General features: G+C 51.4%; 5 protein-coding genes across 5 annotated transcripts; 1 reads left to right on the top strand and 4 right to left on the bottom strand.

Moving 5' to 3' along the window:
• Positions 1 to 12,077: 12,077 nt before the first annotated feature.
• Positions 12,078 to 14,085, bottom strand: LOC100908439 (phospholipid scramblase 4). Its single transcript, XM_003739259.2, has 6 exons — positions 13,784 to 14,085; positions 13,272 to 13,355; positions 13,004 to 13,132; positions 12,588 to 12,838; positions 12,308 to 12,466; positions 12,078 to 12,200 (listed from the first exon to the last, which is right to left on the bottom strand). Exons 1-6 carry the CDS (start codon positions 13,836 to 13,838, stop codon positions 12,138 to 12,140), a joined length of 741 nt encoding a protein of 246 aa, XP_003739307.1. The 5' UTR covers positions 13,839 to 14,085; the 3' UTR covers positions 12,078 to 12,137.
• A 10,420-nt stretch (positions 14,086 to 24,505) lies between these two features.
• LOC100909147 (E3 ubiquitin-protein ligase Topors) lies at positions 24,506 to 27,967 on the top strand. Its single transcript, XM_003739264.2, has 11 exons — positions 24,506 to 24,672; positions 25,277 to 25,430; positions 25,550 to 25,591; positions 25,710 to 25,854; positions 25,998 to 26,108; positions 26,221 to 26,481; positions 26,645 to 26,739; positions 26,824 to 27,013; positions 27,117 to 27,284; positions 27,404 to 27,566; positions 27,735 to 27,967. Exons 2-11 carry the CDS (start codon positions 25,297 to 25,299, stop codon positions 27,887 to 27,889), a joined length of 1,464 nt encoding a protein of 487 aa, XP_003739312.2. The 5' UTR covers positions 24,506 to 24,672; positions 25,277 to 25,296; the 3' UTR covers positions 27,890 to 27,967.
• A 1,511-nt stretch (positions 27,968 to 29,478) lies between these two features.
• Arp2 (Actin-related protein 2) lies at positions 29,479 to 32,615 on the bottom strand. The gene is made up of 7 exons (XM_003739254.2): positions 32,307 to 32,615; positions 31,515 to 31,595; positions 31,135 to 31,360; positions 30,847 to 30,987; positions 30,578 to 30,718; positions 30,244 to 30,495; positions 29,479 to 30,132 (listed from the first exon to the last, which is right to left on the bottom strand). Exons 1-7 carry the CDS (start codon positions 32,457 to 32,459, stop codon positions 29,942 to 29,944), a joined length of 1,185 nt encoding a protein of 394 aa, XP_003739302.1. The 5' UTR covers positions 32,460 to 32,615; the 3' UTR covers positions 29,479 to 29,941.
• A 655-nt stretch (positions 32,616 to 33,270) lies between these two features.
• Positions 33,271 to 35,020, bottom strand: LOC108865214 (uncharacterized). Its single transcript, XM_018642022.1, has 2 exons — positions 34,953 to 35,020; positions 33,271 to 34,697 (listed from the first exon to the last, which is right to left on the bottom strand). The coding sequence occupies exons 1-2, from the start codon at positions 34,968 to 34,970 to the stop codon at positions 33,495 to 33,497; spliced, it is 1,221 nt and encodes a 406-aa protein (XP_018497538.1). The 5' UTR covers positions 34,971 to 35,020; the 3' UTR covers positions 33,271 to 33,494.
• Positions 35,021 to 35,565: 545 nt separating this feature from the next.
• LOC100907593 (uncharacterized) lies at positions 35,566 to 37,279 on the bottom strand. Its single transcript, XM_003739252.2, has 2 exons — positions 36,895 to 37,279; positions 35,566 to 36,747 (listed from the first exon to the last, which is right to left on the bottom strand). Exon 2 carries the CDS (start codon positions 36,745 to 36,747, stop codon positions 35,605 to 35,607), a length of 1,143 nt encoding a protein of 380 aa, XP_003739300.2. The 5' UTR covers positions 36,895 to 37,279; the 3' UTR covers positions 35,566 to 35,604.
• Between the last annotated feature and the right edge of the window lie 22,443 nt (positions 37,280 to 59,722).

Here is a 59,722-nt window from a genome sequence, read left to right as displayed (position 1 = left end):
CCGAGTCAGAATTTCTTCATTTCGCGTCGGCATCCGACCCACCATCCAGAGGACCCAAGCCGAGTGGACTCTTGCGGATAATATGCGTTGCATGATCCAGAGCACAGCCTTGTCCTACGTCGCAGGAGCCGCTACAAGGAGGAGACCGAGCTGAGACGACTTTTCCCTGTCTCAATCGGGCCCAGTAGTTCATTTCGTGGGAGTTCCGGCAGAGTCCTGAATGATCGGACGACTACTGCACAAATCTGCGGCTCCGGTCCTTCCGGAGACAGTGGCGCAGGATTCGCAATGCGAGCTCCTTGGGAATATTTCCGTCGTCGTCGCTCCTATCCCGAGGATGATTTTAAGAGTGTGCGGAAAGGAGCGAGAAAACTTTCTAGATCGGCGGATAGATTCGAGACATCGCCGAACGGGACCAATAGCTCACCGTGAAAATGTTCCCAGAAACAGACGGATAGACCGTCAGTGCTATCGCCCCTTTCCCAGGACATCCTATAGTAAAGCAGAGGAGTGAGTCGCCATTTTGGATCCCTAGTCCCATACAAATCGGATCCTACCCCACCCTCTTCCCCACGAAAAAATTCTGGGTACGCTCCTGCTTCCCAACGCCGGAGTTTTCGCTTCCGGCCGATATTTCGTCCCCCATCATCGGGGGATGGATACCCTCCGAGCCACCCGAGAGCCCTCCTACTGAGTTTACTGCCATCCGATTTTTGTCCAAACATGAATATTTTCCTTGCGGCTCACGTCGCGTCGCCGTCGGCTTTGTGGTTTTCCCTTGTGCCATCTCCCTCGTGAATGCTGACTGCATCTGGATGCGTCGCATCTGAAGGCAGAACCAGTGTGACATGGAAAGTCCCGCTGTGAGCTTTATTGAAGTCAAGTCTACAAATCGCTCTACTTGATGTCTGTTCACCGCCGCTGCTGACTGCGCGCAAGACTGACTGAGTGTGCAGCTTCCTCCCCCCCTTCCACCCGTCTCTTCCCTATATATAGGACTAGGAGATGGCCAACAAGGTGCTGCGCCGCGAAACCCAGCCAGCTCGACTATAGGCTTGCTCAACTACGTCGACTACTTGACAGCGAGGTTCACACAGATTTTCATCTGGGAACGGGCTGACTCCGTGAGTTCGTGATGTTTTCGAATCGTGGTATTGTTCGAGACTCGCAGCGAGATAGTCTTCATTCAATTGCGTTTTGATGGGAAACAATCTCGTTGTGGACCCTACAGCTCTTGCTGTGCCCTAATTGGGTCTGTGAGGCTCTTCAGCTGGGATTCAATTCCGGTTGCGGACTCGAACCGCGTCTAGCTGTGCTCGCGCTCAGCGTTGCCTACGAAATCCTTGTCGGACAAGAGAGCAGCGTCGAAAGGCAGGGATCGCGACTCTAGCATAAGGCACATTCGTTGTCTTTCGGAAGCTTCTGCTCATAAACCGAAACTCACCCTGACGTCGGAATGGGGAAGCTAAGAAAGGTGGCAGGGGATTCAAGCATCGCCTGACACTCATTCTCCCTCAGCGTCATGTATCGATATAAAAAAGTCGAAATCAACGCATCCCCCACACTATTCGAGGTAAATGTACAAATTTCAATACATGGCCGTGTACAACTCGCTCCCTGACTCTCTGAAGACCTGGTCAGAGCGCCGGATCTCAGAGAGGAAAAGAAATATCAAATCATTCTTGAATACCCTAAATAATATCGATGTAGATCTGCTGCTCCCTTAGCTTCATCTCTCTCCAAGGTGTTGGTCACTCTCCCTCTCGGCCTCTGGCAAACTTTTATGTCTCCACCCGAACCACGGACAGGGCTCTGCCCTCGTGGAAACTACAATTTTTTGTTCTTGTTTTGTACAGTTTGAATAAACTAGGGTTGTATTGAAAAAAAAAAAAAATAGTTCTCTAGCCCCCCATCGTCGATTGTCCGGAGGACCGGTTACGGAATGTTTCTGTTCCGATCGCCCTTCGGAGCCTGAGGCCTCCGAAGTCGTGCCTCTCGTCGAGATCTGGGAGCGCGCCGGGGAGGGGCTCCAGACTGGAGAAAAATCAACACTTCACCTGGATATGGAGTATTCCAATTATTCTCAATATACTTCCACTCTCCACGAAAGCTTCTGTTTCGAGCTGAGATTACTAAGATCGCCAAGTTTCCTCTCGATTAAAGGCAATATGATTATCGCGCCGAGGAAGAGAAAATTTCCGGTAGAATCCGAGCTCTCTCCCGCGTTTTGTGCCGCAACCTCAACCCCGAGTCTGCGACGGAGTTCGGCTTCGTTGCGTCCACCGATTCTTTGAATCAACTCCCGCCTGCTGTCGAAACTTCGAGTATCATTCCATGGAGTCTTCGATCGGCACGACCACCGTCGGCTTCAACAATAATTTCGCGAACGAGTGTCATGCATTCCCTCGCTCCGGCAGTTTAGGTAAACCAAGATTTCGTTTTTGGATTAGGTCATCGAACGAGACGGACCGGCTACAGTCGAACTTCCACTCTAAGATGACCTTGCCGGGCTTACCGGTACAATACCCAAAAAAATCATCTATCCTCGACTCTCTCTCGAACCAATTGCGGGATTCTTTCTTCCATAGCTCAACCATGTCTTTGAAGCTCCTAGCAAACATTGGTGTATGGATCCGTCATTCGAACCTCGCCGAATGGGAAGCTTCGCCACTTTGAATACTCCCTTCTTTTTAGCGCGCCGATGTTTGATCGCGATCCGTATCGCATCTGCGCCCATGGATCATCAGAAGAAGTGCACGAAGGGCTCCATCTGGACTGCACTAAGTTGATTTGATAATGCCGGTGGTAGATAAACTAGATAATTAGTTTAGAAGCGGCTCCCGGGAGCTGATTGCCTGCTCAGCTACGGCGCAGAGGTGTCCCATACATTGAGCGATACATACTCTCAAATGCACCGCGATCCAGACTCGTTCACCGAGCTGGATGAATTTCCTTTCAACTGCATGCGGTCCTCTTTCGCTAGTCTCTTGATTCGGTAGGCGAGCAAAGGAACGAGCAAGTGTTATCGTTCATACAATCCTCCGCGAATGTGTGTTTAAGCATATGCGAGAAGCCGAGGAATCCGATACTTGGTCAGATGGGACGGCTGGCGCCGAGCGGGCCGCTCCCCTGAATTGGATCGAAGTGGTGAGCGGAGCGCCGAAAGTGCGAGCTGTTCATTTGTAGTTCAAAATCATCGTCCCCCTTCCCCAATTTCTTTGCGAAGCTGCTGCCGACAGACCCAAGTGAGCGGAGCGAAGAGAGAAAGACGCAGCAAGCCGGCCAAGGCGACCGAGCAGAGAGAAACCCGGCGATGCTAATTGTGGGCTGTTACTCATGGCCAGTAGTGCGCAAGGAGGACAAGGGGATTAAATAAAAGATCAGCTGCTTTTTCCACAAGGGAAATCTCCGCCGTCTGAGGTGTTTGCATACGATTGCGAGCGAGCACCGAAGGAGCCGGCAAGGCTACCCATTTCTTCCGCAGTGCTGTACTCCAATCATTCCACCTGGAGCGTTCCCCATCTTAGCATTCTCTCTTGTTCGCCGGTCTCGCAGGAAAACCCATCTGATGCAAGTGCGTTCTGCGTATTCAAATTGCGCATTGTTTGTCCCTCGAGTGGGGAACCGCTGCTTGTGTTGCTCACTGTTCCAACCATGCACACTCGTTCTCAGCAGGGACAACAGGTCACCGTTCGCAGTTGGAACACCTTCTCCCGGACACAACTGATCTGTTCACAGCTTCGCAAGAGCCGGAACGTTGCGTTTCCTTCCGATTCCTGACATCCTCCGCCTCTGAGTGCGCTCCCCATTCGATTGCTCTCCACAAATCATCGCGGAACCGTCAGATTCTGATTTTCGCGGGAGTTAGCTTGCACGAGCATGCGTGGTAAGCAGCAGAAAATAATGCTCATCGCTACAGCTTTCAATGGAAAGGACGAGATCATCTTCGAGTCGATCGACAATACCGCGGAAGATCCTGCTCACACTCGCTAGCTCGAGCGATAAATATTGCAGCGAGTGTGGTCTCGGGAGACTGAATCTCTCGAATTGTGCACCGAAAGCATAAGATGCATCTGTCGAGAGCAACCATGAATTGATGCTCAGGATCGCGGATGCGCGATAGCAGGGCGTAACATCTTCGAACGAAAAACTCTGCGGACAGGTACCGTAGATGACATGTTCCGTCGTTTCCCTTAAAGATAGAGCGGTCCGATGTATCCGAAACTCGGTATCCCTACGTGTGAGATCTGAGAGAGGCATTTATACGATGACACTTGCTGGGAGCAGAGGTCGCGAGTCCTCAGACGCATATTCTCCCTCCGGAGATGCCCATGCTCGCCGCAGCATGCGGCGCACTGACGCGCGGGGAGTGCCCGTCAAGGTTCCTCACTTAATTTGGGTTTGATGCACATCCGTTAGAAAAGTGGCTGCGTTCCCCCACACGACCCTCTGAAGCAGCTCCTTCTTGATCATAACCATTCGCCATATACCGCAGTTGCGTATAATTTATGCAAACCGGCTGCATACGCAGGCCAGCGCCAAATAAGAGGACCCTTGTGATAATCTTGCAATTCGCGCCAACGGACGGCCGACTTCATTGCGTATGTATAAATATTTTCAAGCGGGATTTCCGCACCTAGTTCACCCGCTTGAATTCTTTTCTAGTGGGCTGTTCCTGAGCGTGACGTGGAACTTCGAGACTAGAGGTTGGTCGAGGCTTCCAAAAGACGGGAGCTAGAAAGAGCAGAGATCGCAGAAATCCTCGACGCTCCGGCTCAAGTCGTGGAGCCAGACTGCTCGCTGGATTCCGCGGTCTATGAGTCGTGTTCGGGATATGAGTTATCATAGGCCAGGGGTCAACGAATTCCCAGCTTCGATCCCCGATTTCCGACCGAGATTCCGCTCGCTCCAGTAGTGGGTCTGAGGATGGGAATCAAGCCTAGGAGCACTCGTCGCGAAGCGCAAACTTTTTCGCTTCAAACAAGGGAGCGCGTGCCGAGACAACTTCAGGAACATTATGCACTCGATGACGATACGATCTTCGATTCCAATCGAAGATATTCCTGAGCCTTTCCCAGAGAAAGAGCGGAAAATTGTAGGCGGCATCACCAGGGAAAGTTTTCTCCGGGGAGCGTTCCCGACCTATCCTATCCCCTGATCGAGAAATTCCACAAGATTGGGCCTGAATCTCCATCGATGTCTGAGGTTACTGAACTCGATGATATCAGCCATCTGATCGGCCCGCAATCGCATTCATGCGCCGACGAGTCTACGAACGTCCAGAGAAATAACGGACCGTCCATCTGAAGAGACAGAGACCGGAGTTCTTCTGCCGGCGAGGGAGCCTTATCTTTGTTACCGAGCCGTAGGCAGGAGCCCGGTCCGATGATTGACATCGGCATTTGCACCTAGTCCCAGCAAAAACGGAGCATTCTCATACCTGGTTCTATCTATCCTGGCGAGCCATGCAGTATCTCATCGTTCGGTGTCTTTTCCTTCTCGCATGATGCTGCTTTTCCTTCTCCGTCTCTCTCTCCACCGACTGAAGCCTAATTCTGTTATGAAGACATCTCGCAGGCACACCGGGTGGATTGTCCAGTGATAACAGTGAACAGGTATAGAGTCCCGGCGCCTAGTGGACCCTCCGCTTGTTGGCCGCGCTGTCAGTCGTCTTTTCGCAATTGGCGAGATCGGCGAGCCCAGCTGAGTGCGTCTTCCATCTGTAGGTGTCTTGTTCGCCCGGCCAGCCAGACGAGCGGTCAACGAGTAGATTCGATTCACCGGTTTGTCGGTCACAACTCAACGAGTGTCTGGCGAAGATAACTGTTGTCGCCATTCGTGAAATCTATGCTATCTGCTGCCAAAGCTGTTGCTGCCTTTGCCCGGGACTCGGCTCTGGATTAGTTGTCCTCTTTCAAAGAGTCTATCGGTAGATGATCTGTCCTCCTTCTTTCGTCCCTCTTCCTCAGCCGCTCCATAACTCCCCGAATCAGATCTCCCCGAACAAAAGCTTTCCAAATAAATAGAATCGGGTCCCGATCAGATAGCCGATGGAAGTATGCTAATAGTACGCGAATTGAATGGTAGAATTAGTGAGAATAGGTACGAGTATCATTGGTCTTGACGCCCGAACATCCCGGGAAGTTTTATTCTCCGAGCGCTCTCAGACGGCTCTGGGAGGAGGGAGAGGCTTCGGAGTTTCCCGTACTCTGGGAGCGCGCGCCTCACCGCTGTTCCGTCAGCATCGGGGCCGCGGCTCGCTAATGATCTGGTTCAATCGACGATCACGTCAGCTCGCATCCAGAACCGAAAATCAAGTTTACGGACTTGACAAGAATGCTCCCCGACGAATTTGCACTAGGCTTGACATTGGACCCCAATTCGATAGAGCAGTGATGAAGGGGCGTGAAATCAGGGAATAGGATAGCGAATAGCAATACGGCGAGCTCACTCAGTTCCTGACACTGAGCAGGTAACTGCTGCCTTCTTCGCCGTAGATTCGGCCAAAATAGGGAAGAAACGAGGAATTCGGAAACGAGAGGGAAGAAAAACGCGCGAGCTTGATTTCGCGGCTCGTGCGAGGCTTCCTTCCCGAGACCGAAACCACTTCGTTTCCTCCCCGAGCTCCCCTACTTCATATTCTTGGTCGTGCGGGGGAATAATAAAGTCTGACGGCTCCTTCTTTGTTTCCTTCCGCTAGTTTTCCTCCGTTGGAAAACCGCCACAAGGCGGAACACAATCCTCAGCCGAACCATTAGGCGTTCCACTGCCGAGCGGATCTAAAGAACTCCTGAATCACGCAATTCCGGCGACCTTCTACAAATGCACTCCCAAGATTGGGGCAAGGGTAAAAGGGAATCCAACTTCCTAATGAGCTTTTCCACGAGCTTCCAAGAGCCTCAATTTTCAGATGAGCCCACATCGGAAGCTCCCCGGAAATCATCCGAGTTTTCGGCTCTCTAGTTAGAGAGGGTTATGATTTTGATCTGACATTGATCCATTCACTCTTCGAGTCAGCCGATCGGTCCCGCGATGGGCAGCGACGCACATTAGTCTCGTTATCACAGAGACCTCGTCCTAAGGTCTTGTATCCGCGGGACAAACACGGATTCTCCGCCGCTGCGTCGGTATCCACCACCCGACACTGGAGCAGAAAATTCGGTAGAAGGACCGAAGCAGTTTCTCCGGAAAGAGCCGTATTCGACGCTTCTCGAAAGCCCTCGCGGAGGATGGCTACCGCATCCGCGACCAACTGACGGCAGCCTTTACGTCGCTTAATCTTATTACCCTAACAATATTACCGAGCGGGCCGTGGAAAGTCCCGTCTCTGCGAACGCAACCCGGCGATCGGAGACTTCTCAGTCTTTGTTCGGCTCCCAAACCTTTTTCCCATGTACCCATAGGTATGTTTGATCCGCAAACCTCAGCTATCTTTGCTTGAAGCGCTTTCCCAAGCGGGAGTTCCGCTCACTCACTTATTCGTATATCTCTTTTATGATGATCGTTCTTCTCATGTTCACTCTTCCTTTTCTCTCGCTCAGGCTTGTATTAACTCAGCTATGGCCCTCGCCCACCAAACCCCCTGGTTTTCCAGCCTCCCCGCCGCGAGGAAATTCGCTCTCCCTCGGCCGAACCAAGCAAGGCGACTGCGGTGGGAGGGCTCCTTACCCTGCCGAAAAGAATGGAGGCATCCGGAAATTTCCCGAAAATCCCCCTCTCGCTTTTGCGCCGTGAGGAGGTGGAATCTCCCCCGAAGATCGAATTCAGGGAGCAGGCGGAGCCATGTTATCTGCTGACTTATCAAGGTCGCAGGATACAGGCGAGCTCTGGACTGTATTCGCTCCCATCTACTGCGGAGAAAAAATGAGATCAGGAGCACTGGACTCTTTTCAACACTGTCGTGGCCGCATTCGGATGACATATGGCGGTGAGCAAATCTATTTTGACAGATAAAGTGCCGCGACTCGCTCGAACCGAGTCCCTCTTGATGCAGCCGTAACCTCGGGCTGATTCGTTCCTCATTCCGCTCCCCCCGCGCCGTTGCTCAACCCCTATGCTTTGTTCCATCTTTCTTTTCGTTTTAATTGGATGGGCGGTGAGAGTTAAGGGACGGGCGACTAAAGTGGGGCTCGTCCGGCCGAGTGTCGGCAGCCCCTCGAGTCCGCGCTCGTCGAGAGCGCCCTGGATTTTCCTAATTCAGATTTCTCTTCCCTCCGAATCCCTCCTCTGGTGATAACATGGTGCGATCGGGTTCCTCTATCGGACTTCGGTTGCTCATCGAGTCTCTCAGAACTCCCCAGAGTATCCGATTCTCCTCATGGCTCCCCGATACCCCGTTCCCCGCGCACTGCCTAAAAACACCGCGATTTCCCTAAGCGCGCAACACATCGAAATCCAATTCGAAACCGAGTGAAACGCGTCTGCCGCCACGTCCCTTCGGGGATCGCCTCTATGACCCTCATGAACGTGAATTGGTACCATGCGGCACTGGGGCGAGCTCCGAGAGGGTCGAATTCGCAACCAGAGATCTGCAAAGTATCATAGTTCTGGCAGGATTTAGATTAAGAAAAAAGGCTGCTACGGGTGCCTCCCTAATGTGATTAGTGAATATTTACTCCTCATGACGAGTCCATCTGTGTCAATGGGGGACGAATGGAGCGATGGAATTTTCTTGTCTCCCCCTAGGTCCGGGAAACACACTCCCGGCTCGCACTGCAAGCCCTCTGGCGCTCGGACTACTTCGGACCAATCAATCTGGGAAGAGATTTGCGGAAGGTCATTGCGCCAGCGACCGTCGATGACAAGCCAGTCGAGAGATAGGAGAGAACACCATGAGTGAACTGACGGTCCAAACCGTTCGGGCTGGGTCGATCGTCAGAAACATGAACGTTCAAGGGGATTGACGACGGAGTCCCGGAAAGCTAGGGATTGGTTCGGTAGATTCCTCCGGTCCCATCCTTGTTCGCAAGGCGAGATCGTGGTCAGACTGGACGAAAACCCTCTGTAAGTTATTCCCGAATTTCGATCAGAATTCGACTCTTCTCGGCTCTACTGAAGCCTGAGGATGAACGAACAAAAACAATTGGGGCGAACTTCGTCTAAATCGAAATCAGTCGGTGGTAGAGAGGAACAGCCGAACAGAAAATTCGGTGGAAAGGAAAAAATGGTGTACGTTCCCTGACCGACGCACGCTTATCTTATCGTAAACGTTTGGAGACTGAGATTCAATTAGATCGAAATTTCTTCATTCTCCTGTTCATCGTTCATCTCATATCCGTTCCCTGCGGGGTTCTTCACCCTGCCGATGCTGTCGGCTGAGCTGGTTCGCTAGCGGTTCAATCGCTCCTCTCCTCTCTCGGCGTCTCCGTACTTCCTCTGCGCACTGGTCCGTTCGCTTGCCCTCTTCCCCCCGCCGATTTCCCTCTTTTTGCTCCGGCTTCCCCCAGCCACCACAAAAGGAAAGACTTACAAGAACGATAGATTGAGAGAGAGAGAAAAAGAAATGAGGAAGACAATTCGCCCCCGGTTAGTCGAGCACAGACTAGAGTTCGCGTTGCCCTAATCTGTTTGAGTCTGCTCTCGCTCTGCGGCCCCAAAAAACTCTCGCGGACTCTTCCTGTTTGCAGTGTTTGGCAATTTCCCAGTTCCTCTGCTGTACCTTTATTGCAACGTGTTCCCCCGGCTTTCCAGTTTCCCCGTCGTCGTCGCTGCCCGCAGTCTCTGTACTTGTTCTTTTCTCGTATTGTTTGCTCTATTGCCCCTCTCGCCGGTGCTCGTTCCTTTGTCGTTCGTCGTATGTGAGCGAACTGCTCGAGCATTTCCAAGCCCCGCGCGGAACCCCGAGCTTTGACTATGACGCCTCGAACTCCACGATCTCCCATTTTTAGCTGCCCTCACTCGCTCCGGAAGAGCTTGTGATTTCCCCATCCACTCCATAAATGGGGAGCATGACCCGTCGGGATGATTATCCTGTAGGTTCGATCGGGACACCATCTCAAGCAATCGTCGGTAGGGAAGGGCAAATTATCCGGAAGAGCTTCTGCAGGGACGTTGCGTTCCTCGTCCTGCGTGATACAGCCCCCACCCCCCCCCCCACAACGCTTGAAATCCTGAATGTATCATCCGAAAGTTTGCCATACATTCAGAGGACATGGAGGAGCACGTTGAGGCTCTGCTTCACTCTTCTAGACCTCGGTTAGCCGAATCTGCGCCACACTTATGCCCTGAAGTGACCGTCTCTGCGTGTCCGCCTTCACACGTGTATATGTTCATACATGGCAAGCGAGCTCTTCTACCATTTTCCGCATCGTGAACACAAGAAAGCAGACAAAGCTGGCAAGAAAACGGGCGAGCCCAGGGTAAGGGTCCAAGGTCGGAGCGTGCCGCCCTTCCCCCGCTCCGTGATGTGCGGACCAGTGAACAACACCGGAGACTCAGGAGGAAGCTCTTCCCAACAGAGGTTGATATAACGTGATGCTTGCCCGACTCAAAATTGACAACTTTCAGAGACATTTCCCTGCGCGCACGACACTGCACGGCTCACTGATTTTGGACCACCGACGCGACGGCCAACGGACGAGCTGCGGGGGCAGCGAGCAATAGGGGAATAGAATGTCGCGTGCCTCAGCAAGAAGTCCCTCAGCGTACCGATTGCCATGGGGAGAGTCAACAGAGCCGCGAGATAAAGGAGACTGTAGCCGAAATTCCTAATGCTCCCGGTGGAACGAGTACCCCGATTTCGCATCGACGTCGCGTTCTTCGTATAATGTTTGGAAATGTCACAGATAGTGCGTACTATGATCTGTTTTTTTTTTCTATCCCCCCTATCTTCTCCATGAAACATCCTAGACTCGAGGAGCAGACGTGAAATGGCGCCCTTAATCGGAACCGGCTCCCGCCCTGCCCCTGGAGATGGAAGAGATGTCTTCCGGATCTTCGACGAGGAATTCCTAGAATGCGGCACTCTGGTTCCGCGTCGGAATCCCCAGGTCGAGGCAACCCCCGAAGCTCACGAATTACCCTATATAGAGGCGAGAAGAATTCGATTTCGGGATGGGCACAACGCCGCTCTGATATCGTCTGCTTTTCGGGAAAAGATTTCTCTACCTAGTTATTTCAATGGGCTTATTGATCGTTCGTGGCAGTCGCGAGACTCTCTGTCTCTCGCCGTAAAGCGGAAAATTCCGTTCCGTCCCTAACCAAACACTGGTTGAGACGGTGGCTTATCATGGAGTGTCAAATTCAGCTTGCTGCAGCTATCACGCAGCTATTACGTCTGGCCTAGTGCTACCGATGCTTCTGATGGCGGCAGTGAGCTCTCTCTCGGCCTCATTAAATGGCTTGTGCATTCAACGACTCCAGGAAAGCAGGCGCGGGGCGCTCCCGAGCGTATGCAGTGAGCGTCCGAGGAAGAAACTCTCGGGGAGAAACTTGGCGATTGCTGGAGAGAGCACGAAAAACGTCAACTGAGAGTCGTCTCGTTCAACTCAACGACCGACCTACCAGCCAACGGAGCGAACGATGGAACGGAGCCAATCCGGGACAGCTGCGGCGAGCGTCGCTTACCTCCGAGGTAAGTGAGTAGTGAACGGGACATGGAGTTCGAGGATCCAAACTCCTGCAAGAAATCGCTGGCTGCGGCAGAAGGGCTTCCTCTTCGGGACGAGGAGAATTTCGCGTGGCACAGGCCAATACACACGGAGCAAGGGGTCGAAGGCATTCCCTCGAAAAACCGTAGTTGCTCCTTGCTCCCGTCTGAAGCTGCCGAGCGATCGGCGGACGACCGCCCGCTTGCTTGCTTGCCACCACCGCGGGTGAAACTCCAAGACAGTTGGGAAAAATAGCCAACCCCTTCTCGTTTCCACAAGCTACACGTTCATGCGGAGCCTTCGTGAACGCAGCCGACCCTCGCAGGTGTTCCCGGGTTTTCCCGTCTCAGATCAAGCATTTTTGAATGAAGGACAGCCGACTCCTCTGTTTCTCGGTCATGAAGCTTCGCTCCTAATGAGACTGACGATCAGTTGCCTATTTCGGAAAATTTCCCGAGACGGCCTCGATAGTGAGGAGACTCAATCCACTTCTCTTCGGGTGTTTTTCTTTTATTTCGCGTCGGGGCATGGAGTATCTGTGGCGTCTCATCAACCTTGCTGCTCTCCGGCCACTTGACGAGGCTGTCGGGGATTCTTGAAATATCGAAAATTCTGGAAGGAATTCAGCCGTCGAAGTTTGCAATCGGAGTAGGGAAGATGAGAAGGGATACTCGGGTGCTAGGGTCCGGGAGATGGACACCACATCTTCATATACTCACGAGCAGGATCGCCGACCCGATCATCAGAGCTTTCCAGTGAACGGGCAGCGCACGGCTGAAGCTCACGCAATAGTTATTCACGATGCGTCTTTCATGAGAATGGGAATCGAGATTGTGGACCACTTCACCGATTTCCGATGTGGTTCTGAGGTCATGAATCTGGAGAATGAATAAAAATCATCTCAACATATCAGTCCTGAGCCAAGCGGAGTGTACCGATGATCGGGGCTGGAGATCCTCCGCGATTCTTCAGCGGGAAAAGCGGACCGGAGTCGAATACCTTGAATTTAACGTCGTTCTCCAAGTTCTTGCTGGCGGAAATTGCACAACAATCGCTCGTGAGCTTCATGATCGGTTCTCCTCTGGGTTCCAGGATATCGAACGATACGCCGCCGAGAGACCAATTCTCTCTAACCGTCCCCACGTGGTTACCTGGCGGACTCTCGACGATCAATTCATCCGAGCAGCAGCAGGGAAGGAAGATTCCGCAGCAACGACATGCTGGTCGCTTCATCGTGAGCACGGCCTGGTCTTGAGTTCAAAGAAAAAGATCAGGAGGAGCAGACTGATTTTTCCCTAAATCCCTCTGACCAGAGCTCCTTATCCCCTCCTACCGCGTGGGTTCCCGCATATTCGGAAGGATCAGTTCAAGGTAGAATATGTATGAGCCCCTCGCAGATAGGGGGAGGATATTACCGCTCCGGTTTTTGAAGGAGATGTTGAAACCTTTGACGAAAAAGCAGAAACTAGACATGATATGGTTTTCCTCGATACCGGTGAGAATCGGCCGTCTATCATGTTTGTATACTTCGAAGGTCGTCTCCGCTATGGAAGAAATTCGTCCTGATTTGTTGTCGCCGAGGGATTATTCGGTAGAACGATTCCGGAATTATTTTGGGAATCAATCATCAAGGCACTATCGAAAGAAAGAAATACGAATGCGGGGAGAATAGATCCGACTCACCGTCCGGACGCCGGGGACTTTCGTGAATGTGTACTTCATCGAGATCAATCAATGCGATGAGATAACGCCCGTAGTAGTCGACGCCTTCAATATGATCGCTAATTCGTGAGAGAAATGTCTATAATGAAACGGAATCCTACAGGGGTACCCGATTGCTATTTCTATCAATGCTAGGCAGTCTTAGCAGCAATGGAGAAATGAGACTTCTCAGTGTGCTGAGGAGGACAGGGGGGGGGCTTCGAGAACGCGTTGCCGGATAGATTCCTTCAAGCTCAGAGCATTCTTCCAACCACATTCTGGCCCGAATCTATGCGAAATCGTCATAGGGTAGCGGTACTGAGGAATCACTTCTTGCTTGCGGATTCTCGAATGCTCTGGTGCTCTACGACCTCCATTCACTACTGAATTCCTTTGAATGAATTACCAGCTGACGGAAGAAACGAAGAAAGCACCTTTGGTGGAATCGAGCTCCGAAAGACCGCACAAACTCTTATGCAACTCCTCGACCTCACCTGCCGCGTGATGGAGCTCTGATGATTGATACTCCGGAAGGGTCGGCTGCGCCATCTCTCCGACGCTCCTCGTTGACGCGTCGGTTCGGAGAACGCAAATTTGGAGCTAACCTCGTGAGGATGCCGAAATTTCCGATGCGCTACCTGCGGCGCTGAAGTACCATGGTGGGACACTTCCGGACAGCTCTCCCACGAGTGAGCTGATTCCACAAGTGGGTCGAGATCGAGGTCAACTTTCCCACAGCCTAAATCTCGGTTGATGTTCTTGTCAGCGAGCAATTGAGTCCGCGAGGCAGCCTGTTTGATGTTGGATTTCCATTGAATTCACTTGCCCAAAAACCAGGCGGAGGGCGTCAGGCACAAATCTCTCACAAAGCCGCGTCACGACGACACGTCCGGTTAAGCCTGTCGATTCCAGAGAGACAAACTCCAACAAAGTGAGTTTTGGGAGATATCCATCAAAGCAAAGTTTTCGCGTTAAGCCTTAAGTCTGATCGGGGCAATCGCGCTCGACACCACTCTCGGAATCGAAGCTCCCGCGCAACACAGGCAATGTACGCAGCAACTTGAAAGAAAAACTTCTGAACTGCAGCGTCAAGATACCACAGCTAGTAAGTTCCTTCTCGGGAAGAGTCGGGGAAATATCCTATTCCACGATCTGCCCTCTCTTTAAAAGAGTCCAGAAGATACGACAAATCGACCCGACTGGTTGTGGGCTTCGAGACCTCTGGTGTAAATAATGCTGGCTGAGCAGGAGGCCTCAGAGGTGACAGTTTCCCGCCCGAGCTTAGGTCCGCCTGAGGAATAGGGAGAGCGGGAGGACATAAAGGGACGACGGAACAGCTAGAGGAGCGAGGGCGATACAGAGATCTCCATGAGCCGAGAAGCGCAATGGCTGTTTTTATGATCTTGTTCATCTATTCATAACGGGCTTAATATTCTGCGAGACGTAGTAACAGCTCGAGCTTCTCGAAGACAGGCTAAGTTCCGACGTCCGTGAGGCACTCTTGCGGAGATGAGGGTTGTTTCCCTGCGATTCAGGCGCGCGGTCCCGTAGGATCTCGACGGCTATTGCAGTCCTCACGGCTAAATGAAGGGAGAGAACACCGGTCTCTGACTGTGTACCGGAAGAAAAAAACGTTCGATTGTCTCGCTAAAAATATGACAATGCTTTCCGCGCCGTGATTTTATCACATGTGAATTCTAGCGCGGTCCGTCTGGCACTTCGAAAAGGCACGTGTGATAGCGATACATTCCAGCGCACTGATCTCGCTGCTGCGTGACGGCCGCACATCGATTGCTGTCGAAGCTCTCGCATCGGAGGCGAGCTCCTTACAATTTAGAGCGATAGTGACCGTTGAACGGAATTCTTTCGAAGTTCGGCGATGTTGGAATTTTAGGTCTTCCTCAGAGACTTGAGCCCAGGGAGATTCTTCTAGAGATTTCAGGTAGCCATGAATGCGGCTTCAGATCCACTCATGTTCTCCTCTCACTCTCGGTTCGGCGAGCTTGATCGATGGCCGCGTGGTGTGGCACTACTGGTGCCTCGAAGTTCTCGGGGGATATCTCAGATCCGCAGCGGCCATTTGCGTTTGTACGGTGAACGTAGTCGAATAGGTCCAATCGTCGAAGACCAGGGGAGGCGGGAGGGTTAAGTGTCTGAATCCGAAGGACATCATGAGAAGCGCAATTCACCCTTCACTAAGCTCCCCCTTTAGCACATGTTCGCTATATGAGAATCTCCCTATTCCAGAAGTCGGCCCTGTATGTCCTTGCTTCCCGCGCGGCTTCGACGGAACCGAAACGCAGTCGCTCACATGCATCAATTGCGCACAGTCATACCGCATTCGAAGCCCTGCGTACTAAATGGTATCGCAACAAAATCGAGCTGAGCTACTGCTTCTCGAAAGCACGCGAATCATGCGGTCTAGTTTCCTCGTGAAGGATCGCGACTATATTCTGTGTGCCTCTTGTTGAGCGGCTAAAAACCTTCGACGATCATACCCTTGTAGCGTGATGAAGCGAGCAAGCCATTCCAGTCTCTAGGCTCTAGGTTCTAGGCCTAGGCGCCTCAGCATGGGAGCGTTCCTCGAAAGGAATGATCGAGACCGACCCAGGTGGACCCAGAATCTAGCGGAGCGTTCTGTCAAGCTTCAATTCTTCTCCCTCCCAGGGCCACACTTCCCTATGCGCCGAAAATTCTCCGGAGTAAAGTCCCGTTGGAATCGAGACGGAGACAAGGGTCCGGCCTTGTTTTCTCGGCCATGTTTCCATGCAATGCCTCGCAGGAATGCTGAGACACGGCAGTCGTTGCGCATGGGGATTCCTGAGTGTCAAGCAAAGGCTGACAATGAAGCACCGATCGGTCTCGCCGGACGGACAATTGATACCCGCCCCTAGGTAGGCCCTGATTTTGATGAGTATGGACCTAGCCATGAAAGGAATAATGTTTTTGGCACAGGCGACGCAATCTCGTCTGAAAGGATTCATATCGTCATGTGACATGATCCTCGTCCGACTGGAACATGAACTGATTCTTCTTTCTGCTTCCCGGACCGAATTACCGAAATTGAGTTAAAAATAAAAAAAAATTAAAATCCCACTCATAAGGAACGCTTCGTGTAAGGAACTCGACGTATGAATAACTTCCGGTATAGCGAACTTCTCGTACAGCGAACTTGACGTATGAATAACTTCCTGTATAGCGAACTTTACGAAAAACGAACCTTCCGTATAGCGAACTTCTCACATAGCGACTTTTCTCCATAAAAAAATTTCCCGATAGCGAACCTCTCGTATAACGAACGTTCCGTATACCGAACCTCTCGTATAACGAACTTTGCGGATAAGGAACCTCTTGTATAACGAACTTTGCGGATGAGGAATCTCGCGTATAGCGAACCTCCCGCATGACGGACCTCGCGTATAGCGAACTTCTCGCATAACGGACCTCGCGTATAGCGAACTTCTCGCATAACGGAGCTCGCGCCTAGCCAACTTCCCGGACAGCGAACTTTCAGGATAACGGACTTTCCGTGGACGAAGCTCCGCGAATAACGAACTTCTCGAACAAATAGCCCAGCGGATCCCGAACCCCGCGTATAATGAACGGTTCGCGAGAAAGCGAGGATGGTGATCGCGAAGATTCAAGCATTCCACATTGTAAATGCGGAGAGGATCGTGAGATCGACGTCTGGGGAGGGTGTATTCACTAACAGGAGATATCCATTCGAATTCATTCTCCGATTCCATATCTCGCTAATTATTTCTTGATTCTGTGGCGTTCCCGAGTAATGTGACTGAGGATGAATACATTAATTCTGATGTGAGTATTCCTAGTGACAGCTCTGGAATCCAATTCTATTCGTGCTCAGTGGTCAGGTGTATCCCCGGGTGATGATGTTTCTCACATGGTTTAGGACCATTCCAGAGCATGATGTCAATTCCTGCGTTCGAGTCGAATTCCGGATCTGTAGCGTAGTCATCGTCTGATTCGATAGGATGACTGGGAACGAGAACGTGGTGCTCGAACGGAGAGAGCAGTCACGCTTCTAAGCGGTATTCATCCGATTCTACATACGGAGCTCGGAAACTCCGTAGGATCAGGTTTCTTCATCGGCGGGGGGGGGGGGTCCAGTTCAGCTTCGATATCCACAACTCGCATTGGCTCCAATCCAGGGCTTGTTTTCCAGCTTCCATTCGGTTTCCAGGTTACCTCGTTCCATTTCATGAGAGTACGTGTACTTAGTCCGATCAGAAGCTTCCGAGCCAAGAATATCGAAATGACCCGAAAGCCTCATTTCAGAAAGAAGAGGATCTCCCACACAGCACACAAGAAACTAGAAGCCATCGCCTACGATCGGTCGCAGGGTCTGACGGCGACTACGATAGAATTCGGAATCTCGAAGAGCATGCCTCACGACAGAAGGAGAAGGAGAAAGAGCTCGAGCAGTCCCGGAAGTCTCGACGAGCATTTCGGAGAGGAGCAGTGTTGCTCAAGGGCATCGAGTGAGAGCTGAAGGGATGGGTTCTCGAAAGGAGAAGTCGTATCAGAGCTGTGCGAGTCGTAGACTTACAGAGCAAAGCATCGGAGATCACCGGCAGTCGTGGTGAGGCGACTATTTCGAATTTCAGAGCTTCTTGTAGATAGGTACACAAGTTCATGAGCAGAAATGGGCTCAGTCTGCGCAGGACGAGCAGCACCAGTCGACCCTTGCCCTCAGATTTCGATGCAAAGATCAAAAACTTCAGACTTTTTGTGAAGGAGTCCCCCACCGGCTTATGCCCGGGCTTCATCGGGAACGTTGTCGAAATGCCAGTCCTCTTCGACGTCATCCTCCATCGGTCTGTTGCTCCGAGGGTTTGCGACCACGTACGGATCGACACCACTAGTCATAAGAAGACCAAGTTCACTGTGGTTCTCGGGGTGCTAGCGTCCGGCGAGAAATCGCAACCAGGGATAATTTTTAAAAAGGATTTCATGCCAAGAGTAGTGTCCCGGGAGGAATTGACGTGAAGGTCAACCAGAAAGGTTGGATGAATGAAACGATCATGATAAGAGTTCCTAAACTTCGGACATTTCCGCAAGAGCGGGGACCGACGACCACATCGACGAGGGAATCGTCTCTGATGAGTTATCCCTGTCGCCGGACGATGTGGGAAACGCTAGAATGAAAATGCCGCAATCGGATCTATCCTCTATCGAGAGTCGGAATCTGAAAATGTCCGAAGAGGAACTCTAATCATGATTGGGTGGTTGAAGGAAATCTGGAGCATCGGTTGGCCAACCATGATGATGAAGAGAATTCGCTCCTCATCATGGATTCTGCCAGGTGTCATCTGGCGCTGTTTACTTCCGGAATGTCTTTGACTCCTCGGCGGTTCCACCAATCGCGCAGTATCAACGACAACGACCGATCATCCACGGGATTTGCGACGAGGATACCTCCTGTTGTGAGAGCGACGCTAATCGCTCCTTGGAACTCGCGTGAACGATACGACGGTGCTTTCGGTGCCAGGAAACATATTGAACCTTTCTTCCCAAATCGTCGATTCAAGCGGCTTCTCTCCTTCATCCATGAGGAAAATATCTTTTTTGGTCAGGGCTTTCCCATCGCTTCTTCTGGTCAGATTTCGGATGTCGCTTTGGGCGAGTCACTACAGCGCACACATTCACGATCTGATTAGCAGCCGGTATTTTGATATCATCAATTTTCGCGTAGAGCTTCGTTACGATAGAAAGTGGTCCTGTAGATCCACTGGGCTCTATCATGGACGGGATACAGTGTTTATTAACAACATACGCGCTTCGTCAGAATCCGAACACCGATCAGACGAGAAAAGTTTCGAAGGGCCAGAACCGAGAACTAAAGGTATGGCGACGTTAGGGTTTGATTATGCTCACTCTCCGAAGTTTCCACAAGTCTGTGTGAGAACGGTGAGTGCGAGCTCGAAAGGCCAGGTTCTGAAAAGGCTCAACATGGCGCTGACGGCGACAGCGAGCCCGAAAGGCGAGAACACGAATTCAGGAATAGCTATATTATTTAGAACTCCTTTCCAAATAAACAGGATAATTCGACAATCAGTTAAGTCATTCATCAGGAGGATTTTTTACTTCATTTTTCTTCCTTTTTTTGGTGTTCTGAGGGCAGGAAGATGCCTTATGCACATCCAGGAATCGATCCGGGTAGTGTGAGACTCGCACTCACTAAGAACCTACTCTTCTTTTTCCGACCCTCTTCTCATTCATCGTTTGACCGGTCCTGTTTCACGTCGATTATATTCATCTCGCGAACGGGTGGTTCCCTTCAAGAATATGTATGAGAGAATCATTCTTATTCTAAAATTTGACGTACGGACAAGGACTACCATCGCTCAGAACTCCTCCAATTCTTTTTGCGACGCATCCGCCGAGACAATTATCGGTAGACTCGGGTTGAAGTGCATTAAGGAGAGCTCTGATGTCAGGATGCTTTTGGCTCTCAGGAATGTTTTCTCACACTCAGGCGTCCAGGTGAATTTCACATCCTTCTTCAGAAGATCGACTGAAGGGAACTTCAATTCTTTCATCTCCGGTATGAAAGCTGCGTAGAAAGTCAGCATTCCAAGGAATGACCGAAGCTCCGCCAAATCTTTCGGTGCTGGCATTTCTACGATGGGGCGGATTCAAGCTGGGTCCGGTCTCCTCCCACGCTCGCTGATAATGACACCCAGATATTTGACCTGTGTTTGGAGAAAGCTACATTTTTCGAGGCGGACCCGGAAACCGAATTGCTGAAGTCTCCCCATCACTGTCATCACTCTCCGATGGTGTTGCTCCTTGGGTCCTTGGAGTCTCCCGAAACGACGATGTCGTCAAGATAAGCCATGACTCCATCAAGGCCAGCGATGAGTTCGTCCATGATCCTGATGATGATGATTGAGTGCGCTGAAGATATCCTCAGCCGTCGGCAGAGGATAGCGGTCGTCCTCAATGGCGTTGTTCCGACCGGTGGAGTAATCACCGCATAACCGAATCGTGCCGTTCGGGTTCGTCACGACCACGATTGGGGCGGCGAAATTGGAATGATGTGAGTGCTCAATGACACCCGCTTTTTCAAGGCGCTCCAGTTCTATAAAGACTGCCGGAAGAGCTGCGTAGGCGACCGGCCTAGCCTTTCTGAAGACGGGTTCGAATTCGGTTTGAGTTGGACCGAGGCTTGGAACTTGGTGCATTTTCCAGGCCCTTCAGCGAATACGTCGGGAAACTTCCGTTCGAGTTCCGAGGCAAAGTATTCCTACTCCTGAGTATTTTTCCTAGCTTGAGCAATCTTCTGCGAGATCCTCGGCGAGTCTTCCAGCAAGCTCTTGTAAAAGCTTTGATCATGCCTGATCCAGTCGAGTCCTAAGAAACTGCATGTTTTAGAAACACAGCACCTCCCACAGAAACGGGGGCCGTTCAGCTCAACGTCACAGTCGAAGCTGCCTAAGACACGCAGAGGTGGCCCGTCGGCCTGTGTGAGTTCTACGTCTTTTTCTCGTACTTTCGGCGCCCCGAGAAATTTCCAAGTTTTTTCGGATATCAACGTCACATCCGCGCCGTTGTCGAGAACCAGCGAGATCCGAGAGCCATTGATCTTCACGGACCTAGTGATTCTGTTGCTCTCGAGCGTTGAGATTCGCAGGTGATGCACATCTGCCTTCGCTTTAGCATTCTGGCACATGGATGCTTTATGACCGATTTTAGAGCAGATATTACATTTAATTTTCGCGAAAGGACAGTCACGTCTCCAATGTTTTCCACCACATCGAGAACAGGGAGTTTTCGGAAGCGCTCCCCGTTGCTGTTGAGGTTGAGGCAACTTCTTCCGAAACAAGTGGCTGACTGTCGGTCGGACGTCTGAACTGCTGGTGGCGTCGCGTTTGAGATGTGTGTAAGTCAGTAGCTCTTTGGCGAGGGATTTTAATGTAGTGGATTCCTCGTCCAATTTTCGCAGAGCTCGCGTCCGAAGGTCCAAGTCCTCCGGCGCACTCCAAGTGTTGACCAGCACTAGGCATTTCAGATTTTCGGGAGTGAGCTTCTCGAGTTCCGCAGCTTCTCCTCAGTATTGATAATGCCGACAAGATCTGTGATCTCCTTCCCGTCCCTTTTCGTCAGAAGGAACTTGAAGCGCCATCTGAACAGCGACGCCGGTTGGCCGAAGAGATTTTGAGTGTCTCGACGATACCGTCGAGAGATTCATCTTCTGGCTTACTCGGGGGTATGTAAGCCTTGGAGATGATGAAATTTTTTTCATCACCTCCGTTAGGGGAACCCCGTCTGTGACCAGGACAGGTTTGTAACTATTGATCCATTTCTCGAAGATTGGATCAGCTTCTGGATCATAGTTGAAATCCGGAATGCGACTGTTCAGAGAGTCAGTTACTTTCTGAGTCGCTCCAGCTGTCGAACTCATCAAGTCCGTGATAATAACCTTTTACGAGCTCGACTTCTGGAGAAGCGCAGCCTTCACGGCTTCCTGGACGATCAGGCTCAAGTCTCCAACCTCAAGAGGCATTTTGAAGTTTTGCCGTGGGTTTCTGCACTTTCTGGTGATTGTAGGCACTCACAGTTAGTGTTCCACCAAAAAAAAACTTATCCTCGTCACCACTGTAGTAACTCACGATTCCCCTGGGAGTGGAGGAGACTGAAAACACCTTTATGCATCTCCATGGCCAAGTAGCCACTGACTCTCTTTATTGACGGACTCAACATCGTCGCTTTCGGCGACGGGTAAAAGGCGTTAGCGGCGGTGTCGCGCGCTTCCCGATCACCCTAACAATTTTTTTGAGGTAGAAGGACTATTCGCATCGGAGAACTGACCCCCCTATAACCACGGCTGGATCCCCCTGAACAGGCTCCTTTCACGACGATCGGTTCAGCCGTTTTCGAGTCTATAGGGTACCTGGGACGTACAAACAGACAGACAGAAAAACAGACATACATTTTTATATAGATAGATAGATAGATAGATAGATCACGGCTAGAAGTTAACATCGAGCCAAATCGAGAAGCATAGAAAGGATTTCCAACTACGCGAAATGTTTATAATCGGCGGTAATCAAGACTAGTAAAACGATAAAAAGAAAAGAAGTCGAAGAAGAGTAGGTTTAGGTTTAAAGAGTGCGAGTCTCACACTACCCGGATTGATTACTGAGTGTGCATAAGGCATCTTTCTGCTCTATGAAAACCAAAAAATAAAAAATAAACCATGATTATAGATACTGACTTTAAACCATAATAAAATGCCTACCTAGTCGTTGAAATTGTTCGAGAATCTATTTTTTTCAAGCGTTTCCCTACGTCATACTCTCAAAAGAGTCTTGACTCATTTGGACTCCGTGCTTTTTTCATTGATCGGTCATTTCTACGTAGAACTTTTAACTTAGAATATTCACAAGTGTCACCTGTGAACATTCTAAGTTAAAAGTTGATTACGGTCACTTTTAAGTTGTAATGTTCATGTTCTGTTGATGAATACGAAGATAATCAGAGAATCTAACTTTTTCAGGCTGACCCACACAGCCAAGGTTTAACGTCCCGGGTTCTGCTATTTACATTGCTTCCGAGGACGGATCCATAGAGCAAATGTACCCAGGAGGATCAAGGCCGAGTACCTGCATATTTTTCCGGCAGCAGGGATCGAACCCACACCGCCTCCCGCGCGAGCGGCGTCGTTGCGGCTATGCACGTTTGCACGAGTAGTGACAAACGCGCTAACCACTCGACCACCCGTCGGTATAATCAGAGAATCTATTTTGTTCTAGCGAAATCCTACGCCATTCTCTCAAATGAGTCTCGATTCATTCGGACTCCCTGCTTTTTTCACTGGTCGGTCATTTTTACTTAGAACTAAGTAAAAAGTTTCCTGAGTAGAAAGTCGACTACGGTCACTCTTTTAACTTATAATATTCACAAGGTGAGTTCGATGAATACGAGTATCCACAGAGCGCCTTATATGACACCACGAAACCGGAAGGATTGAGGAGCCCGCTAGATGATTCGCTCATGGTCGACTCCCCATGGACTGCTGTTGCTCTTGTTTATGGTGGAGCTGTTTTCGGTGCTGCTGCTGTTGTCGCTGTTGCCGCGATCTGCGACTCCGTAGGGAGGGTACCTGGTGGTAGAGGCTCTCGAGGATAACTATCTAGAGGACGAGCTCGGCCGATGGCCGATGCGTGGCCCTAACTTCGTAATTCCTCGCTCCAACCCGTGTGAGAAAGATGCTCGACTCGGGCTGGTCAATGAGTCAGCGCTCCGAGACCGTAATTGCAAAGCGCAATGATCTTCGGAAATCGAGTCGTCGACCGAGAGCAGCAGAGATCCTTCTGAACATCACGGGCAGGAGCCCGCTCCTGCCAGAGATCACGCTTCGATTGTCTAACGGTTCTGCTGAAATTGATCGAGGATCTGCCGAGAGTGATAGAAGCTCTGGAGTGAGGGGACTGTCTCATCGGAGGGGACTTCATTCGCACCGGAGGATGCATCGGTTGCTCAGGGCCCGTCGTTATGGTCTTGGTTCAATTGCAGGGTCGGGGAACAGCATCCTGCGGGGCGCTTCTCCCGACGCTGTACATATTTTTATGCCTGAGGAGCCATGACCGGTGATTGCGAGATGAAGCGACGAATTTTCTCGCTTTAAAACTCTTCAGCCGAGAGAGAGCACGAAATTTCACCAGTACTCTGAACTCCATACCCATGACGGGCTCGGGAGCGGGCTTCGCGACTTGCGGTTTTTCTTCAACATGGCAGTCTATGGGAAAGAGCAAATAACCGCGGTTTTTCATGGCACTTGCGGTGTTTCGCGAAGCCTACTCGGGAGTTGACCCGATCGCGCGGGAATCCCCGGATCGCCTGTAACAGCTGCTGAAACTCATCCTCTCTATCCCTCTCACTCTCTCTCCGGAATCGCATGACTCCGGATTTCAGCTGCCACGGGGAGGCCTTTACGCTGCATTCGGAACTCACTCGCCCATTTCGTAACCAACATCAACAACAAAACAAAGAAGATCCTTGGGCGAGCTTTCCCTCGAGTCGCTCCGAAAACCGTACGAGTTCATCGAAGAGCATCCGTGACGCTCAGAGCAAGCCCCTGGGTCGGCGGCAGCTAACAATAAAGATATCTGTGCTCCTCTTCTTGCGCCCTCTGCGCAAAATCCGCCATTGAAGTTGTTTACATCTGTCCGTGGTTCAGTGTCTGTGATGGTGAGATGACACAAGAGACTGATGGAATCATATGTTTCGGCATCTCCAAGCGAGTATCACCCTGTCTAGGTTGACGGAGATGGAGAGGCAAATAGTTTGGCTTCGAAAGTTGGGAGCCTGACTCCCCGAACGGCTCAAAATCGCTTCAGTTCTTCTACAATAGAATGTGAGTGCGAAAGTATTTAGGAAAGTACCGGAAATTGAGCTGACGCTCTGATGGGAGGCGATCTCATAGAGAGCCTACTAACGAGGAGAAGTTTTCCAACCATTCTTGTCGGGTCGGCCGTGGCAAGCAGCCTCGATCGATGCGAATCGAGCAATCCATGAAGCCAGTCGGAGAGGGAGAATCTCGAGTTCTCTTCCTTGTCGTGAAGCTTCTCATATGCGGCTCTGAGACGAAATCGCGCAAGACTCCTGTGGAGGTATCGAGACGCAATTGGCTCAAGTGTCAAAGGATCACTCCCCCAACCCAGTGCTCGTAAAGTCTCTGTCTCGGTTCGAGAACATGAGACGAAGAGGCCATATTGGAGAGGTGTTTCGGGATCCTTTAGTGTTTAGTTCTCTGCCTCCGTAGCATCTTTCTTCCTCTCGACAGTCTCGGGAGGCTATCTTCTTGAGAAAGGTCGAGACTACGCGAACTCCAACTCAGCGGGCGACAGGGAAGTTGAAAGCTCCAAGGAAGCTCGATCGTCGACGGCAATCGGAGTCTACGACGAGAGTGGAATTTCCCCGCGCAGCCCCTAGTCAAAATCGAATCTCTCCATTGACAGGAAGCAAATGAACAAGGGGGATGGCTACTAACTCGAACACGGGACGACAGTGGTCGCCCGGGCCGTCATCCAGCACGGCGAGACCGTCGACGTCTTCGACGCCCCGTCGAAGGCGAGGCACTCCTCCGCTCGCAAGGTCGCCAGTGAATAACAGGTGAGCGTCATTGCCGAAAAGATCGAGTCCTGCTTGATCAGAGCCGAGAAACGAGTTCGGCGCATCGAGATATAGCGCTCTTATGTGCTGTTTACTTCCATGTACCGTCGCGACTCCAGAGGGACAAACTCATCACCGAAAGGGCCACCACCGGCGGAGAGGTATGTTCTTCGAGCTCTAGGTTCGCCAGGCTCAGAGCAGAGTTGAGCAGTTCTATGGGATCCATCGACGAGTCCTTCCTAGATGATTGCTCTTCACTGACGGCGAGACTGATTCCAGGTCCAGACCCAGTTCGACTTCGTCGAGTTGCTCCGAAGACCAAGATAATACCTGTGCAATATGCCTCAGCAAACCGTCAAACAAATGTTTCACCGACGCCTGCTATCACCGCTTCTGCTTCTCATGCCTTGTGGAATGGAGCAAGGTACGTCGGAGACCCGCCAATCCAAGGCAAATACTGCTTGCCTTGGGTCGTTCCGGTCCACTCCGGGTTCCGCCACGGGTCGTCCGTCGGTTGAGCGTCTTGCACGCTCCTCGAAATGAAAGAAGACTTCTGGAAAATTTTAGGTGAAACCGACATGTCCGCTGTGCCAAAAACCTTTCCGGACAATAGTGCACAACATCAGGGAAAACTACGAGTTCGAGCAGTACCACATTTTCCAGCCGCATGCTCGTCTGGTGAGTCGAAATCACATCACTGAGAACGGGAACGAAATGTCGGAAGTAGAAGTGATTGATTCCGACGAGTGATTCGGATGTTATTCGTCGATGACGTGATCTCTCCAAACAGGTCCCGGCTTCGCAATCTTCGACCGATCGGATACGGATATACGAGTCCTATTACTATGCGAGGGTGAACGGAATGACCCGATACCGTGATATTAGTCCAGAGTTTTTCATGGATAATCCAGCGCAGACACACCGATTGATTCCCTGGCTGAACAGAGAACTCTTGGCGCTTCTGCCGTCCACTCACAATCTTCAGTTGGTGATGGAACTCATTCTTATGATGATCTGTCGAGTCGACATCCGAGGTGCAGAAATGCGTCAGGTAAATTTTCGGAGCCCGAATTCTCTTCTAATCCTCCTCATTGATCCAACAGAATAGTCATGTAGCCTCATAGACCTGTTTGCCAGCGTCTTTCAACGAAAAATAAAATGAGCGAGCGTCTTCACTGACGAAGGAGAAACTAATGGAAGCCCTCCGTTTCCAGTTCTTGGATCTCTACCTGAGGCCTTATACAGCACATTTCCAGCACGAATTCTTCTGTTTCGCGTCGTCACCGCATGATATGCCGGTTTTCGACAGGTTGGCTTAACGTGCACATTTTTTCCGTAATTAATAGTGGCCGTTGATCATGAACAGTCTTCAGGAAGATCTTATACTTCGCAGATCGGTGCAATACGAGTACAGACCTCCTATGTCATACCAAGAAGCGGTCGAGAGATTGAGAAGAGCTTTCGAACGGGAGACCATGAGGACCGTCGAGGTGATAAGTGCTCCGTTGAGGTCGCAGGGTCCCGAATTCTCTGCATTCAGACCCTGGTCCCATGAGCCCGGACCAAGTGGACAGCAAAACACCGTGAGGATCCTCCACCGTCTAGAATCCTGGGGCAACTGATTTATACGATTCATGATTTGATCGCTTCGCTAGGCTGGATGGAAACTTCTCTTTCTCATTACAGAACTCTCCTCAGCCGTCAACCTCCGGTGCTCAGTTTTCTGCCTCCCAAATGCCGGGACCCTCGAATCCCGGTCCGTCCAATCCAAGCACTTCGAACCCAATATCCTCAAGCAGGACAACTTTCATTATTGACTCCTCGTCCGACGAGGACGACTGCCAAATTGTTAAGGTTCGCAAACAATGATTATGGGAACCAGAGCTGAGAGTCGATAGAAGAGTCTTGGTCAGCGTTCTTGGTAGACCGAACGCTCGAATGACCAACTATTCATGAAGAATCGTACGATGCAGGTTATCCGGCCGACTCGAGAACGAACGCCCGTCCTCATCGACCTCTGTGATTCAGCTTCCGAGCAGGACACCATCCCGGCGCAGACCCCGCCGCATGTTCGAGAGGGCGACGTGCAGGATGATCCGCCGCACACTTCATCAAATCGGCCCAGAAGCTTGATAGGTGAGATACATTTTTGGACTACCTGAGACTGACTACCGGAGACTGATCACTGATCAGTTTCGGGAGATGCAGAAATTATCAGTGATCCGGGTGATCCAATCTCATCAATTTGTGGCCTATCTGTGAGGTGACCGGGATGTTTCGTAAACGCGCTTGTCAACTTTCCAGGGGCATATTATCCCGGCCCATCTCAACAGACATCTTTCGAGACGGACGAATCCACAGAGGAAGAAGCTCAAAATGAAACGACCAAGCGACCCAGACGGAAGAACAGGTTGACGAAAAAAGAAAGGGACAAGCACGCGAAACGATCCAGGAAGTAACTCAACGCTCAAACTCAACTTATGCATGGCAGTCCTCTGCCGCTACGGCTCGGAAAAAAGTCGTGCGACGAGCTGGCTCCAAGGAGTGGGGGAATTCACCATCCGACACTAGGTTGTTCGTCTGCGATAGCGTCGAACCATGTGTCCGTCTTATAACGTGGTTTCTGATGAAAAGCGCGTCGTAGCTCGTGGAAGGAAGGTAGAAGCATGGTTCAGCGGAGAATAACTCGATGCGTCCTTAAGACAAGTTCAAGTTTCTACAAACCAATGGTGCTTAAGTTCAGGTCACGGGAACTCACGGTCGGTCGCAATTAGAGTTCCTCAGAGGATCGAATGTTCCCCTGGCTCGTTGTTGTCCCGGGGTACGTCTTTTCTTCTCAATACTTCTAGAGAATCGTTACGTTGAAGCAGATATCGTATCCGGACTGAAAAATCGATCCGAACCTCGGAGTTTGAACGATTTCCGAGTCCCTTCGAATGTATTTCAATTCATTCATTATTGTTTTTCAAAATATGGGAGCTCCTGATCCACTGGAGCTAATAGGCGTGATACGCCGACTTTCGGCTGCCGAAGCATTAGTACGTAGTTTTCTGTTCGTATTCCCGACGCTCTGATTGATGATCGATCGCCGTAAGGGAATTCCGGGCTGCACTTTCTGGTCTTGCTCATGTAGGTAATTTCGTTCGAATGTGACGCATGATGCATAGTTGATCCGAGTTCTTCCTATTCTCGTTGAAAAATAGGATAATAATGTTTTTTCCGATAGATCTGAGGGAGAAGCACCTGTCTAAGGTAAAATCCTATACCCTGGTTCCCCGAGAAAAGGCTCCGGGATCTTTTTCTCGCTAATGAAAGGGGAAAGTTCATTTATCAATCCATCTCTCTCGACTTATCCAAATTCGGGAGTCTCGGTCGTCACCGAACTGAATGGTACTCGAATGACGGCTCCTAGATGAGTGCAGAGAGGCCGATCGGCCTGTCCTCAATCCGTCCCCTTCACCGCCATCTTATCGAGTCGCCTGTTCCCATGATTAGCGGCGGATGTCCGAAGTCCTGCTTTGATGTCGCTTCCGCCCCGCACCGACTGCATTCCTCAGTTTTTGGCGAGAACTCTCATGTTCTCGATATTGATCTTGGAAGGAATTCGGAGGTCTCCGAGGGACCCTATCGGTATGGGCATTAGCTCGGTGCTCGTGCGGTTCGACCAAGCAATGATCGCAATGATCCTACATTGACTTTTTCTGTTATCTCTGGCAAAGTGCGGTTGCCATTTGTAAATACATGATCGTACGGTGTATCTGAGACCCTGTATCTTGTGTACGTTTATTTAGAGGCGATAGTTTTCCGATAATTTAAGTGCAGCAATCACGTGGTCGACCCGTCGATTGATCGACCGAGGAGTTGACTGGCGGAGCCACTCAGCCGACCAGTTGGTTTTTTGAAACTTTTAATAAAGTCCCAATTCTTTTCATCGTCGTATGCGTTCTTCAGGATACGGGATCGATCCCGGAAGATTTTTGGATACCCCCAAACCATTTCAGAAGGACTTTGCAGCAATGCGGGGAAGATCGAAAGATCATATCATTGGTTCGGTCGAGCGCCTTTGAGCTCAGTTTATTCATCATTCATTGTTTTTTAATCCATTCTTGGCGACGTCGTGTGCTTTAAATTACTCTCAACAATCAGAAACTTTATCCTCCTCTCGCGTCCGCATGTATCCGTCTTGATCTATCTAGAGGGCGATTCAGTCGAATAACCCGTTGGTTTTCGGAATGGAACCAGAACGGAGAGCTCTAAATCTTCGACATGGAATATTTCTACATGATGACGCAGCGCTCGAAGGGAATCTATTAAGAAGAAGATTTCATGATCTGAAGCCTTCTTACTCGAAACGTCGGTTCAGCGACGCTGTACAAGATTCGCAAGGAACGAAAATGTAGCGTTTGGCAGGGACCAGAACTCGGTTTTCGTCTCGTGATCAGTGTTTCGTCCATTTTCTTCCACTTTCCGAGGATCGTTCGATCTTCTCTGGCGACGGAATGACCTTTCACTCAGTTTGCCGCAGGCGCCAATTTATCCAGGACTTTAACGCCATGTTCCAAATACTCCTCGCGCGATATCCACCAGTCGGCTTTGTCCTTTGCGACGTTCGCAAGCACCGACCCGCCGAGGAAAACCATGTCCTTCCGACCCGGTGGGTCTTCGACGCGGATCTTGAACTTCTTCAATTTCTCTGCATCACCTAGAAGCCGGGAAGGAGGCGAAATCAAGGAATGATCCGACCGCCTCCGATTCGTGACTGTTTGTTATCTTCTCAGCTTGATCGAGATCTCTTTGCACGACGAGTCCTCACCTTTCAAGACCCTCTCGAGATAAAGTTGCTTGATTTCTCTCACAAGTCTCGATGGTAATCCTGGGTACATGGTGGATCCACCAGAGAGTACGATATGCTTGTACAATTCAGACCGCAGATCTATTTCTGCGCTTTGAATTGTGTTGAATACAAGCTCGGCCATGCCATGGCCCTCTACGTTGATCAAATGTGGTTGGAATAATGCTTCTGGCGCTTCGAAACGTTCGTTTCCCATTTTTATAATGCGACCATCTGCGAAGGGATGAAGAGCTCCTATCATTATTTGCCCGAGCGAGCATCATTCATATTGATGATTCGAAAACCGTTAACTCACCGGGAAGAGTGTAAGGCTCTACCAAGAAGGTCGTTTCTAGACCGAGTTTCTGCTCTTGTTCGACATTGTAAGCGACGTAGCAAAGCTTCTCTTTCATCATTCGGACCGTCTCAAAATCCGCTGACTGATTGAACACGTACCCTGAAATCAGCCGTTTGAAGAGTGACTCGGTCGATTCCCCACAGATTTGGACGACATATAGATTTCGTGGTTTTCTCGTCTCTTCCTCATCCTGCACGAAAGCTCAAAGGCTGGGAATCAACACTCACCACGCAATAGGAGAAGTTTGATCAAATAACGAGTGATGTCTCGCCCAGCGATATCCAAGCGACGAGCCAAATGAGGCAGTGCGAACCCATGGTAGACTGGGCAGACGTGTGTGACGCCGTCACCGGAGTCGACCACAACCCCTAGAAAATGCAGCGCGTCTCTGAGCCAAGCGAAATCGCCCGAAAAATGTGTATGATTGAGAGAAGTACTTTAGGTTGAGGAGGTATGCTCAATCGAAATGACTCAGTATGGTTCTCGAAAAAAATCCCAAACTTAGACAATCGCACCTGTGTACAGTCCTTGAGCATATAAGGTGAGCACGGCTTGGATAGCGATATAGGCTCCATCAAATTCGTATCGTTCGAACATGACTTCGAGCATCTTCTCGCGATTTCTCAAAGGGTTCATCGGTGGTTCGGTCAGAAGAATTTTGCAGCCTTTCGTTTCTAGATTCATCTTCTGCGGCCCGAATGTGTAGTCCCATACGTGCAGCATGTCATCCCAATTGCGGACCTGAAAATCATGAATACTCGATGATTTCACGGGTTCATACGCGAGACGAGGCCAATCATAGCCCCATCAGAATATACGGCATCAATGATTCTCTTTTATTTCCAGCTTGTTTTCCGGTGATGAGAATTAAATGCAAACCGTGCCTGGTACTCACCATCCCGTTCTCCATAGGGTAATTCACTTCCAGCATGGAGCGAAGCTTTGAAGCCTCGTCTCCAACCATGAGATCTTTGACCTGAAATAGAATTCAGCCATCAGGTCAGCATGTATGATCTGACTCAGCTCCCGGCAATGCTTGGATAGCTCGGCACAATTGAGAAAACTTCATCTCGACAAGCGATGCATGTCTCAAGTCTCAAGCCGCGACGAGTGGTCGAACAGAGATTCGCGTTGCTGCTGAAAATCGAGAGCTACCATTGATTCGGAAACGGGATGAATCATCCGGGCTCCTCCGAACCGACGAATAATGCCCCATGCTACTCCGCCGAGAGCTCGAGGCCCACGTGAATGTGACACCTCGATCCCAGCTGGCAGAGCCGCCTCTTCCGATGAGCATCTGGTTCCGAGGATCGTTCGATAGAGGGCACTATTATTGTACGGGCACTTAGCTCGGAGTGATTTTTGAATTGTTAACTTATGACTCAATGCCCTTTTTTGGGAATGACGGTGTTGCTCATGAGGATGTCCAGAGTGCCGAATCCACCTCGTATGCCTCAGAACGACTATGCTCCGCTTGTCAGGAAATTCTCTGATCATTGGTGGAGATCACCGTAGTCTGTGGGAACGAGCTCGGCTCTCAAGTTGAGGGGACGATCGCTCGTCTCAAAGCTCAAGTGGTTCTTCTCTGCATCTGACTGCGGAGCACATTTATAGTGGCTGGCGGGACAGGACGCCTCATTTTCCTTCCCCACGGAAAGTCAACGGATCTCGCTATTCCTGGGCTTACCTCCATTTCTCCGACTCTGCTCGAAGCTCTGAGGATCGGTCTCCCAACGAGACTAGGAAAGGTAAACGCTGGGAAATTCGAGCCGGCATATCCACACTTGACGAAACCAGTTCCATTGTCACAAACTATAACTTTTCTGCCTTGTGAGTCCATTTCGAATGGGAGGAACACCGCTCGCTAGTTGGCCTGCCACCGAACGCGCCGTCACCTCGGTCTTTATATGGCGAAATTACTCAAGCAAAGAGCCGTTCAATCCGATTCCAGCACAACTACGACGACCACCAACACACACCCCTGTCAGATTAAGTCGCCGGTGAATGCAGATGACGGCTCCGAGGAACGAGACCCCATCAGGAGGTCTTTAGCGGCTCCGGAACTCCGGACCCACGATCGCTGCCACGGCACGGAATCTCTACGAGGGAGACAACGCTTGCCGGGCTCGATGAAACACATTTTGCTTATGAATATCGAGCAAACATGGGTGGATGGACCGCCCGCGCCCTCGGGTCTCTCGCTTGTCAGCCGATACCAAGACTGGGAACCAACGACACCAGACAAGAGTCGATGATCTCCGCCCTGGAGGAAGCCGCGGAATCTTCAGGCAACCAAGGCGACAGGGATATTTCTGCAAAGACGAAACTCCTGCCGACGCTTGGGATTCACAGCCCATTCCTTTCCGTTCGTACCTAGAAGCGGTCATGGGAGAGGTGGCTCTCGCGCGGACTGACTCCGTCATGAGCTGAAGATAAGACGTCAAGGAATGAGTTGATTCTTCAGCCTCGAACTTAGTACTGCAATCGTCGCGGTCAATAGCCGACGAGAACCTCTTCGATGGATGATTTAATACCTGTTCCGGACTCGGAACATCACAGCACCGGTGTGGGTACCTAGATATGATCGAGCTTCCGCTCCTCTTGTCCTCTGTTTTCGGTCGCTCCAAGTTTCCGTCGAACTACGGATCAAACAAGTTTATTCTTCAGTTCTTTCACATTAAAGTAGAGTGTAGGATCTATGGACAGCGTTTAAGATGCGGAACTTTGGTGCTTTCCCGGATCAACTCCGAGTTCATCTATCGCTGGGAGAAAAGTCTCGGTACTCAAGCAGCTACTCCCGAGAATGTCACAATTATCATTTCGGTATCATGGTGAATATAAGCAGCATGGAGAAATAATGCGTTTGCGAATTTTCTCATCGTTTCGCGTCGATTGCGGATAGCGATGTCGTCATGCGTAGGATGAGCCTGCATTCTTCATCTAGTTGTCGCGCAGCCCGAGAACAATCAATGGTCGAAGTGAGTCGGGTCTTCGTGTTGAATACATGAATTTTGTCGGCTGTCAAGAGATATATCGATTCCTTGCAATGCTTGAAAGAGTGAGGAAAAATTATTTTTTCCGGTAGTTCAATCCTCCAGGTTTCTGTCCTTCCATTGACCGCGCGGATCCTGCGCGAATCTCTGGAAAGGAGGAAGTAGTTCCCATCGTGGCAACCGAACATCAGGCAATTGAATAGATCGGCGTGATTCAGTTCAAAATTGATCTCATGGTCTCTAGCCCACAGAAAAGCGTGCAGAAGTCCGTTATCAGACTGGATATATGTACACGCGAAGGAAACCAGATCGTGCCGATCGACCCAGAAGTTTCCAATGGGTTTGCCGACAACGGCGACTCTCCGTAGTCGATACTCCGAGCTTATTTCGAATATGGCTTTCTTCCCGAGCTCAGCGAGATAAATCCGACCATGATAGGAGCTCAGCAGAATTTTTCTCGATCCCGGCAGGTAGTAAGAGAAAACGTGCGCGATCAGTTGTCCTGATTCCAGGTCGTACACCTGGACTGCATACGAGTTGCATAGGGCGACGGAAACGTATACATCGTTGTTCCTCATTATGATCGAGCTGGCACGACAGAGGGCTTGCGCCAGGGGATCCCTGATCTTCCAGGTTTCTTCGAGCACTCGATTCGCGCGAAGAACACTCATGGTCTTTTTTTGCCAATTATACAGCATCATATCTTCGAGCGGGAGCGAACGCTCGGCGTTTCTCGATGATTTCATCGAAGTGTTCGTGGCGTTTTCTACCCGCAAAAATCCGTTGGGGACAATCGTATCGACTGTTGTGGATTCCACACCTGACAGCATCCCAATCGGTAGATCGACGAACGTTTTCAGGTCTCCAGACATGCTAGAAACCGGAAGTCTTGGCAAAGAGCTCGCTTCCCGCGAAGCACTCCTCTTCCGAGTCTTTTCGCATCTCCCCTCTCGATGCTTGGGCTTGAGTGCCCCGTCGGACTTCCTGGTCGGGTGGGATGCATCGATCCTCTCCATCCGATGTTTCTCAGAGAAACGATTCATTGCATCTGTATTCGAACCTCTGCCGATGGGGCCGCGTGTGATCTGTAAGCCACAGGTGGAGCACCCTTTGATTCCACTCAGGTGAAAGGCAATCCTTTCAATCGATATCGAAAGGAAAACACGCGAAGAGTATGTTCCCTCTCAAACGGAGGGGGTGCAGCGCGAGAAAGATTGCGACCACGTCGAGGAGAACTTCGGATAAGCGAGCGAGCGAGTTGAGAGTGGATCTCTGGTATCGAATCGCTGATTCGGGAGACGAGAACGAGCTGATTCCCGCTGTCTCATCATGTAGCTTACCCTAACGTCTTGATTCATCAGATGGTCTTCAAATTGCCCTCCCGATCCGAATTATGCCAGGTCCGCCTACGTACCGCAGTGTTTACATCGCGTTGAGAAGTTTCGGCGAAGGAGAGTCAAAACAGAAACGTGCAATGATCGAGCGGCCGGCGTGGGGTGCTGCTATGTCATTGAGAGGGACTCGCAGTAAGCAGGCATTAATGGTGGATTCCTCGTTGCTTCGGACTCTCGCATCGGACCTCAAGTTTCGTCTGAGACTGGAGCCCAACTCTCATAGATGCGAATTACCGACTAGGTAATTGATTATTATTAGCAGTATTGATCTCTGTGCTGAGCGAGGCGTTCATTCTGCATGGGGAAAAAAATACGGGTGATGCATTTATCCTTTTGGGTAGACTGAGTCATTTCCAGCGAATGGGACAAAATCTAGCTTGCAGTCGGCGCTCGCATGAGCAGCAACATTTATCAGGTCGCTTCGACCTGGAAATTCGACGGAAAAATGAAAAGCATCACCTCCATGTAGCTCTTTTATTTCGATCGGCAGTACCGAGTATGAATTGAGCAACTTTTCACGGAGGAGTCTCGGGATGCTTCCCACTCCACTTCGAGCTCCTCTTGTACCGATCGCGTCGATCCACGCGATTCGAGCAGACTATAATGTTTTGAAACGTTTTATCAGCCTACACGCTTCATCTACCTTATCCGCGGCTTTGCTACCCTCAATATTGGTAACAACATTAGCTTTTGGTCTATACACAATTATCTCGTCGCCGCTTAGAATATATATCAGCTCTCCGCAATATCCTGCGGAGTACGGAAAGCAAATTTTCTCGGGAAGTTCGAGGCCTACGCTCTCTATACAATCGATCTCGGAGCTCTTTGCGGTCACAGCTAGAATTTCGCGGAGATCTTTCGAAATCAAGTAATAACTCTCCTTATGATACCCGAATACTGAGCAATGCGAGAAACCGCTGTACCTGAGCCTACAGTTCAAATTGATACCTCCCGTACAGAAGAACGTGTATGGCCTGCCGGTCCGGGAGTGAGCATACGTGCACTGGAAAGACAGGTCATCGTCAAGGACGACCCAGAAATTCCCGATCGGTCGTTTGACCCTGGCCACTCCGCTTAATTGATAGGATCTATCGATTTCAAAAATTATCCGCCCCCCGAATTCCGCGACGTAAATTCGGTCCTTGTGATGGCTCAGAATTATTCTATTCGAGCCCGAGAGCAGATCGCTATTCAGCTTCCCGATCTCTCGGCCCGAGTCGAAATCGTATATTCGAACATCATACGAGTTCTCTAGAGCCACGGATGCAAAGACCTCATCATCCCTGATCAGGATCGAAGTTGCACGGCACAGGATCTGTGCCAAAGGTTCTTCGATGCGCCGTTGAGTCTCTGGGATTCTGCTCCCATTCAATACGCTCATGGTTTGCCTCTGCCAATTGTAGAGTATCATTTCTTCGCGTGGGTCTGAATTCTCGGTGTCGTCTTCTCCTCCGGAAGAGACCGTCGCGTCTTCAGTCGCCGGGCTCGAACTCGACGCCGTCGTGATTGTTGATTCGAAAGTCGTGTCTATCACTAGTTGATCAGACGCGATATCTCTCTCCGATGGTGGGCTCGAGTCTCTCGACGCGGACCGCTCACGACGGAAGCTTGTTCCGCTGCTCACGCTGACTTTCGGGGCCTTGTCGATGTCGTGGTCCTCAATCGGGATATCCTTGAGTTTCTCAGCGTCTGATGGACCTAGGTTCCCATTCAGGTCCATTCCGCTCGAGGTTTCGGCCATCTGGAAGCCAATCACACGATGATTCTCAGATGAAGAAAGTTTTTGCGGACGGGGATCGAATCAGAAGGATCGCAGACCCATCAGAAATGGTTCATTATCCCTTGTTTGAGGAGTTGTGATTTGTGATCCCTTTCGCACGACACAGACCTTGCGCACGTTCTGACGGTTTAGGATGTCTCACGATTCCCGACGATGCTAAGAAAATCGTTCTTGGGTTGATCTCGACCCTCAACCTGATGTCGAAGGTGCCGGAGTCACACTTTTCAGGTAAGTCCTCATACCAATATTCGAGTTTTTCCCAATCATTTCGCGCGCACGCGGAGGAAACGCTCCAATGTTTACATCTCGTTCCGTATTCGCGAGAGAAGGGTACACCGACCGGTGCGGACTCGGACGGTGCTGAGAGATGATGACTCACGATGGATCTGCATCGAACTATAGCTCTCGGATAACAGTAACACGATGATCGGGGACACTGCATGAACGACAGCGAACGTCGCAACGAGGTCGTTCGTGAACTTCCTCCGTCATCATGCTTACAACCATCATGTTCTTCGAGGCTCTCAGATATTTCAAACCGCGCGCTCTCTAGTCTCCCTCTCTCATTCTGACAGTAGGACAAGGAGCGCTGACGCTTCCCACGTCCGACCTCGAAAAATCGTCATCGCAGCTCTGTGGTCGATCAGAATCAGAGTAAACGATGTAATGACATCGGGGGAAACTTTAAGTCTAGAGTTAGCTCGGGTCGCATCGAAGAGAACCATTTGTTCAGATATTATTGCTTCCAAAGCTAACACTTTGAATGTTTTTGCCGATTTCATCCTCGTGTATCCATGAATTACAGCCATCAGCCGCTGACGTATGAACCTGGGCTGTTCGAGGCGCTACGGCGATTGCTGTGTACAACCAGCCGTCATATCGGAGATGCAACCCGTGTTTCTTGAAAAATTTGGGTCAGATGGATTCGGACGATCTTCGAGTTGAGAGGAAGCGCTCGCAATTATCGTGAATTGGTTAATGTTCTCTGGACCTCTCACAGAGTGTCGTCCGAACTCTAATGAGACCGTCCGGAACCATCCTATGAACAAGAATGGAAAACTTCGCTGTGGCGGATGTTCCGACGGGAGGCGGTGAAGAAAAACGGAAGTCGGCGAATCATCCCGAGTCGAACTGTGCGAAGGATCGCGATTTTATTGAGTTTCTACGATTCCGAGGCTCCACGGTATGCTTGGCGAGGAGTGAGTTCCTGTTTGTGGTCCGTGGCGATAACTCCGGCGTAGTGTGCCACAGTCTCTTCAAGTGACTGACCGATAGAATCGATATTGCATAGGAGCAGAGATGAGGTGCTACAGGTACAAGCGGCGCAAATCGATCCTGACATTTCGAAAAGGAACGGTGATGACGATCGAGGAGTGGATGGTGTTCAGGCTTGTATCATGCGATGGCGGGCTCCTGAAGCGATAAAATAGTCTTGAGAGATCTAAATGCCAAGCTCTGCAAGCGGTCGGAACGCTCACGGCTTTCCGCGGCATCTTGAAGCGGAGCGCCCCATTTGTGCGCGACCGTTTGGGAGCGACCGTTTAGGCGCGGCTCTTTGGGCGCGAGCCATTTGGGCGCAGAGCCGTTTAGGCGCGAGCCATTTGGGCGCAGAGCCGTTTGGGCGCGAGCCATTTGGGCGCAGAGCCGTTTGGGCGCGAGCCATTTGGGCGCAGAGCCGTTTGGGCGCGAGCCATTTGGGCGCAGAGCCGTTTGGGCGCGAGCCATTTGGGCGCAGAGCCGTTTGGGCGCGAGCCATTTGGGCGCAGAATTGTTTGCTCGCGGAAGTCTTGGTTGTCCGGTGAACGGCTTACGGTTTATCACCGATTGTCGTCCCAATCGCTCGGTTCCAGTGGAACGACAATCTGGATTACGACCAGACGGAAACGCCGAAAATACTTCCCCGTAGGCTTCCGAGAGCGAATCATGAGTTCTGAGTGGATCCATCTGCGTATGAAGATTATCATGCTCTTGGCGAAGAAAAAATGCGCTCGATACGAACACGGACGGCATCGGAGGTGCAACCTATTCTTTAACCTAGGTCTTTGAATTCTCCGCTCATACCATACTATTCGGGATGAGCGAGTCTTAGGCTTATCTATACGTATTGACGTTTGGACGCGCGAGGCCCAGACGTGTCCCGTTACTCTGACTCCGGCGATTCAGGGGCAGTCTGCGGTCCGCCGTTCGATGCCTGCATCCTGAAATTCCGTGCCAGCCCACGCAAGTAGTCCACCGTGGTCCTCTGACCGAATTCTCTCACAATTTTGAGAATTCGCTCATCGGCGGAGACGTACCAAATGGGTCGCGCCCAAACAGCCGCGCCTGAACGGTCGCGCCCAAACAGTCGCGCCCAAATGGGGCGCTCCGTATGCTAGATAGGTGCTAGATAGATGCTAGAGGTCACAATCCAGAACCGAAGCGCAGTAAGTTCAGTCAAACGGCTCGCGCCCAAACGGCCCGCGCCCAAACGGCCCGCGCCCAAACGGCTCGCGCCCAAACGGCTCGGCGCCCAAACGGCCCTGCGCCCAAATGGCCCGCGCCCAAACAGCCGCGCCCAAACGGTCGCGCCCAAACGGCTGCGCCCGAATGGGGTGCACCGATCTTGAAGACCAATCTCCAGCGCCTCGCGATCATTTCTGCGGAGTGATCTCTTATCGACGGACTCCTTCAACGCATTCAGAGGACGGAATCGAAATGAAAAGTTCTCCCTCTAAGCGCCCACGAAGAGCTTCTCGAGATTCGATCCTCAGTCGTGAAGTCTCCGAGAGCTCAGCTCAGGGCCGAAAGTCTGTCGAGCATTGACGACTCCCCACAACCCGCCTGATACCCAGGTAAATGAGCACTGAGACTCGAGCGAGAAGATATCGCTGCAGCAAACTTCCGAAAACGAGTAGAATGCGCTCCCTGAGGCTCGTTGCCCTTATGCGCAAGGCCCAGCGGGCGGGAGCCTGGGTGCCGCGGTCCCATACGCCGATGAAGTTTCAGATTTTCAGCACCAAGCGGCATTGAGTCGGGTTCAAGGGACTAATATGCATACGTGCGGATGATCCATCCTGTGACATATCTTCCGCTTGAGCGAATCTCCGTCCGGATCCCTGAGGAAGAGACAGATATACATAGATCATGATGACAGAATTTCCATGGAGCGGACGAAAGAACTGTTTCGCAAACTAAGTATACGCGATTTGTGAAGGTAGATAAGCGAAAACAATCATACAATGATACAGTGTTTCCGAGACGAAGACCAGCACATGAGACATGACTCATGTAACATGAGCCTTGCCTTGGCTAGAATACTCGATCGAGCCGCTCGGAGAATGAGTGTCGGCGACTTAAGAGGTGCCAAGGATGCTGGATACTGGCCTTCGCCGGAAACTCCGCGAGGAGTTTCACGTCGAGGGAGACAACTAACGCAGCAAGACAGCCCCTGCGGGTACGAACCTTCAATGAGTATCATCATCCAAGCCATGAGCGAGCCCCGTCGCGCGTCGTCAACGTCGACCGCATCGTTCCTTCCTTCGATGCGCACTACCTCCCATTTCGAAGTGCCAAGTCTGAGGAGATCGACTACTGCTGCGATGTCCTGCCCGTGAGGTTGTGATGTGATGATCCGAAGTCCAGGATACATTAAATGCATCGTATACTCGACTATGCGTCTTCACGTTGTCGGTCGATTGGGAATGTCCATGAGAATTCAATGCTCTCTAGGTCTTTTCCGGGGCCAAAGAGTCAGAACCTGCCTGGGATGCTTCATTCCTGGCAGAACCCGCTCTATGCGATCGGTCCATCCTTCCGAGTCGTGGTCTTTCCGCAGATTCAGGTGAAACTCCCCCGTGGCATCGACGTCTTGTCCATGATAAATTCCCCTCCCCTCTCCTCTTGCATCTAGCTCTGAACGTCTGCGGTGTCATAACTGCATCCAGGTCATACAAGGATTGCACCATTTTCTGTCTCGAATCTGAAGTCAAGAGGAGGTCCCGTGCTGGATTTTTCCCTCCACGATGCATGGCCATCTTCCCTCGCGGTCGTCGGACCTAACTCGCACTGACTTGCTCCGCTTGGAATTGAGGCGAAATTTTCCGAAGGGAAAAAGGAGCCCCAGGCCATCGTGCACATCGTCGATGCAAATGTTGAAGAGATTGAGGATGACGGCTCGGATACGCTCCCTGACTCGAAGATCGACAAGCTCGAACGGGCCTGACCTCGACACACGAAGCACGGGTTCTATCGTCGTCTTGGAAATTTGAATTCGGTTACATCAGTTTATATATAATTCTGCTCCCCTCAGAGACCGCGCGAGCGACTTCCTCTCGGGATGAGGCGCCTCGGACGTCGAACGGACTCGAGATATCCATGCCCTCGAGATTCGGAGTTGACTGCCGCTCGCTTTCATGGGACTTCAAAGGATATTCCGATCTCGAGGCCGTAGAGTGATTTTAACTGGTGATTCCTACTCGGAACTCTTTCCCCGGGAGCGAAACGACAGGGGCGATCGATACCCGGAGCGGCTCAGACGGCATTCCGTCAGAACGCCGCGAGCGCACCGAAAAAAAAGCGGCGTCGCGTCGTTACCGTTTATTTGTTCGTCTCTCAACTCCCCGTCCATATCGATCGCACCCACATTTCTTCAGCTCGAAACCACTTCGCGGTCGAGCGACACAGGGGGAACCGTCGCCGACGCACGATTCTGTGACAAACGCACGCATGGAGGAACGCACAGCCGCCAAGTCCACGGATATTCCGTGCCGTGAGTCAACGAGTTCCAGTCAATATCTGTTCCGAGTTGACAATGACGCGGGCCGCGTCGCTCGCCGGCACGCCTGACAGAACGCAAAGCATTGAACGTTGGAAGCGACTCATTATGCTGCTCGCAATTATCCGCTGCTTTCAGTGCAGGCGTGACAGCGTGCGTCTGACAGATTTTCGTGTGTTCAGATGCTCGGCTGCAGGACGAGTGACGTGCCTACGTGCGCGAGAATCACTCGTCTCGTTGCACGCCAGCCGGATCGAATGCGTTTTTCCTTCCCATTCCGCGCCATTCCATCCATACGTTTCTTGATTCGCTCACATTCGGGCTCTTGCCGCTCCAGCCGCTGCTCAACTTCGAACCGCTGCAGGATCCTCAGCACCTGCTGGCAATTTCTGTGTCTATACGTCATCCCATCATTTGCATATGCTGGACCCGGGACCAAGTTGGAGGTTATTCGCCGTCTTGAAGTCAGCAGAGAGGTCCACGCTAGTATGCACGCCCGAACGAACTTTGAGCCACGTCAGGAAGGGAATATTCTCGAGGGGAACTCTCAACCATCGATGATTTTGCGTGCTGGAATGTGTCGGCTCGAGGATTCAGTTTCAATATTCGGTGTGCGGCGCGGGATTCGAGGATGTGGGCCATCGTTCCTTCGAAGAGTAGCGACTGCATATGTCCGCTTTCGCCTTCTGTTCTCGAGTCCCGGCCCCCGACGGGATGGCGGACCTTGGCCTAAGACCTGAGATGCGAAGGAAACTTTTTAAAATTTCCATTGCTCCATCGAGGAGACTTATTCGAGATTGCAAGTTGCTCGAATCCAAGCAGAATTTTTCTCCCGATTAGAGCTGATCCTTCAATTCCAAATATGAACTGCGGACTGCGGAATATTTCGAAAGGCATTTCTCGGGGAGAGTCAGAGCACGATTAGCCGCATCTTCGGGAGCAGCTCGCTTCCCGCTTTCGGGAAGTGCTTGTGATCGGGAAGAATCGGCGACTTGTTTTTACCCACGCCCTCGGGAAAATTCCCCCCATCGCTTATTCTTTCCGGCGGAATCGAATGAATGTGTTTCGTTCCTGGGAACAAAGTACTTTATCCGGGAAGGAATCCCTCAGGCTACACCATTAGGCGCTCTTTGAAATCTAAGACTGAATCAATTTGAGCGGGGAGTCGCGGAACGCGGCCCACGTCGGCGTCGGTACTACCTGCTCTGCGCGCTGTCGTGCTGCTCGTGGAAAGTTCAAATTGTCGGTCGGTCGCACGGACCGACGCACTGCGCAGCCTTTTCCAGGGCTGACAGGGAACAATTTCCCATGAAGATGGGAACGTTCACGGAGAGGATTGAAGCGAAGGGCTCCTTCGAGGAGTCAGGATGGGATAGTGGAGGCATTGAACGAGTCGAATAAGAAATGGGGGAAAGCGAGGCGAACGAAGACTCGTTACTCGACAGTAAATGAATGTTCTGCAGGTAGCAAAGAGGAGCTTCCATTGCGGAGAAGAAATTGGGAGTCCAAGACTGGCAGAGCATGCGACAAGACGATTCATTCAGGAGAGTCCTGGCCGAAAATCGAGATCCATCGGAGCGAGCTTCTCAAGGACAGTACTCACGTACATATGTACATGTACCGAGGTGGGAGGAATTGTAAAAAATGCTTCCGATTTATCCCACGATAATCGCCATTGGCAAAGGGAGGGATAGACCGCTAATTCAACGAAGCTGATGAGAGATCGATGAGGAGGAGATTTGGTAACGAAATACTCGGTCAGAGCCCGACTTGGGAAAACGGTTGGGACTGCGAGGCAGATGCTTCCGTTGAGCCGATGTATGTTTCCTCGACCGAGAGGGACATCTGAAAGAAGCTTCTGGAGGAAACTTTTGCAAGATGTACTCAGCGAACCCCCGAGCCGAAGCAACGAAAACGGAAAAACGCTGCAAGGAACGAACGAGCACTTGTTAATACCTGCAACTAAAAACTGCAACGACTCACATTCAGGCAAAAAATTCCAAGCCGAAAGGTGCTGAGGAAGCGACCAAAAAATAAGTTCCAGAGCCGGAACAGGGTCCAGTTGGAGCCGAGAGAGTGATCGGGAGATTCCGCTGCAGGCAGCAAAATCTAATGGACCGAAAGATCTACACGAGTATCGGGACTCGCTTGCTAGATGAAGACATGAACGGAAAACTACGTGGTCAGTCATCCGAATGGCGTAGAACCCAGTCACTGGCTTGACCTGAGGAGCCGAGCCGAGTTTTCCGATTGAGAGGAGCCCTTTCATCTCGACTGCATTCACACAGACCGTAGAAATACACATTCAGCACCGCACTGCCGCAGGCTAACTTGCACTTGAGCGAGTGGTGAGGTACGGGCAGTGAGCAGTGAGTCGGGAGAGCCAGAGGGACTCCCGATCGGGACGGCAGTGATTGGAGAAGGGCTTGAAAAGAGGGAAGACGAGTGCGGCGCACAACCAACGATCGAAGCGATCAGGATCGTGGTCGGAACGGCTGAAGACGAGGACAGCAAAGAATAATCCGAGAAAGATCGGAGGGAAGAGCGTCTCTTGTATGATGGTACAGGGGAAGCTCTCGTCTCGGGGAGTAAATGATCCCGCCCCCCTGTCCTGGAGTCGATGTACCAACGCGACGCGGGAGACCAACTGGCATTATCTGTGTGCGTTTGTGAGAATCCATCCATGCTTTCCCAACAAGCGACTCGTTGTCACCGGGGGATCGCTCCGACGATTCGGATGCTGATTCCGAAAACTCTTGATCTTGATCATTCTTGAGAAACGGCTCCCAAGGCTCCTCTGATAGTCTATTCAGCATTCCTAACTACCCGATATTTCCCGAGCGGTTTCGCTTGGAACATAATATATTGATTCTCGATCCGGAGGTTTTCCCTGCTTTGGATTATTCCTCTGAGCAAATTCTCTGAAGCCACGACTGCGGATCTTATCGGAATCACGTTGATCGGTTGGAAATGTCTCGAGAGAAGAAATTCAGACATTTTGCCGTAGATGTCTATCCATGCTTCTTTGCTCGCTCTGCACTGTTTGAGCTTGTTTCCGCTCGAATGTGCCTAGAATGCCTTCTTGGGCTTCATGAAGGACAAACAAAGAAAAAGCCGGAAATTTCGGGTGCTGAGCTATGACGTTGCCGACTCGAGTACATCCCTTGGTCTAGGTTTGCGCGCTTCGGAAGAAACATGGTGGTCGAGAAGTGAGGACGTTCTTGCGCAACTTCACCAAAGTAGAATCGGACCGAAAATGAAATATTGTCAGGGCAACACACCTGGGCCCTCTGCCTGTTTTCAGAGGCTATGTTGGTAGTCTTCGGTACCTTTCTGCCCGCCATTGCCTCGACTTCTTGGTGCCTTAAGTTCGTCGCGGTAGTGATATCGAACGTGTCTGTATCAGACCGATTGCCCAGGATCGAGGGTTCCCTGAGTAAAAGCAAGCTCGTCTCTCAACTAATGTCACCATGGGGAGAATTCGCGTTAAGCCAGTGAACTTTCCTACGCGGTGGTAAGCAAGATTTATGGCGGCGAGGAAGAGGGAAACTGAGCGCATTAGCTTTCAAGCGCAAAACGATTCGGGAATAAAAATGGTACTCGCGGGCTCGCCGAAGTCAAGTCCTTTTCCCGCCGAGCTCGCCGCAGTCGGAGGTGTTTGATGACTTGACACAACATGATTAACTCGTTCTTTGAAACCGGAGGCACTCCCACGAAGCGATTCCCCTGCGTTCTCTCGTCGACTCCTTTTCCTTTATGCAGACTCGACTATGCTCGGCCTGGAAAATGCAACTCCACCTCTGGGGGACGAATTCAATTGAGATTCGTTGAAGCGTACGGAAAGTTTTGACGCAAGCATCGTGTGCATTATCGAAAGCCTCAATCCCGAGTGTCACATCCACATAAATATTCATTCCCTTCGTCGGTATGAGGATCCCAATCCATTCACCATAGCACATTCTTGTGGCTCTCTTGGGTGAAGGTTTCGGACGGGAACTAACATTGCTAGCCGAGCGGAATATCGGCATACATGTTCTTGCTACTCCAGCCCCGCCTCGTCGGGAAGGAAGCTTCACTCAGGAGACTCGTGCAGAATGAGTAGCAGATCTGAGAGATCCCTTTCCTCGAGCTTGGCAGCCGGAGCGATTCCGGTGCGAGCGTATTTTTGTTTCCCGAGTTTAGAGCTGCCTCCGCTACAGCTGTGGGAAGCCCTTCAGAGAGAAAGCGGAAAAACCGCCGAGGGATCGATCAGGCCTCCGTTCGTGAGCCACGTTGATGGCGAGCGGCAGCCCAGCATACTTTCGATTCATGATCAGAGCTTTTGTTCGACGTGAGGTGTTTGCTTACGACAGTTTTGAGCGCGATTCGTGGCCGATTCGATTGCAGAAGTCGCGGGCTGGCCGGCCAGCCCACTAGCCGACTATCTGCTTCGCTCGATTGGGTTCTTGCTCGCTGGATCGGCCCGTCGACGGGGCAGCCGATCGGTTCATTCCACCCGTAAACTGTTTTACGACCCCATCGTCGTCGGTCTAGGAAAAACCTCAAAGTTTCTCCTGTTTCTAAACAAGGGAAAGCAGAGCGCGACGTGGAAGACATTGGAATATCGCAAGATTTTCCCCAGGGAGTCAAGAATCCGAGTAAATTGTACTTTAACATCGGTGAGAGACGTTGCGACATTAATTTCAACCAGTCGGCGAACGACGAACCACTCTCTGTCCGTTCTCGAACGATAGACCCTGAACTCGATTCGAATTGTTCTCCTCTAGAAAACGGGATGATTGTTGCTCGACCCATTGCTTCGCTTCTGTCCACTCTCACACCTCTAAAAGTGCTGTCGCCAAGCCTACGACACGACGCCGACGCGAGACGGGGCGAGACACTTATGCGCGACTCACACAAGCGGAGGACGTGCAGCAATGCAGGTGAGGCACCGGAAAGCAGCGCTGATCGATGTCTGTGTGCGTGGTCCTTGCAAATCGAGGTGTTTGAGTCCGCTGAATTCGACCAGTTCACACACCCCGTCGAGTCGTTGCAGTCGTCGAGCGGGAGTTCCCGTTCAAGAAACGCTACATCCACCGAAACGTCGTCTAAGTCCATGCTATTCCAAAAGCTCGATGAATCGAACATTCGTAAACTCGTCGAGGTTCCTGAACAGCTCAAGCTCGAACTTGGACGGGCCTCTCTCCCAGATGTGATTCATCTATCTGAATTCTGTCGGCTGGAGATACACGAACGTGTCTCGACGGCGATATCGGAATGGCATTGGACGCATTGCACGGATACGGTTCTGCAATGCGGACTAGCTCAACCAGCGTACGAGTCGGTCGCTTCGGAGGAGCTCCATCCACGCGGTGGGATGGCTCGCTGATGCTGAGCAAGGATTAACAAACTCACTCCGAACGACCTAATCCCAGGATCGGAAATCAAATCCTCGAATCAGCTTTGTAATCAGTAAATTGCGTAGTTCACAATCCGACCACGGAGACTTGGAGTCAGTCCTGCCCGTTGCAGTCCGCTCTCTGCTCCTGGTCATCATGCTCAGTCTGGACGGTAGTTCCAAGGTACGGCTAACTTCGTTTTGAGGTTGAACATTAGCCCGGGAGTGTTCGGTGCGAGCCAGAACCATGGTGCGAGCTTTCCTTCGCAAGCGGAGCTCGAGAGACAGCATCGAGAGAAGAGAGGCGTAGCAGCTCAGATGAGCCGAGTATGGGTCCCAGGAATCTTCTGCGATCCTGCGCGTTTCGGTCCATTGCCTTGACTCAACGTTACCGGCGATCCTTCAAATGAGCTTGGTATCATTCCCTCCAGAAAATTATCGATGGTGAATGGGCCATCTTGTGCTCCCGATTCTGGCTTCCAGCTGATCTTCTCATGCTGGCGGAGATGTCCCGTGACGAGGCTCTTCTGGCGACTCTGAGCTCGGGAAATATTTCCGATCCCTAGATTCCTTGGCTAGAGCCCGCTGTGGTCTATCGATTCAAGCAGTATAAAATGTGAATTGGGGAACACATAAAATGAAACTTAGCGATACAAACAACGAGTTCATCTGGTTTGTTCTGCCGAAATTCTCGCAGCGGAAGACGTTTTGACTCGTCTGCACGTCCGTGAGGGCATTCCTTGTGATCGTGATCAAATGCTTCTATCGATCCTCCCTCATGCAGAGAAGAAATCGATTCGTCACTGAGCCGAATCCGAGGCTCCGGGCCCCAGTGCAGCTGCTGACAGACTCCAAACGAATGAATAGTCCAGACCCGGAGGCATCAACCTAGCACCGCGACGGCGCAAAAAAATCCGTGTCAGGACGTTAACGGGTCCGTCACGTCCAGGCTGCTCCTCAGGATCGCAGCTCAAACCCGAGGTCGGTATGGCGGTTGTTCAGATTGGGAAGGAGTAGCACTCTGGACGGTGACATCAAAACGGAACTGCTCACCCAAATGACTGGGTCATGGCTCCTTTTCAATTAGCTACTTGGCTTGTATATCAGTACCATGAGAGCCTGATGCTCGACACGTGCGCGAAAGTTGTCAGCCCACAAATCCTGCATGTATCTATCTGTCGATAGCTGAGCCCGACGATTTCATCTCCCGCCATCGAGATCGAGTGCTTCTATTCCTCTCCTCCTTCTCTCGCGATGCTAAGACCCTTTGAAAGGTTCGATTGCCGAGGACTCGGGATGCGAGTGCTGAGACTAGTGAAGGTTCGTCCGAATCTCGATTTTTCATTTAGCGACTATGTACCCGATTGTCTCGGGCTCCCATCCTCAGCTCGATCGCGTGCCTTCCTAATGCCTTCGATCTCTCGGAGCGTCGATTAGCCTACGAGTCTAGCTTCCTTCCTCCCCGCCATCCCCAACGGATGGTCGGAGCACTCTAGTTTGTATCCGGAAGCTTCTCTCTCAGCTCCATTTACGCTCTGAGCAGTTGATCTGAAAAGGGTGAAGACGAGAGCGGGAGATCCGTGACCCCGGCCATCTACCGATATCAATCAAGTTTTGTCCTTGATTTCCTAGGAAGTTTTCCTTACAGATAGCCTTCCTCGAGAGCACTGATTTCAATTTCGCTAATGGATATGAGTCGAGCTCTTCTTCTTCTTGTGTAGAGAAATTCGTCTCCGTCGGTCGTACACCCCCGAAATTCTCTCAAAAATCAATCGCGAGATCGGCAGCATGGTTTTGAATACATCAGCTTAAGCGATGACTTCCCGGAGAGCACGGGGCAGGCATCGAAGATCAATTATTGTCGTTTCCCCTTCCCTCTTCCCCAGCCAATGCAGGCATATCCATCGCCGATTCGAGTCGTGAGGCTCCCTGGAAAGACTTTCTCGGGACTTGTGCACTGGATTGTGAGAACGTCATTTTTTTACTCGACTCAAACGCCGCGGCTAATTTTCCCGGTTCGCCGCTATTCCGCCTTCCCCTCTCGACTCGAGTCTCCACCGACCAGTCTTCGCTCGGCGCGGCGCTGGGAAAACGCTGGCTCTTCAGAAAACGGAAATCACTCGGTCATTGTCAGACTTTGTCTGTCGTCGTCGTCGTCGACATTGGAAGGAGTGCTGCAGTCCCTGTCGAGACTCTTCCGCTGCGTTCTCGTCTCCGTTTCTTCTGCGATTCCGCTTCTCGGTATTCATTGGGTGGCTTCTGCATCAGCCACGAGCAGGGAAAACAGGAGATAAGCGGCCCAACGCGAGATTGCTCTCCCCCAGCGGAACGCGAAACCCCATCACCGATCGAAATTGATGCGTTCGATTGCCTCGACTGCGATGGAAATCTCGATGAATTCGCGACACTCTCCCCACCATCACGTCAGAGAATCCAGCATTCAGTCTTCTGATTTTTCTTGCTTATATTCAGCATCCTTCCGCTGCACGAACTCGGACGCCGAGATCTACCTTCTTTCAGAACAAACAGTGCGCTCAAAAAGTGAACGGTTTCCCCTCCGGATCCGATTATTATTCGTTCGGTCCGACCCAGGAAACAAGCCGAGTACCCGACCGAATTCGAATCGGATCCCGAAGGCGGAAATTATTCGTTTCGCGGTGATCAAGTCGCTTTGAGGGAAGGGGAGGGGGTAGAGGGCTGGGAGGAAATCATTCGAGGAGCTCGAATTCGGTTTACCCTCGACATAGATATCAGGCTGCCGGAGCAGCGAATAAAATGCTGGCGATGATAAGGATGGATAGACGCCAGGACGATTGAATTGCGACCCAGATGAGACGAAGAGAGGGCTGGGGGTATCAAGTTAGTACGACGACGTTTGAGGGTATATTGCATTGGAGATACTCAGCTCGCCTTTGATGCCGTCGTCGTCGGAGCTCGGAGAGAAAGCGAAATCACAAGTTGGCTCCACTGAATCATTGAATTTCGCCATGAGAGTATCTTCCCAACGGATCGACGGGCCGAATGGAAGAGAAGTTCTCTCTCCATTCACGGCAATCCCGCCGTGCCGGTCGAAGAATTGCAACATTCTCGCAAGCTACGTCGGAAAGGACTCTCGATTTCGAGGAACCATGGACTCTGAACCGATTTCACGGCATCGGCGTGATTTCAGGTGGGAATAAGTATTTCGAATGTTGACTAGGAAGGCGAGATCGAGAAGGGCGCGGAGACTTCCATAATAGTAATATGCGCCGGAGGCGGAGAAACTCGAATGGCAACCTCGTGTCGCATGGGTTCGGTCGGCTGACATCGGAGCTGACTGGATACGTCTCGCTCATGGATATCGTGCGGAGCTCTAGCCCGCGACGGGAAAAACACCTTGCCGAGCCTCCTCAGAGTTGCACTTCCGAATGAGGTTTCGGTTTCGAATGATCAAATCCGCGTCGTGTTCATATTCGTAGCTTGTTCCGGACTCTCCTTGATATCTTTGTAGGTCTCAAAACGCGGCCATCGATAAGGTCGGGTTTCGTGTCGCATTTCACTTCGTGGGATGCCGCTTCCCCTCCTCGAGTTCACTCGAAGAAGATTATACCGCGAAAGGCAGGGGATGGGATTCCGACAGAAGGATTCGATCGCGGCTGCTGGGGAAAAACGCAGGATCCGGTCTTCGTACACCCGGCCAGGCAATGTGCTCCGTGAATATATGAGGGCCGGAGTCTTCGTCACGGAACCCGAATCGCTTTAAATATTAGTCCAAGGTTCGCCGAATAGCTACGGAGCTCATAAGCTCGCCCATGTATTATGAGGCAGGCCGAACTCTTTTCATCTGACTGAATGATAAGGGGGGATTCCTGGACGCACTAGACGACGTGCTCCAACATATTTCGTCAGGAAACTCAGACGAACGATCTAGGATTGTGCAAGGATGATCGAATTGATGGGTGTCTTGCCTCTTCTCCTTGACTCCTACGCTGAACACTCAGTAAGAAGAGCTGATCACTGTAGCGTCTTACGGTTCGCGCGCTATATAGCGGCTATTTCCATTCACAAACACGCAGACATCTGAACGAACAGTTAGGAAGCAAGTCACGGTCTGTGCACCCGAATCCTTAAGCCTCTTCGACCATTTTTCCTTTCCTCATCCAGGCATCCTCGGCTTCGTTCGCTATGAGTCTTTTGCTCATACACAGCACTGACTGAGCGAGACCGAGTGAGAGCGGAGTTACGAGAAGACTCGGCTCCCTTTGAATCATGGCGTCCCCGCAACATACGAACGAGCGAACGATGAAACAGTTCATACCTAAGTCTGCTCGGAGAATGATTCGCTGAGCCATACATCGAGTGAAGCAGTCAGCTATACCTCTATGGAGGTCTTTACCGGCGACAGAAAGAGCATCGACGACAAGCTCAACCACGACGACGACTGCGATGGAGCATAGCAGACCGAAAAAATGAGGGAGCTCCTCGTCAGCAGGGGGCGAACATGACGTCCGGGGAAAGGCTCGACGTCTTCTGTTCCGGCACGTAGGCTCTTCGTCAATTGGACATCGATGAACAGCCGTGGATGCGTCCGCAGGAGTGCCAGGACACCACTATGAACGATAATAATAGGCGCTTCCCTACCACGCTGTACGTATTGAGCGTAGCCGATGCACACGTCCTCACTTTCACAGGGACAAAAAAATCGAATGTTGCTCGTTCGCAAACAGAACATATACCTGCATGCAAATGCTGGGCATTGGAAATTTCGCGTGGTGTGAAAGACAGCTCGGCGGCCAGTCAGACGACAATCTCCCGTTCGCTTTGCTTCTATTCCCGGTGAGAATGTTATTGCTATAATTCTCAATCTAAGGAGTCTTCGGCGATAGTCAGCCTTCATTTTCTCTGAAGTCTTCGGCGGGAGTCAGCCTTCACTTCCCCACCGTGAAAGAGACGTAGGAGGCGGGAGCGATATCCGGTGTCGGTAGGGCACGCCAGGAAGAGCACACGCTCGTTCTCTCATCAATAGAGGCTTCGAGGAATTTTGAGCATTGCGGTTGCCCGGGCGAGATTCGCTTGAACTGTTGAGGGGAGCCGTCAGAGTTTGGATCGATGAAGGCGGTGGAACATTATGCAGATTAGCAGCGAGCTCCAAAGGATTTCAAGTTATCAGAAATCGCTTAGCATCATCTGCGCTGCAGCGGAGAATATGGAGGGAGCTGAAGCAGGGAAAAAATCCAAGGGAGAACCTACTACCGTTCTCCACCCACACCGCACGTCCCACTCACTCAGGAACGTAGATTTCCTACGGCGACGCGTCGGAGGCTCCAGAGCGTTCTTTTTTCCCAATTCTATCACTCGAGCACGGTGGGACGCGGTGGACGGAAAAGCTGGACGTGCGAGGTATTCGTTGCCGCCGTTGCGAGGTATTTCATGATTTAAATGCTGCTTTTTCCAGCGCTCAGTTCGGACGTCTGGGGTCCACTCGGACCTTGCTGCCAGGCAGCGAGCATCGCTCGACCTGGATCCGCAGGAGGAGGAGGAGCACTGAGAGAGGAGTTGGAGGATGAATGTAGAGTTCGGGGGTAGTTCTTCGGGGTAGAGTTGAATGTGGGGGAAGTCAATTTGTTTCTCGAACGACAAAATGAGCGTCGACGGAGATGAACAAGCGCTGCCATTCAACGTCGTATTCTACATCAGTCAGCCTTTTGCAGTGCGACCGCTCATGCGACGCCCTAATGGTGATCGGCGAATCGACGAAAAACTTGCTCACCCTTTCCCAGAGGAGGCTCTCGTCCTCCTTATCATCTCTTCTCCCGGAGAGCTTCTTCTCCATTGTTCGTTGTTTCGATTGTTTGAGCCATCGGTCGGCGGAAATCGACTTCAGTCTCATCTTCCCCCGAAGAATTCCTCCATTTCCTTCTTCGCCCTCCTTCATTGCAGCTCCCTGTCGCTCTCCTCTCTCTTAGTGTTCGCCTTCAGAATCAGGAGGGCGGAATCCAAATCGTATTGGAATTTGGGAATCCGCATCGCTAAAATATTACCCAAGTCACAACCAATAAATGAAGGGGAAGAGTTCATCGCAGCGGCCCAGATCCGGAATATCCTGAGTCCCACGTTTTAAAGACTTTCCGTCCTTCACAGGCCCCGCATTGGGAAGGAACTTCGTTGCCGTAGGCATCTATGTGAAACTCTCACATATGAGGAGTTTCCACATATGCGGGACCCTGGGTAGCTCATTCCCGAAATTCGATGCAAAGATTGAGAGCAGGGAACTTCTCTCCAAGAAATCTGTGTCTGATCTGAGGAATCGATGGCGACGAAAATCATATGAATACCTCGACGGTCCCCCTCTTGCTCTCGCTCGGAAACGCTCGCGCACGCGCTCTCGGGAGCCACTTGCTTCCCCAGGTCAGCCAAGACCAATTAAATATCCATTTGCTATTGATCATCACCGAGCAACGATTCCTCAAGTTTCTCAACGCCACGTCGCCATGCAGCCTTTGAGAAGTTTCGAACTTTGCTGCGAGTGCCGAGCCCATGCTTCATTAACGACAGCATCTGAGAAGAACGCCGCGCCATCACCAGCCAGTTACACCACCCTCCCAGAGATGAGGAGAAAGAGGATACGGAGTAGACGAAGCCACGCCCACCTGATCCCACGCAAGTGGGGCTCACTCGATGATCTGGGATTTTTGTCGCCCGAGCCCAACTCCCAGTGAGGGAGGTTCTCCGGTTTTCTTACGAAAGAACGATCCACCGCTCTCTTGGGAAAAATTCTTAGATGTGATTCGTTCCCTCTAACCGCTGAAGAGTCCAGGAGCCTCACGAGCGTATTTCGGGAATTATTAATTCCAAGGAACAACGCGAGTTTCCAAGCCGGGTTTGAGTGTCGGAGAGTTCAGAGGTGGAGGAAGGCTGACGTAGAAAGATTCGCGTCACGACTCGGGGAGAGTCGATTGTATATTTATTTGGCGGCTCACATCAGGATTCCAAGAGAGGAAGGAATGAGGATTAAGCCCCGAGCGGGGAAAGCTAATTTGGTTTTCAGCACGGTAAAGGACCGTTATCTTCTCCCCCACGTACCGCGTGTGGCTGACTCGAGAGGGAAAAACTGAGAGGACCGTCGGTGACCGACTTCATATTTCTTCCTCGAATCTAAATCATTTTTTATTTGTGCGGTCGACTCTTCCATCCAAATCTAATGTCAACCATATTTCATCTCGGCCAGTCAGTCAGTCCCTGAGTCCGTCCGTCCGTCGACTCGGATGGCAAAACCCGGAGCGGAGGGTCGGTAGCATCCGCACAACCGTTCTCTTGCTGTGCTCATTATCCCTTTCAGGAGTCCTTGCGGTGGAGCAATCCACCCCGACCGAATATGAGGAGTCGACTGCGGCGGGGAATTCACTCCAACGAATTGCTCCTTTGCGGTTTTCGAAAGCGATCATGGTCGGAAACATCTGTTCCCGCGGCTTCCGGTCAGAATTCTGATCACACAGAGAAGAGGGGTATAATCCTGGGTTTTTCTTTTGATCTTTTCCGTTCGGAGAGCCGCCATTGATGTTGCCGAGGCAGAAGAGTTACCTCGCGCAGTCGCCCGCCACATTTCATCGGATTACCGTTACGTTCCGTCGGAGGTATAGGTTTCCGAAGCGTGTGTCACTTCGCCCGAGTTAAGAGTCTTTCTCAGCTGTCCCGAGAAGGTGAGGTGATTTTTCTTGCTTGTCGAAAGATATCTCGCTCTCCTCGGAGCAACGTTTTAAGCTCCTGATGTTCTTTTCGGCGCGTCCCTTCCGTTCCACGCTTGTCTCGTCCCCCTCTGTCGAATCTGATCCCAGCCCCTGTAGGAGCGGTGACGACACCAGCGGCAACAATTTAGCACAATGACGCCGTCCGCTCAGAGCTCTCCTTCGGATCGACAAGTATAAATCACCTCCAGACTTTCCTGTGATCGCTCCAAATGCGTCGAAGGGCCACATTGAACGCCCTGGGAACATGACAACCCTCGATTTCTTCGTTCGCAGCGAGAAGTCTCCTGAACATTGTTACCGGATTTTTGGTCCAGACGGTGCCTTCGCTTGTCTCGTCTTCCTGCGAAAATCAAGCTCGAGAAAAGAAGAGGCGATGAAAGTATCGGCTCAGAGTTCAACCCCGACTGTGTTCCGTTCTTCACGGCGACATCGACGTAGGAAATCTTGAGATCTCTCGCCTCAGGTCCTGAGGAGTCCATGAATTCGCAACGTCTAGTCACGCAATTCTTTGCTTGGGCATTGGATGAAATGCCCTGGGCCTCCGGAGTCCTACGACGGCCTAAATGTTCTCATAGATTCCTCGGTGTGTGTTTCGCGGCAATCCGGGTCCGGCCTATTCCACGGGAACGGCTGATGCAAATCGTGGAACAATTCTCTGATTCCCTCATTCTGTGGCTCTCTGGGGATGGTGGAGAGCAATCGGAGGGAAATCAGAATGAAGAAGGTCAGGCGTTCGTCGAGATAGAGGAAGTGGAGAACAGGGACGAGGCGGGCGGGTGAAGGGAAAAAGCACAGGAAATATTAGGCTATTACGCGATCGCCGACGGCGAGCCATAGATCACGGATGCCGAGCGTACTCTCGTTTTTTTGGTAACGCGCACGCTTGCCAGCCGAACAGCCACCCGCCCGCGCTGCTTCGGTCAGCCAAGGGACCAGTTTATGGTATTCGTGAGTTGACACGCAATCTCACCGCCAAAAATGCTGTAGCCGCGGGTCAGTGGTTGCGATTAGAATCTCGAGTCCCGAGAGCGTTCAATGCGTCCTTGGTCTCCTTCTAGTAATCATCAATCGCTGAGACGGATCGCTCAAAGTGGCGCACTGACCTTCCCTTGGATTCTTATCGGAGCTCCCCACGGAGGAACCAAACGAGAAAAGTCAGACAAACTATCCGTTATTTCCGTGTACGTGAGTTGAGCCTGTTTCCATGGTGCTATGACCGAATTCTAGGGTCGATTATGAGGTCCTATCTCCAGAAGGCGAATGAATGTTTCATCGAGCGAAGTCTGCGGACCCAGCTCGAGGTATTCGATCTCTCAGGGGATTTCCCCGAACTGTGGTGGACTTCAGTCGTTTCACGGTTCGGCCATGGATGTCGCTCAGTCAGTTGTTCATTTGTGGAACTATCGAATGCGAAGATCTCATCATGGATTCCCGCTGGCGAGAATCGTGTTTTGATTAAGAGACGTAGCAGGACGGTTCTTAAAGTCGAATATGAGGGCTCAATCGATCCGGGAGCATGCGCGTCATCAAATGATTCTCAATCTTTATACTCGACAAGCATAGCAAGGCCCGAGCAGCGGGAGGTCGATGTGAATGAAGCAAACGACAGAAGAGAAGTTTGGGAATCGTTTGCTTCTCTTTGTTCCGTTGACGGCGACGACAAACTCTGTGTGCGCTCGGTGAACAAACATCACATCGGATCATGTCTTGCAACAGAAAAAAAGGCTTCAGGGTAGAGACGAAAAACGAATTCTAATCGAAATCTTCAAGCTGTGGACACAACGCGCGCGTCGACGTCGTCGTATCATGCGACTGACGGAGTCTAAATCAAACAGTGGATTCCATTACAACCAAGAGGCCAGACGGCTTGGAGCGCTTCCGGCGGCTCGCGCGAGAAAAAACCCGCCGATTATTTCGCTCACGCCAAGCTCGCGGCTTGAATCTATTTGCGGGAGAGTTGCATCCGCTGCGTGCATTCGACTTGCACGGGGGCTCGCAAACCCTCGAACACACATTCCGTCACCCATCCTAGCTCCGAGGCCGAATCTACGAACGTAAGCGAGCCTTGAATAAACAGCGGACTTCTCCTCGGCCTTTTCACTATTATCCGCGACAACATACATTTCGGTGGTGATCCTTGGCCCGGACCTGAGCCCTCCGACAGCCGAGGACACCTTGATCCGGTAATTGTCGTCTCCTCGGAAGCAATAGCCCCGCTAACGGCGGTGTTTTTCTTCGATGTGATGGCTCAGCGACAGTCACGCGGGCGGTGAACATCATCGATCTAAGCCTTCCTTTCGGAGAGAATTTTCCAATTTTTTTCAAATATTTAGTCGCACTGTTTGCGTTTCTCGAACTGATGTCACGGCTGGCGTTGCTTCGTAGGGACCGAATCGAGCTCACAGGTCTCGGCCGCGAAGGTTATCATGTGATAGCTTCATTCCTCAGCTCCGAAAGGCGTCGTGAAATGAAGTGTCAGAGCCTGTCGGAGCTTTGTTGGGGGCCATTTGCTTCAGAAGGGAAGAGTTCTGAAGTAGCAATAATTTCAACGTCTGGTTTTGTTCGCTTGCTTCCCTCCCCTCGCTTTCAGCTGATGTGAGGTAGGGGATGAGAACGGTAGTAGCAGCGGCACTGTGTATTTGACTCAAAGGTGGAATGGTCGCTGCAGGGGAGGAAAATAACAGCATTTCACACACCCGAACCGACACAATTCGCAAAGGGCTCGGGAGCCGACGTCGGTGAAAATCTGTTCGCCCGGAAAGCCTTTCAGTTCCAGTTTCCTTAGACTTATCGGTTTTGCCTGCCCCGGACGCGGGTGACTTCGAGAGCAAACTTCTGCTCTGAAAGGCTCTCATTGTGATCCCCAACCTCCCGCTCTCGGGACATATCGAGATACTGGTCAGGTGCACCGAAGCGATCGAGCCACTTCCTACAAAGCAAACGCTACGAACTTTTTCGTGAGAAAATACAATACCCCCGTATCCCATTTTGAGATAAAGCTCTGCTGAGGGGCTCGCTGCTCTGTACGCAAGTGATTCCATTCTAGTGTAGCCCCCTCCCCGCCCGCCCGCCGCATGAATCGAGATAAACTCGACAATTCCGCCAAGGTATACGCGCACCTTTCCTTTTACGTCAGAACATTGACGCGACTGTGCTGAGAAATTCTGTCTATCCCCCCCCCGGCTGCCTTCGCGTGTATGAGGGCTTTGATGACGTCAGACAGCGCGTGCTGTCTTGTCAGTCGAGGTCTCAGCAAACTTGACGCAAATCTCTCCGTATGCGGCAATTTTTCCGTGTCGGGGGCTCCAGTCCCCTAAGAAAGGAGCTTCGCTCACGCTTTCACCACGTGCGGTCCGGTTGGCTGTGATTCAAGATGCCTCATCCTGGGAACCGCCGAGCTTGCATGGGAATCCAGAGCCATGGGGTAGATCTCTGAAGCCTTCGCAATGTTCCTACAGTCTCACCCAGAGCCATCGGGCTCGCAGAAACCCGTTCTCGGCCCCGACCGCTTCAGCCACATGTTCCGCATGATACGGAGCTCACCATCTCGCCGGGAGGAGTGCTCGCCCTCGAACGAGTGCGAGCTGCTCCTTATACCGCGCCATTCAAAGGTCCAACACAGCTTTTCGAGATGTGCTTCCCGAAATAGATTCCACTCGATTTAGACGGCGAGAGGCTTAGTCTCAACTCAACTCGACTCTGAGGCTGATCCCGTTCAGAGTGGAATCTGCAAGACTTGTTCTAATCAGTTTTCGAGCGATCCAAACTCGGCTCCGAGATAAGTACCCAATTCGAATTCGAACGATCCCACCTCCTGTTTCCATATCCCATTGAGCGTATCTTGTGAAGGGGCGTCATCTGGCCGATTCCTTCACGCTCGGATCAGGCCGTTGGAGTCTCGCAGAGCTCTGCCGAGCCTTCTGAGTGGACGCTTAGGCGGACGCTCCACGTCTACCGAATGGAGCTGTGCGGAGTCAGTCCTATCGGTGGCAGACGCTCAAGGAGGAGTTTGCTGCTTGGCTACGCCTTGGTCAAACTTCGAGCACATCCTTCAAACTATCGGAGACATGGAGCGAACGGATGACTCGGTCTGTTTCCATAGGAAGCCGTCGAGAGCAGACATCCCATTGTTAGTTCCATTGTCACCGAATAACTGTGAACCAGTGACGGAAGAAGCGTTTGACCGAAAAGGAAAAGTCATGCAGACTCTTCCCGTCCTTCTCATCCGTTTCTTTTTTCGGCCGTTTTCCGCGCACAGCGTGCAAGATCGACCGATTCCCTTCAGAGCAGTCAGTCTTGTCAATTCCATTGCACTCGATCGACAAGTGCAGAAGCAAAGGCCTCAGGCCCCCCCGGCGACGCCTCTGTCCTGTGGGTACAGCGATCGCGAGCAGCGCCCGCGCCGGTCGGTACCATCAGAGAGGAGCTATATCAGCTGTGGCGTATTTCAACCTAAATTGCGGCCTGTCCGGCAATCCTGTTCCGATCGAATATTGCCTGGATTCGAACACACTAGACTTGAACCCGAGTTCTCAATCTCAGATAAAAACTCTCAAGACCTCAATGAGAACTCTGATATTTCTTCTTCCGTGATTTGATTGACTCGGATGCATGCTGATAACGGGCCAGGGCGGGAATTTCCGGTATGAGGCGTTTTCGTGAGTCGTTCTGCTCCCTGCTTTCTTGACGATCAGAACATTGAGACGGGTTCGAATGATTTGGACTTTTCATGCCTCTCGGTTCTCGGGTCGAACCTCTCCCAGCTCCCGGTGGAGGTCCACTCGAATCCATGGCTCCACCTCAAGCTCCCAGCTCTATCGACGCCATAAATCTGTTTATTCATGCGTCCGTCAAATGACGTGTCCATATATCTATCATTATCTTTGTATCATACGTCTACTCCGCTCCCCGATCCGACACCACATCTGCGGAATCTTTTGTCGGTATTCAGTGCTTATTCCCTCAACAATGATGACAAAGGATATCTTATCTGCCCCGACCAGGCCGACCATTAGGTTTTGCGTCATAGACGGGGGGCTTCCGAGGTGCACGGACAACCAATGGTGAAGGCAGACTGCC

This window comes from Galendromus occidentalis, unplaced genomic scaffold, assembly GCF_000255335.2.
Source record: "Galendromus occidentalis unplaced genomic scaffold, Mocc_1.1 scf7180000076476, whole genome shotgun sequence".
In the NCBI taxonomy this organism is placed as follows: Eukaryota; Metazoa; Arthropoda; class Arachnida; order Mesostigmata; family Phytoseiidae; genus Galendromus; species Galendromus occidentalis.
This window is presented reverse-complemented; position numbering and strand designations above follow the sequence as displayed.

Excerpts from the sequence above, each read along its gene's own strand:
- LOC100908439 (XM_003739259.2), bottom strand. The coding sequence starts at position 13,838 with ATGGCGCAGCCGACCCTTCCGGAGTATCAATCATCAGAGCTCCATCAC. Across the intron at positions 13,356-13,783 it reads AGAGCTCCATCACGCGGCAG|GCGTCGACTACTACGGGCGT; the intron begins GTGAGGTCGAGG and ends ATCATATTGAAG. Across the intron at positions 12,201-12,307 it reads TCGGGTCGGCGATCCTGCTC|AATTTTCGATATTTCAAGAA; the intron begins GTGAGTATATGA and ends AATTCCTTCCAG.
- LOC100909147 (XM_003739264.2), top strand. The coding sequence starts at position 25,297 with ATGGCTACTAACTCGAACACGGGACGACAGTGGTCGCCCGGGCCGTCA. Across the intron at positions 25,431-25,549 it reads AGGTCGCCAGTGAATAACAG|AGGGACAAACTCATCACCGA; the intron begins GTGAGCGTCATT and ends TCGCGACTCCAG. Across the intron at positions 25,592-25,709 it reads GGGCCACCACCGGCGGAGAG|GTCCAGACCCAGTTCGACTT; the intron begins GTATGTTCTTCG and ends GACTGATTCCAG.
- Arp2 (XM_003739254.2), bottom strand. The coding sequence starts at position 32,459 with ATGGACTCACAAGGCAGAAAAGTTATAGTTTGTGACAATGGAACTGGT. Across the intron at positions 31,596-32,306 it reads GCAGAGTCGGAGAAATGGAG|GTCAAAGATCTCATGGTTGG; the intron begins GTAAGCCCAGGA and ends ATTCTATTTCAG. Across the intron at positions 31,361-31,514 it reads ACCCTATGGAGAACGGGATG|GTCCGCAATTGGGATGACAT; the intron begins GTGAGTACCAGG and ends CATGATTTTCAG.
- LOC100907593 (XM_003739252.2), bottom strand. The coding sequence starts at position 36,747 with ATGGCCGAAACCTCGAGCGGAATGGACCTGAATGGGAACCTAGGTCCA.